General features: G+C 40.8%; 1 protein-coding gene across 4 annotated transcripts; it reads right to left on the minus strand.

Moving 5' to 3' along the window:
• Nucleotides 1-6,875: 6,875 nt before the first annotated feature.
• cramp1.L (cramped chromatin regulator homolog 1 L homeolog) lies at nucleotides 6,876-53,908 on the minus strand. 4 transcript variants are annotated; one of them, XM_041576913.1, is made up of 21 exons: nucleotides 53,411-53,904; nucleotides 52,592-52,890; nucleotides 36,930-37,120; nucleotides 36,277-36,430; nucleotides 34,674-34,757; nucleotides 34,331-34,379; nucleotides 32,884-32,978; nucleotides 32,463-32,586; nucleotides 32,221-32,302; nucleotides 29,239-30,231; nucleotides 22,641-22,821; nucleotides 21,878-22,059; nucleotides 20,633-20,701; nucleotides 13,260-13,341; nucleotides 12,638-12,733; nucleotides 11,884-12,068; nucleotides 11,244-11,306; nucleotides 9,693-9,918; nucleotides 9,202-9,360; nucleotides 8,394-8,536; nucleotides 6,876-7,901 (listed from the first exon to the last, which is right to left on the minus strand). In XM_041576913.1, the coding sequence occupies exons 1-21, from the start codon at nucleotides 53,455-53,457 to the stop codon at nucleotides 7,734-7,736; spliced, it is 3,672 nt and encodes a 1,223-aa protein (XP_041432847.1). In that variant the 5' UTR covers nucleotides 53,458-53,904; the 3' UTR covers nucleotides 6,876-7,733. The 4 variants fall into 4 exon arrangements, with proteins under 4 accessions (XP_041432847.1, XP_041432846.1, XP_041432848.1 ...); XM_041576912.1 differs by having other exon boundaries at nucleotides 53,364-53,904; XM_041576914.1 differs by lacking the exon at nucleotides 11,244-11,306 and having other exon boundaries at nucleotides 53,364-53,908.
• Between the last annotated feature and the right edge of the window lie 5,058 nt (nucleotides 53,909-58,966).

Raw genomic sequence — 58,966 nt, forward strand, 5'->3', positions numbered from 1 at the left:
AGAGGCGCCGACCTCCAAACACCGGCCTTCAATTCTGAAGAGGCTGGGGAAAAGGGAATCATTTTCAGTTAAATACTGGGTATTTTGTCACAAGTGGGAAATTGCACTTCCCTATGGGTGACAAAAAATGGTCAAAAATACCATTGCATAGCAGATCACTGCAATTATTGTGTTGATTAATCGGCAAAAAAAAAGCTCCCTTACTGCACTTCAAAAAATTACATGATTCAACTGGCACGATTCCAATGTGGTGTATTGCAAAGGTATTTTAGGGCATGTTGTTGCCTGCAGAGATTCACAATATCCTGTGAGTGGCAAAATACACTGTATGCCATTGCCCAAGTTTTGACAAGAAAACTTGGAAATTATATATTTTCTTAAAGATTATATAGCAGCATGCAGAAGACAGACGACAGCGGTGACCCAATTAAAAGAAACTACATTCGAATATGATTAAAGGGGACATTTCCCAAACTCTGCTGTAGGGTGGGTCTGCACCTTGTGAAACCTTATAAAGCTATGACATTGCGTTGTATTTAGTCAATCATATCCACAACTATGCATACTTCAGTTTCTCAACTGTGTAATTTTTTTTTTTCTTCTTTTTTCCTTTGTTTTTTTTTTTTTTTTTTTCTGTTTTCTTATGTCTTTTATTATGTCTTACTTATTATTTGTGTAAAACTCATAAAACAACTTAAATAAAGAGTTATAAAAAAAAAAAAAGGGGACATTTCATATAACCTTCATATTCAGATATATTGCACATCCTTCCTCAAAACATGTAATGATGCAGAAAGAAAAACGTTTTGAAAGCATTTTACCTCCTAGAACTGTCATTATATCAGAGCTGCAGAGAGAACCTCTCAGGTCAGAAGCTAGGCTGAAATGAAGAGTGGGAAGCTTGCCACAGTATCAGTGGGTCAAGGTGAACTAAGTAGGGAGAACGAACACTTTAGCAGGTATGGGGCTCCTCCTATTGGTAAGCACCAGATACTGCAGCTAACAATTACAGCATGCCTAATTACAACAGAGAAAATATGCTATTTGTCGAAAACAATAAGTTTATTTTATAGTGACATCCATTACTATTCCTTTATGTGTCTGTTATTTCTTTATGGTTAATTTAATGCAAAATGGGGCTTTTAAAGTAAAAAAATAATAAAAAAAGCCTCTTGCCAGTCCCACTAAAATCAAAGCACCCTTGTACACGGATTCCTGCTATCAGTACTAAATGATTTTCTTCCATAAGATGTTCACATGAAAACCTGTATACTGTAGTACAGAAGATCACCTAGTGGTTAAAGCTGGGTTTTACAGCAACTGAGCCTGTGGCCTTCCATTTCCTGATTACATTCCTTATAGTTGAAACTGACATTCCTTAATTGTAGCCTTCCCCTAGCAAAATTAGACAGGTGCATAAATTTGGGCAGAGATATTACATCAATTCTTAGTTGAGCCTCTTTTTGCAAATGTAACAACCTCTAGACGCCTCCCATAGCCTTTGATGAGTGTCTGGATTCTGGATGGCGGTATTTTTGACCATTCGTCCATACAAAATCTCTCCAGTTCAGTTAAATTTGATGACTGCCGAGCATCAGAGCCGGACCAAGCTGGGCAGGCGCCCTAGGCAGACTTCTGCGCCGTCTGGGTACACACATGCACGCGAGCTAGATGCTCGTGTGTGTGCGAATAGACGCTTGTGCGCATGCGCGAATAGACGTTTGCACGCATGCGCTGAGCGACGCACTATTGTGCATAGACAAGAACAAGTGGGTGGTAGGGACTTGGCAGAGGAGGGACCGGACTAGAGTAGGAATAAGTACATGCCTGGCGCCCCTCCACCTTTGTGCCCCAGGCTCGTGCCTACTCTGCCTACCCCTAGTTCCGGCCCTGCCGAGCATGGACAGCCTGCTTCAAAACATCCCATAGATTTTCCATGATATTCATGATATTCCTGACGGCCATTTCAGAATATTGTACTTCTCCCTCTGCATAAATGCCTTTGTAGATTTCCAATGTGTTTAGGGTCATTGTCTTGTTGGAATATCCAACCCCTGCGTAATTCACCTTTGTGACTGATGCTTGAACATTATTCTGCAGAATTTGTTGATATTGTATTGAATTCATCTGACCGTCGACTTTAACAAGCCCCACAGCAGGATGGAACCTCCACCAAATTTGACAGTAGGTAGCAGGTGTTTTTCTTGGAATGTGGTGTTCTTCTTTCGCCATGCAAAGTGCTTTTTGTTATGACCAAATAACTCAATTTGTCTCATCAGTCAAAAGTACTTTGTTCCACAATGACTGTGGCTTGTCTAAATGAGCTTTTGCATAAACAAGCGACTCTGTTTGTGGTGTGAGTGCAGAAAGGGCTTCTTTCTCATCACCCTGCCATACAGATGTTCTTTGTGCAAATTGTGCTGAATTGTAGAATGATGTACAGATACCCCATCTGCAGCAAGATGTTCTTGCAGGTCTTTGGAGGTGATCTTTGGGTTGTCTGTAACCATTCTCATAATCCTCTGCATATGCTGCTTCTGTATTTTTCTTGGCCTGCCAGACCCGGGTTTTACAGCAACTGTGCCTGTGGCCTTCCATTTCCTGATTACATTCCTTATAGTTGAAACTGACAGTTTAATTGTAGCCTTCCCCTAAACCATGATACTGAACAATCTTTGTTTTTCGATCTTTTGAGTGTTGCTTTGAGGATCCCATGCTGTCACTCTTCAGAGGAGAGTCAAAAAGAGAACTATTGCGAAAATGAAAATTTAATATAAGCTTCAGCATAGTGAAATAATAAGTTTTCTTAATATAATCAATTAAAAATTCTGTACTAGGAAATGAAGATCCCATATAAAATATATTGGATCTGTCAATGAATATCTGACACCCAACTGCTGCAAGAAGACAGAATGAAGAGAAACAGATGCTGAGAGAGGGATAGTGACTATTTCAGAAACAATGCAGAATATTTATCTGATATATATGTATATGGAAAGTTTCTTATTTCTGTATGATGGAAACTTATATAAAATTTTCATTTTTGCAATAGTTCCCCATTAAGTTGTGTGATCACTTCCTGTTTTCACATCCTAACGCTGGTCCCCAATGGATCGAAACGTATCAATGTCAATGGCAGTTGATGAAGTAAATAGGGATGCACCGAATCCCCGAATCCTTCTGGAAAGATTCGGCCAATTAATGCTGTACTTCGCTGGACTATTAAACTATTTGTTGACAGCACCCAGGCTTTGAAATCACTGTATCAGTATTCTGTTTGGGTCTTACCCTCTTATTATTTGCCCTTTAGAATATAGCAGTGTAAATATGATAGACCAGTGCTGTCCAACTTCTGTAGTACCAAAGCCCGGAATTTTTCTGTTCTACGTTTGTGGAGGGCCGATAACAGAAGCCAGTGTTGACCACTTCCTTTTTTAAGACCATGTCCACATTAATGTTGGTAGCACACAAAAAAAAACAAACGGTTGATGCTCATTGCAGGGATATTACTCGTATGTGAAACTTTTAAGTCATATTAAGACATTCACTTATGTCCATATGCCTCCGCTTCCCCTGTGGATAACACAGCACCACCCAGCATATGATTATGTGCCCCTAGAAACAATTTCTAAATGCTAACAAACCCTACCAGGCTCATGTTCCACAGGTAGTGTAGGGCAGGCAGAGTATGGCACACACAGGGAGCATAGGGCAGGCAAAGTATGGCACACACAGGGAGCACAGGGCAGGCAGGGTATGGCCACACAGGAAACATAGGACAGGCAGACTATGGCACAGACAGGGAGCATAGGGCAGGCAGGGTATGGCACACAGAACATAGGGCAGGCAGACTATGACACAGACAGGGAGCATAAGGCAGGCAGGGTATGGCGCACACACAGGGAGGATAGGGCAGGCAGGGTATGGCACACACAGTGAGCATATTACAGAGCTATGAAATATGTTGGCGCTATATAAATACATGTTGATTAAATAGGGCAGGCAGAGTATGGCACACACGGAACATAGAGCAGGCAGAACACAGGGAGCATAGGGCAGGCACAGTATGGCCACAAAGGAAACATAGGACAGGCAGACTATGGCACAGACAGGGAGCATAGGGCAGGCAGGGTATGGCACACACAGGGAGGATAGGGCAGGCAGAGTATGGGACACACGGGACATAGGGCAAGCAGAACACAGGGAGCATAGAGCAGGCAGAGTATGGCACACACAGGGAAGGCAGAATAAAGCAGGAGACAGGGAAACCTATCAGTTCATACTGTGCTACATACAGTGACACAATAATGATGCCCCTCCAGCAGTTAGTAGACACTTATTCTAGAACACTGTGGGGAGGAAGCAGGAAGGGGGGCTTTTAGCTGTAGGGGGTTTTTCTTCTCCTTTAGTGATGTGCAGGTTGAGAAAAACTTGACCTGCACCCGACCCTAACCCAGCACATTCCCCTCTTTATACACCCGCTGTGATGTCACAAAAGGGGGCGTGGCATGCACAAGTATATAAATCGAGGCACACAGAGGCGGAAGGACAAAATACTTTTCTCCTTTAAGACATTCTATTTAAATAGTCTGAATCCTTTTGTGGGTTGTTAACTAACAAAATTGTCCAGGGCTTGCTTGGTCATACCAGTAATATTTTAATAGGTAGTTTTTACTTATATATTAATACTTCATGCAAGAAGCTTTTTTTCTGCCTGCAGACAAACACCGGTGAAAAAAAAGCTGATCCAAGAAACAGCCTTGTGTCCCCATTATCCTTCAAATTTTCCTGGTGCAAGTGGAAAGTATCTTGTAAGTTTCAATCTATGTCTAGGATCCAAAGCCCAACCAGATCCAGACTAGCAAAGAGTTAAACAGCATTCAAATTTTATTAAATAACCTCCACACAGAAAACAAGGAAATAAAAAGAGCCCACAATTGAAAGGCATGAAATAGTAAATAACTTACATTTACAGTATTTTACAAAACAAGCATTCTTTAACCCATGTAGTAGCCAAAAGGGTTCAAGATGACCGCAACACTTTATACAGACACTATACAGATATTTATATATTTTTTTTATAGTACAAAGAAATACAAAATGTATTAAATTCCTCTATTATTTCCACTTCAACATAAAATAATTGTATGTTTGTAGTATGTGTTCAGAATATATCTTTATTTTGCAAGTGCGGACTTGCCAAATGCATTTTAGGAACTCCCTGGCACTCTGGGAGTTAGATGGCTCATACCAACTGGAAAAGTGTAGGATGAATCACTTGCACAAGAGGGTTAATTTTAATATAACTCCCTCTCTTAAGGATACTAGTGTACCTCAGGGAACAGACAAGCTTTACCTGCTCTACATATGCTGATGCGATTCCCTTTCATCCTACCTTTGAATAAATTATGTTTATAACAATCCAGCAAATATTAATATAAAAATGTCTTTATGGGAGTCCTATTTTCATGTAACACACAAGAACACAATAAAAAAAAAATTGCATATTTTGCACTGATTCCTAACACAGGATAAAATCCCTTTGAATATGGCTTATTTTCACTGGCGTATAATGCATTGCTGTAGTACTTCCAAATAGCTGTCTTTTTAAAACAGCACCAAAGTTTAATATGCATGCAAAAAAATGTAGAAATATGCACATTTGTTAATAATACATTTGCACACCTGCATACGGGAATAATTGTCTATTTACAACACGCATGAGGACGCAGGCGTGTGGGTGTGTAGAACTCTTTACACACATGCTCTCAGGTGTGTGTACGTAATACACACAATTACTGGGCTGTAGAATGTCCATAAAGCGAGAACGACAAATAATCAGGATGGGGAAAGAGTTTCTCATCCATACCAGACTTGTGTGCATCTGTCCCAAATAATGCAACCTTTCTACAGAGTATTCACACATAAGGGGTCGTTCACATAAGTATGATATAGAGTGGTATTATAACACACTTTGCAATTTTTTTTGCTTTAATAAAAGTACTTTTTTGTTCTTGAGTTTGGAAATTCTTCTAAGAACAATGGTATCACACTACAGGCAGTGGATTGGAAGTCAAAATAAAAGATGATTAGGCCACGGCGTCCATGAAAAATGTAGACAATAAAAAAATAACATTCCCCCCCCTTATCCTGACAATAAGGAAGTGTCTTCATTTTTATGGTTTTTGAATTATTTGGTTTGGAAGTTTGGTTGCTAGGGTCCAATTTACTCCAGCAACCAAGCAGTAGTTTCAATGAGAGATGGGAGTTTGAATAGGAGACCTGAATAGAAAGAAATACAAAGTAACAATATCATTGTAACCTCACGCAGTTCAATAGTATTTTGGCTGTCAAGGTCACCAACTTCAAGTTAAATTTATAGGTGATCATAGTCATTAAATTTATAAAAGACAAATTACAGGTTGGTAGGGAAGTGTCAATGTGTGAGCATGTGTGTGTGTTTTTTTTTCTTGTCAAATAATAGAAGCCAGGAGTTCTCTCTCTGACCCCCTTCTATAGGGGATAAAGTGAAATACAGCAAACCCCTGATTTTATGTTTCCCAGTGGACCACGTCAAAATTCTGGGAAACCATTAAATCCGGAAGAGAAAAAAAAAACGCAGCTGCCTGAATGGGACAGCAACAATTTTGGGAAACCATAAAATCGGGGTTCTACTGTAACTGAGGTTGTGAGCAATCATCTTCCAAAAACACAAAAGTCCAATGTTTGAGGCTACAGTTGTGTGCCATGAGTTTGGAGATTCCTATTACCTGTAAGCAAGACATTAACAGACTATAAATATAAGTGAGACGTATGTTGTACAGTGAATTTTTCACTTCATGTGAAATATTAAATATGAACTATTTCAGGTGAGCCTTGGGGATGTCTTCTTTTCTCTATGTCTTATTAATGAGCAGCATCCACAGGACGTTATTGTGGTGCTGCTCAATCTGCAAAAAAAAAAAAAAAACAGGGAAAGGGGCACTTCATCTTATAGCCAACATGGGGCATACACTGGCCACCTATTACACAGAGTACAAGCAGTTTTAACTTGCTGTGACAGCAGAAAATGATATACCATGTTATAATGAATATGAACCTTTTTGAGTCTCTGTACAACTAAAACTGCCATCACAGATGACATAAAGAAAACTGTCACAGAAGCAGTAAAGTGCCAATCCAAGCTCCTATGGTCCACACAAAGTCAGGGATAACCAGCCTGTTCAGGTGTTGCAGAACATTTAAGTCGCAGGATCCTCAGCCAACAAGAAACTGAAGTGTAGTCGTTCAGCCCATGGCGAGTTATGTTGCACTGTAGAATGCATGAATCTCTCATGAAAGGAACAATGTTAAATCAGTGCAATTACCATAAATCCGGCCTTGTTCTTGGAGATAAGGAATATTCAATGACTACAGACGGCTTCAAATAATATTTAAACATATACTAATATTTAAACGTATACTGATTGCCTCTTTATGCTGTAGCTATACAGTACAACTGTGTATACCTCTCCCTACAGTGCAGGAGATGGAAGAATTGATGTTTTTCGTTTATTTATGAGATGCTATCATATATGAATGTAGTGGAGGACAGCAATGAAGTTAAACGGGGCAAGTGAGTAACCCAGTTATGTTAAATGAGCAAAGCCATATAAAAAGGGTTTGGCTTATTTTCTGTTTTCCTGCTGCAACTGTAATGTACACGAAAGGAGACTATAAAGAGTAAGCTTGCTTTAGGACAGGTCACGAATGGGCTGCCCACTTCCTGGGGCTCCAGATTCAAATGGAATTTCTCTTCTAGCAGGCTCTGTTGCCGACAGCTCCTGGGCCAGGTCATTGAAACGGGATATGTAATCAATGCTATTCTCGTTCATCAGACAGGCTAGCTGAGAGTCAACAACCTATAAGCAGGAAAGAACAAAGACACCCTTATGAAACCCCAGGTGGCATAGGATAACGCCCATACATTTAAAAGTAAATGCTACAAAACTAGGTTGAATCTACATTTTTGGCTATTATTACACATAAATTAGCTTTACCATTTGATCATACATATGATCAAATGGTTTAGGTGAGCAATGCTTGGGTATTAGTGATGTGCAGGCTGGCCTGGGACCCGCGGGTTTACCTGGGTTCGGGCTGACTCCTGTACAAAATCTTTGGGTCGTGGGTGGGTCCGGGCCGAGCTCCTCTCCTGCTCTCCCTGCCCGCGACATATCACTTCTGGTGGAAATTTATAGACTTGCGCCCGCCCCTTTTGTGATGTCACTGCAGGGGGGGGGTCTATAAATAGAGCGGCATCTGGCCTCGACCCGCACATCACTATTGGATAGTTGTGGTTAAACCCATAGTTATAGAATTTTTGTTTATTCATTCACTTGTAAAATACTAACCTCAGTTACATCCAGAGACCGAGAAACAAAGGAGTCCCGTGAGCTCCCGTCCAGCAGGCTTGGGCCTAGCAGAGAGGTACCACTGGTACTACCTGGGGCTGCGGGCACCGTCTTGCGTCCCTTCTCCGGAGAAATGAAACTGGCTGTGAAACAAAGCTAGTATTAGACTAATAATATGGGGAGACCCATTTATCAAAAGTCGAATTTCGAATTCATGAGAGTTTTTGAAAACTCCCCTAAACTCAAAATTTGGCCAATCAAAATTTATTATTGAAATCAAATATTTTTAAAGTGCAGGCAACCTCTACCATTGACTTAAACAGCAATTCAGCAGGTTTTAGGTGGCGAATAGTCGAATAAACCGCACAACACAGGACTTATTGATGCAAAAAGTGGTAAAAAATGTATTCAACGTTTCGGTTCAAATACAAGAACCTTCCTCAGGTGGGGTACCATACCCCACCTGAGGAAGGTTCTTGTATTTGAACCGAAACGTCGAATAAATTTTTTACCACTTTTTGCATCAATAAGTCCTGTGTTGTGCGGTTTATTGGGATTGGTTTTATATATATATATATATATATATATATATATATATATATATATATATATATATATATATATATATATATATATATATATATATATATATATATATATATATATATATAAATAAAAAACTCAAATTGAATTTGAATAACTCCCTAGTCAAATTTGAATTTTGACCAAAACCCCTGAATGTAGCCAATAGTGCACCACCCGGCCAGTGCAGTGGAGACCTGTTTAGAATACAGTTGATTACACTTACAAAATAAACTGCTGAGTGAGGAGTCTGTGGAATCATTAGGGTACCACTGTGGATCATGGCTGGGAGAGGCAATCCAGTTCTGTTGGGGACTGGAGTTGGGGGACGGAAGACTCTTAGAGTTATCATTCAGCTTGGCTGGTGACAGTGGCACTGCTTCTCCTGCAACAACAAAATAGTTGAATTAGAGATGGTGTTTCTCTCCACCACTCCCTTGTATTTTTTTTCAAATTCCTTTATTTTAAATAATAAGTATAATAAGTATGTGGTGAAAATTGTATCCTGACTAGGTGTGATAACATATTAGCAGAAGTTATTTCGATGTTGCATATGCTTTTCCTTTAGTTCCCATAGTTGCCTTTTAAGAACTTCCACATTAAATTTGTGACCTCAGTCATGCCATTGAGGCGTAATATGTAGATATTAAGAATGCCTTCAATCACAAACAAAAATGAAAACACAAGATTCATTTTAACAACTTATAAGGAACTCACCAAACTGCCCCGAGCTAATGGCTATTTCAATGATTGAGTCACTGATATGTGTGGAATTTCCTCCGTGTGACAGGACATCATCTGGTGGTCCAGGAAGAGAAATGTCCAGCAAAGCAGATACATTAGGAGGGGAAAGGCAGCTACCAGCGCTGCTAGGGGTACAACTTGTTGGCCCATTCTGCTGGGGATTCTGGGAAAGCTCAGGCAGAGACAAGACAGCTGATGGCTGAAAGAGATAGTTTGTGCTGATAATATAACTGCAATAGGTGATGATTTCAGGCATTTGTTAGTGAGGGAGCATGTACAGTAGTAAGCGACCGTGTGCCATTAATCGGCAAAGTTAAAGGGGTCATTTAACTTTAAAGTAACTTTTATGTAGCGAGCGCTATTCTGAGATAATCTGCAGCTGGTTTTCAATTGTTATTATTTGTGGGTTTTAACTATTTTGATATTTGTTCAAAGCTTGCAATGTTTAGCAGAAAACGTACCAAAATTGCCCTAGCAACCAGGCAGAGGCTAGATTATGAAGAATAAAGAGCTCATGTGGAAAGATTAGTAATAAAAAGCAACAATAAAATTGTAGCCTTACAGAGCAAAAGTTTATGGGCTACTGGGGTCAGTTGGAAGGAGTCAGAAGAAGCCAAAACATTTAAAAACGATTAAAAAAAAAAGCAACTAAGAATTGCCTGTTCCATAACTCAACGATGAACTACACCTTTTAAGATATATCTACCACCCCCTTTGTTTTTGATATGAGCTCATTAAGCTGCGCTTTTGTAAGAAAGGTGCATAAGCCCTATCTGATCTTACATTTATATATATTTTTTACACAGACATACCCGATTCCACAGACTGAAAGGAAGCCATGTAACTCTCCTTAAGGTGGATATTAACAGGCAGATTTAAGCTGCCGATAGGGGCTTTCAGACCAATTTGGCATTTTATCTGCCCATGCATAGGGCCCTCCAACAGGCCCACCTGACCTATATTTAGCTGAAAATTAGTCAGTTGGCAATCAGGCAGATTTGGCTTTTGCCGCTTTGGTTCATTGATGTGGTCCTTGCTCTGATGGGTTGTATTTTTGTCGTTGTAAGCCTACTGTTTGTCTAGGGCCAAAAGATCAGATTAGCACAATTTCACCCAATTTAGGTGGGCATATTAGGGAAAAGATCCACTCATTTGGTAGCCTTGGCAAACAAGCAGATTTTAAAGTGTATTGCCAGTTCAGGCTCATAGTTTACTGCAATCCCTTCTCTACCTTGTTTCATTGTGAGGTGATGGATTCTGGGACTTGAAGTCCCTCTGCTTTCTCTAGTGGGTGGTGCACAGAATCCATCACTTTACAATGGAACAATGTGAGGGAGGGGTTTGATCACTGTGAGCCTTTGTGGGGGGAGGGAGGGGACATTTTTTATGCATTTTTATGTATATTTCAGGATTTGGATTTTAACCTTAAGAGTGGGTAAAGAGCATAGCAGTACTCTGTACACAAAATATAAGTGTCATTACACAATATTTATTCTTCCAGGAGAGGTATGAAAGTTTTTATACCTGGAACGACTGGCTTGGCTCCTGCACATGTGCTGTGGAAAGAGCCATAAATGGAATAGGGTCCTAGGGAGACACACAAAAAAGTGGAAGAAATTTTTTTTAAGAAATCAAGATACTTGAAACACAGATGCCACAGAAACACAATCCTATGCACAATGTCTCAATAGTTGAAAATGGGCTGGAGGCAGCCTGTTTGATTTAGCTGGGCTGCATGCTATCCGACAACAGATTTAAAAAAAAAAAAAAAAAAAAAAAAAAAAAAGACCTGGCACAGATCAAAAAAGAAACTGCAAACCTAAAATCTACAGCACTGACCGTCAGGTACATGACAGCCCATGCTATCGATTTTGCGATCTACTGCAAGTAAGCAATTAGGATACAGGCCAGGGCATGTAAGGAAACATTTCCTCATCAAATAGAGGAAATGAAAACAAAATGTATTTATAATATTTATAAACTACAGGGTAAACAAGAGTATTGTTTTCAATAATGTATATAAAAAACAGACCGATCCCGACCAAGATGGCAGCTTATTTGCCTGTGTATAAGGTCTTACTGGCAGTTTATAATCCAATTAATGGCCCAACAGTACCACAAACAAATCTAAATTGGGTAGGTAATGATAAAACATAGTTCAAACCTCAGTAGATACTGTCACAGATGGTATGGAGTCTGTACTGGTGCCTTGGCTAGCGGCAGTCTGAGATGTCCCAGTTAGCCCATCGGGTGGCAGAGGGCTTATTCCTGACAAACCGTCCGTCTCCACCACTGGCACACTGCCACCTGGTATAATACCTGCAGTCTTAGCAGCCAGATCAATGGCACCTGCAGGGAAAAAGATCTCTCACTTTAAAACCAGTAACAGCTGCAATTATGTTAAAATGGTCTGAAACAAACACTGCATTGTGGGTAAACAACACACAGTAACTCGGCACTCATAAATGAGCCCTACAATATTTCAGCAACAAGACTTCTATTTTGAATATGAGTTTATTTTCCTACAAGAGGTGGGCAGAGAGCCACAGATGATATCTGATCTCAGTCTACCACCACGTAATTGCTAAAATTAAATAGCTTATATATTAACTGCTATGCAGAGTGGCTCTCAAAACCTTCGGGACCACTCATATAAGCATTTGCTTTTACAAAAGGAGCAGATTTATATATTTGCAATTGATATGCTTAAGTAAATATATTTTTTTCCAGGGCAATGTTCTTTGGAAGCCTTGCACACACATATTTATACACAACACATGCCCTAGGGCAAGCAAGCATTTATTCTGGAGCTGGTGCTTCCCACATGACTTTTGCATTACACATTAGTTGTTGCTTGTGAAAGTTTCTCTTTATCAAAGGACCCCATACTGTTATTGTATTGTATTGAAAATACTCACTAGACAAAGGGTTGGTGGTGGTCAAACCTTTGGGGACAATATGTGATACAGATGTACTGCCAAGGGACGAGTGGATAGGGCGGAAAGAGCCCCTACCTGAAAAGAAAATATAGAATCAGTCCTGTCTCTAGAGTTTATATTGCTAGCAAAGCCAAGAAAATGAGAGAAACAGGGAGGTTTTGTGAGAAAATAATTCAAATGCAGCAAATAAGTTAAAAACCATTACATTTTTGCAATGTTATTGCTTTGCTGGCAATGCACTGAGCCATCTAAGAAGCTGGAGACAACATACCAGTGTCATGGAATGAGAGATATTCCACATAAATTTAATAAATTATGCCAGGGGAACTACCCATGTCCATCAGTAACACTATAAATGTATAAATGTATAAATGAATGATGCGATAAGCTATAACAAGTGTTACATATTTGTTACAGTTAGTCTCTGCTTATTGTAAAATTGTTTTCCCTTTTTTTGTTAAAAAAAAAAAAACCACACAAACAAAAAAGTATTATCTAATTAAAAGCACATACAGTATCGTTTCAGCATCTACTACAATTACATATATCTGTATATAAGAAAAGCTTGGGTTTAATCATTAAAGCTGCTTAAAGAATTTACCTGCCACCGAGGAGTTGGAAAGGATAGAGAAGGAGCACACATGTTGGGAGGCGCTACCAGAAGGTCTTGGTAGAAGAGTCCTCTGTAATTTAAGAAAGCAATGCAAATCAACAAATGATTTCAATATTACAGACTTTAATGGCTGTGGGTTAACACCTGATGAAATAAACCACTCATTTTTGAACCAAAGACCTTAACACATGGACATTTACATTTGCATTCTCGAGCAATGGCTTTTTCATGCATTGCAGGAATGCATCCTTTAACAGAGTCCAGCACCAAAATGAACTGCAAACGCAGGAAGATACTACATGTTGTGTCTCACAAGCATTTGGCAATTCAGCATGGTGCTGTCGGTACAGGCACTATAGAAAAGAATAGGAACTGTTAAATAAATTCCAATGCTGTAAGACACATCAAAAAGCCACCATGGGAACGCAAAAGTTATCACCTGTGCAGTACTGTAACTTTTTGTAATCAAACTTTGTTCAGTTTAGTTAGTTTTTAAATTATATATTTTTCTCTTTTAAAGATAATTACTACAAATGGCAGCATAAATTGAAAGCAGGGTCAGCCTCCCCTTTTCCCTGTATAGGGTAAGATTCAATTTGGAAGAATCCCTGCAAGTGTTAATTTAACCATTTATGGCTGCAGTGTGACACAGTAAATATTATTGTAATAATTTTTTCTGATTACTCATTGTAATTTTGTTCCTTTTATCGAGTACACTTCTGTGGGTATTAGTTTTTCTATTGTATGTACTTTTATGACACTTTAGGTATTGTACACTATTTATTGGATCATTTTAACTATCTATGAGAAAGTTTTTTAGATGTGTTCTTAACTTACACTGATTGGATAATTAATGATGACACGCTAATTGAACAATGTACTGCTCTATTTATTTGCACTCTGTATGTAGATCACGTATGCTTGACAAAGGGGTTTTACTCCCCGAAACGTTGCATCGCACTCCGCATTGAAAACAGGATTTTTTGATACTCACCGTTAAATCTGTTTCTCTGTAGTCATAAGGGGGACACAGGGAACCATGGGGTTAAACTCCATCCTCCAGGAGGCAGGACACTTGAATAATTAAATAAGGGGCGTGCCCATCAGGCTTTACCCCATACACTGTACATTCCTCTTCAGTTTGTTCCAAAAGCTGCTATCGTAGTTAACTTCAAAAAAAAAACTCTCCTAATAGGCAGAAAGTAATCAGTGAAACTGAACAAAAAACTCGACCAAACCGGTCAAAGCTCGTCAAGGGCGGGAAGCCCTGTGTCCCCCTTATGACTACAGAGAAACAGATTTAACGGTGAGTATCAAAAAATCCTGTTTTCTCTGTCGTCTTAGGGGGACACAGGGAACCATGGGGACTTAACAAAGCAGTCCCAAACAGCAGGGTGGGAACGAGCTAACAGTAAAGTACGTGGTTGCAGAGTTAGGAAATCACTGACTGCAACACCTTACGTCCGAGGGCAGCCTCGGCGGAAGAAAATGTATCGACTTTGTAAAATTTAGAGAATGTGTGAGCGGAGGACCAGGTAGCCGCCCTACAGATCTGTTCCAAGGAAGCAGAGTTTCGCCATGCCCAGGAGGCTCCCACCGCTCTGGTGGAGTGAGCCCTGAGTCCTTCAGGCGGTGATCTTCCCTTTGCGGAATATGCTTGTTTTATGGATTCTCTAATCCACCTTGATATAGTCAACTTGGAAGCTGCCTGACCCCGACGGGGGCCGGATGGGATGACGAACAGAGCTTGAGACTTTCGGAAAGGTTTTGATCGTTCCACATACCATCTTAGTGCTCTAACAACATCCAGATTATGGATTCTACGTTCCTTATCATTCTTAGGGTCTGGGCATAGAGACGGAAGAACAATTTCTTGGTTTACATGAAACGCCGATACTACCTTGGGTAGAAATTCAGGAATCGTGCGGAGAACGGCCTTATCCTTGTGGAAAATTAAGTAAGGAGGAACACACGACAGGGCGCTAATCTCAGACACTCTTCTAGTCGATGATATTGCTACTAGAAACACCACCTTGTAGGTTATCCATGTATCAGATATTGCATGCATTGGCTCAAATGGAGGATCCAGCATTGCCTCCAGCACTACATTGAGGTCCCAGCTAGCAACCGGTGGCTTGAAAGGCGGCATGATATGAGCCACTCCTTGTAGAAACGTGCGGATCAAGTCTTCATTCGCTAACCGAGATTGAAACAGAATTGACAGGGCCGACACCTGGACTTTAAGAGAACTGAGCTTGAGACCCAGTTGTAGCCCCTGTTGTAGAAAGGATAATATCCTAGGCAATTGCAGTTCCAGAAACGGAAAATGTGATTCTTCGCACCACTTGGAGTAGGACTGCCAAACCCTGTGATATGACTTGGCCGATGAAGCTTTTCGAGCCTTCAGCATAGTGGTTATGACCTTCTCATCTAATCCTTGTCTCTGCCAAACGGACCTCTCAATAGCCATCCCGTCAAAGCGAAGAGACCCGGGTTGTGGTGAGCTATGGGACCCTGCTGAAGCAGGTCTGGCCTGCATTTTAGCCGAAGTGGTTGCGCTACGGACATCTCCTGCAGGTCGGTGAACCAAGTTCTCCGAGGCCAGTATGGGGCCACTGTTATTACTGTTGTTAGAGATTGCTTGATCTTCTTCAGAACCCTTGGCAGCATGGGGAGCGGCGGAAAGACATATGCGAGTTTGAACTGCCAGTGCTGCGTCATGGCATCCACCCCCACTGCTAATGGGTCTCTGCAGCGGGCGAAAAACCTTGTTACTTTTCGATTGTCTCTTGATGCCATTAGATCTATGCTGGGAGTCCCCCATTGATCTACAAGCTCTTGGAATGTCTCTGGATGTAGTTCCCATTCCCCGGGGTCCAGCTGATTCCGACTGAGAAAGTCCGCTTTTGTGTTGGACACTCCCGGAATATGTATTGCAGACAACTTTACTGAATTGATTTCTGCCCATAGCAGAATCTGCCTGGCTTCCGTCAGCGCGGCCCGACTTCTTGTTCCTCCCTGACGATTTATGTACGCCACTGTTGTCGCGTTGTCGCTTTGAATGCGTATTGGGCATGCTCTGAGGTGATCTTCCCATTGAATTAGGGCCAGCTTCACTGCTCTCAGTTCCAGAATGTTTATTGGTAGTCTGGCTTCCTCTGGAGACCATCGACCTTGTGCTGACTGCTTGTCCCATGTCGCCCCCCATCCCTTGAGGCTGGCATCCGTGGTTATCACCACCCATTCCGGAATTGCCCATGATTGACCCCTGGCTAGGTTCTCGGGGCTCAACCACCATTGAAGTGCCGTCCTTGTCTGCTGCGACAGCGACAGGAGTCGAGAAAGAGATCCCCCTTTCCATGTTGCTAGGATACTGGCTTGAAGAGGTCGCAGGTGTATTTGTGCAAATGGAACTGCTTCTATGGCTGAGACCATTGTTCCCAACACTTGCATTGCTTTGTGTATCGTCGTGGTTTGACTGGTGATTAAGAAGCGAACTTGGTCTCTGATTCTGGTCTGCTTGTCTGTGGGTAAGCTCACAGTTTGCTCTATCGTGTCGAACTCCAGGCCTAGAAACATCATTCTGTGACTGGGCTCCGTGTTGGACTTGGACCAGTTGACAGTCCATCCGAAGCTCTGGAGTAATCGCACCGCCTTGTTCAGGTCCTCTTTGGCCCTCATCACTGAACTGGCTTTTAGAAGGAGATCGTCCAGATAAGGTGTCACTGAAATCCCCTGTAGCCTTAAGGTGGCCGCTGTTGCTGCCATCAACTTTGTAAAGACTCTGGGGGCGGACGACAGACCGAACGGAAGTGCCACAAATTGGAAGTGCTTGTTCTTGAAGGCAAAACGTAAATAACGATGATGGGGCGGCCATATCGGGACATGAAGGTATGCATCCTTTATATCCAGGGACATCAACAGTTGCCCCTGTTCCATCCCCCGAATGACTGATCTCAATGTTTCCATCTTGAACTTTACCGATCGGATGAATTTGTTGAGACCCTTGAGATCGAGCACTGGTCTGACCAATCCATCCCTCTTTGGCACTGTAAAAAGGTTTGAGTAGAAACCTGAGAATCTCTCCGTAGGTGGTACTGGACTGATTACTCCGGACCGCTCTAGTCTTTCTATACATTCTAGGAAAGCTAGTGCCTTCTGCGGACTGTGAGGAACCCTGGACATGAAAAATCTTTTGGGGGGCATGGTTTTGAAATCTAGGTGATATCCTTCTGTCACAATTTCTTTTACCCATACATCCGAAGAATGATGTATCCATTCCTCCCGGAATCGAAGTAACTTGCCCCCTATTTTTTCCAACGATTCCGGAGGGAGTGCCCCGTCAGGCTGAGGCGGGCTTCTCTCCTGTGGGTTTGATGTGTGGCCTGTTGGTCTTCCATGTGGACCGACTTTTGTCTCCCGTCTTTGACCGAAAGTGAGATCGCTGTGGGGAGTTGCTTCGTCTATTAAATCTGCCACTTTGGCCACGGAAAAATTTTCCCCTTCTATTTGAGGTGGTTGCTCTACTTCTGGCCTGCGGTAGGAAGGTACTCTTACCCCCCGTCGCTTGGGAGATAATTTTCTCTAACTCCTCCCCGAACAGTCTTTGCCCCTTAAAGGGAAGTGAAGTCAGCGACTTCTTGGAGCTGACATCCGCCGACCAATTCTTGAGCCATAAAGTTCTGCGTGCTGCAACGGACAAGGCCGACGTCCGGGCCGTGACTTGTGAAGTGTCCAGAGTGGCATCACAAAGATAGCTAGATGCCTCAGCAATAGCCTGTGCCGATTCTAACAGCTCCTGTCGCGAGGTACCACTCTGAATGTCTTTAACCAGAGCTTCTGACCATGCCTGAACAGCTCTGGACACCCATGCTGACGCCAGACATGGACGCAGCGACGAACCTGCAGATGAGTAAATTGCACGTAAAAACCCCTCCAGCCGTCTGTCTGAGGAATCTTTAAAAGCTGCTGCATCTGTGACTGGCAGTGTGGTGGACTTTGAAAGTCTAGACACAGGAGCATCAACTACTGGTGGGTTAGACCAAACATTCACTAGTTCTTTAGGAAATGGATATAGTTTATTAAACTTTTTATTCGTCTGAAATTTGTGTTCAGGTGAGTCCCACTCGTTCTGAATCAAACTTTGGAGTTGGTCATTCTCCGGAAAACAAACAGAAGACTTGTGTTGTCTCTTGAATAAGTTTGACACTTCTGCAGTGTGTTTAGGCTTCTGAGAAATATTAAGCACCTCAAGAACCCCTTTGATTATGCCGTCTATGTCATGTAGACTGTCACGATCCTTTCCTTCATCCTGAATCTCTTCCTCATCAGCAGAGACAGACCCAGGAGACTCAATTTCCCCCTCTGACTGAGATGAAAGCAGCTCAGGAGATGAGTCGTCAGACGCATTAGGATTCCTAACATCCACACTAGCATCCTCCATTCGTCTACGTTTGCCACTAGTCCTGTGGTTTAGCCTCACTAGTGTTTTGCCTAGATTCTCCGCAATAGCAGGTAAACCTTGTAGCGCTGCCAATGACTGTGAGAGCTGTACTGCCCATAGGGGCGCAGGAGGCTCTGCTGCCGCTCCTAAGTCTTCCTGGGACATAACTGTTACCCCAGTTGCTTCTGCTGGAAGCCCCCCTGAAGCAGTGGTTTCCCCCTGCCCCTTGTTGCAGGACCTGCACAGCGGCTCCCCCTGTCCCCCTGGAATTTTTTGTTGGCATACAGAACAAGCTAGGTAAGTCACCTGTGCTGTTAAGGACCCCTTCCGTCCAGCCCTCGTGAACAGTCCCACTGACTTACCTTCTGCCATAAGGAAAGGTAGAGTGTATTGGGTACTGCCTGATAACACCTATGAGACTTTAAGCTGAGTCGCTTCTGTCTCTCTCTCTCTGCTGCTCTGTGCTGCTGCTGCTGCTGCTGCTATGCTTTTCGCGACTCAAAATGGCCGCTGGAACGCATATGCGTTCCATTGCGTGCGCGCGCATGCGCACATGCGCTCCGGTTCGCGCCAAACCAAGATGGCCGCCGAACAGACTGGAGATGGAACGCAATGCGTTCCACTTCCTGCGCAACACGGAGATGGCTGCCAGCAGCGTCGCAGCCTGCAGCAGCCTCTCCCCTTCCAGCAGCCTGCCTCAATGCGCCTGCTACAGCGCACATCCTAGGAGCTGCCCCATTTTGCAGGGAACAAAAAAAAAAAAACGGACCAGGTAGGAGCCAATTCAAGCCCAATGATAGCCAGGCAGGGAGAGCTATAGGAGGGAGGACTAGGGTCAAGAGAGGGGGGGGGGGGAGAGGGGTAGTTCCTAAGAACTCTTAGGCAGACAGACCTGCTACAGTGCAGACATTGTGCCACTTACCCCCCCACACCGGCCAGACCCTCTGCTCTGAGACATTCAGGCAGGCAACGTCTAGGTGGTCTTAGCTAATGCTATTGTTGACCCCGGTGTGTAGCTCCTCGTAGGGGGCTGCCTCTATGAAAACAGGTAACCCTGCTTTTCAGGCCTCACCCCGGGTATCAGCTCAAGACTGAACGTAGAGACATGCGACGGTCCATCCTCCTGGGAGCAGGACACTTAAAAAAACTGAAGAGGAATGTACAGTGTATGGGGTAAAGCCTGATGGGCACGCCCCTTATTTAATTATTCAAGTGTCCTGCCTCCTGGAGGATGGAGCTTAACCCCATGGTTCCCTGTGTCCCCCTAAGACGACAGAGAAATACATTTTTGAAGATTTCTCACAGTCCTGTGTGCCGTTGGAATTCCTTTGCTGTACTCTGTTGTGGGGCTGCCGAACCTCTGCCAGTGAGCACCAGGCATATTGCTGTTATCTGTTGGGTGTGCGGGATCCTGCTTTGTTCCAGTACTGTAACTAACCCAGTCCAGGAACAGGATGTGCAACTGGGCTCCCACCCACTACAGATGTCAATTCTCTTATTGGCAGAGTGCATGCAATAGTGATGTGTGAGACGGCTAAAAACCAGTTTTGGGCTGGCTACCACAAAAAATCTTCGGGTCTGGGGTGGGTTCGAGTTGCGCACTCTCCCTTCCGCTCTCCCCGCCCATGACCAGCCCGTTAATTTTTAGACTCACGACTGCCTGGCCCCTTTCTTGATGTCACCATTGGGTGGGCGGATCTAAAAATAGAGGGGATGGAGTGGGCCGGGTTTGTTGCAGGTTGAGGAAACCGCAACCCTCACATCACTAGAGTGCGCAAAGAGAGATACGTAGTTCTTACTTATCTGACTAGGCAGGGTGCAGTCGCAATCCCCCACCCCTGGTAATTACGCCACTTCACCTGTGTGTAAGGTGTGCAGTGTAACGTTTTACACATTCCTTATTCAGATCTGACCTTACCTGGACAACTAAGGGTTTCCTTGGGTGTCTGCTTCTTGGCTTCTTAGACTTCGGCAAAAAGAATTCAGGCTGAAAGGACATAATGGTTAAGAAATTGCCTATTAAACGGTAATAAGTGGACAGGTGGATGAAATCAGGTGGCAACTTAAAACAAAAAATATATTTATTTTAATAGAAAAATAATGTGCAAGCCAAGAATTATCTTTCCAAGACAGATCTTCCTAAAAAAAAATCAAGGTGGTCATAAACGCACAGATAATATCGTACAAAACTAATTTTCTTACGATATGAGGCGCGAGTATAGTGGGAAAAGAGCCGACCGATAACGGCCGAAGACTTGGATAACACTCAGCTTGATGATCGGGCTGAACAGAAAATTTGAAGGCACCCAAACATCGGCCATTGTTAGTGCTAAATTGTCACATACAGGTAGAATTGTTTCTACCAATTTACCGGACAATTCAGCTCTACACATGTGTATTGAAACAAACTATCTTTCTTGGAAAGATCTTTTCCAAGAAAGATCGTAATTGTTACGTCTATGGCCACTTTAGCCGCATAAAAAGAATGGCTGGCACACATTCATTGGGAGATTAAAGGTGGCCATAGACGTAACAATTACGATCTTTCTTGGAAAAGATCTTTCCAAGAAAGATCGTTCGTTTCAATACACACGTGTAGAGCTTAATCGGCAGATATACAGGTAGATATACGGGAAGAAACAATAGAATTCTACCTGTATCTGACGATTCAGCACTAACAATGGCCGATGTTTGGTTCCCTTCAAAGGCACCCGATCAAAATTTTCCGTCCAGCCCGATCGATGAGCCGACCGATATCCAAGTCTTCTGCCGATATCGGTCGGCTCTTTTTCCACCATACACGCAACGAATATCGGACGAAAATTTGTTTCGTACGATATTATCTGTGCATCTATGGCCACCTTAAGCATGGATATCACCTTCAGAGTCACCAAGAACTCAGAGCATTCAATGACTACAGCTATGAGAAATACACTAGAGGAAGATATCTTTTGAGAAGGTACACAGAAGATATCTTTCGAGTTATTATCCAAAATGGAAATGAATGATTGTTCAAGAAGGAGCAGGCTTAACGGTGATTTTGCTGGTTCTATTCTTATGTATTCAATGTACCCTGCTACCTGGGATAGACTCATGAAACAAGATGTGTTCATCCCATGACAGTTATGACAACAATGAAGCAGAACTCTGCTAGAGAACTCACACTGATAGCATCCAATGGCTGACGAACTGGACTGCCAGATTCTTTGCCGGGAGAAGAGACTTTTGAATGCCGGCTGTTGGGTGGCCTCATGGTGGGCACCGCAAACACTCCTCCATCCGTGGTGCTTGTTACAGACCCCAAGGGATTACCCACTAACAATGGACGTGGATGGTTCCGGAAACCTATTGAGAACGATTAAGAACCTCAGTTAGAAATACTAGAAGTGAGCAGTGATGTATACAAAGAATCAAAGGCTTATGGCACTTATTAAGACAGATATATTAAAACTCACATTGTAAAATCCTGTAGGATAGTGATTCGGTTCGGCCAGGCAGAAGGATTCAGCCGAATCCGAATCCTGCTGAAAAAGGCCGAATCCTGGCCGAATCCCGAACCGAATCCTGGATTCGGTGCATCCTTAGTTGATACATTTATCAGAGTGGATCAATTTGTCAGAATGTGTTTGAATGCTCTGAGCAGTCAAACACAATTCTATACTATTGGGGTGAGATCAGCCACAGCACTGAGCTCTAACACCAATCTGAATTGTTGATTCACCCTAATGTGTAGATAAACAAATCACATTAATTGTTTCCTCAAACAAGCTACTAGAAGAACCTTGAACTGAAGAATTTGCTTAGCTTTAAACTTTCTTTTATTGACCCAAAAGAGTAAAGCCCCTACAGAACCAGAACAGAACAGTGATTTATATCATTCCATATTACAGGGACACAGATTATGGACAGCAAATGCCTGTATTCACCTGGGGTGCTCGATGTAGAGGTGAAGTGAGGATGGATCTGGGGTGTGGGTTGTGACTGTAAGCAGCTGGGGTTCCTGGACAACAGTGTGATGACCTTCCCTGGAGGTGTCAACGTCTGATCCTGGGCTGGAAGCTTCATTGGCGAAGTGGCAACTGAAGTGGTTTCTGGAGTCTGCAAGGACTTGAATACAAACCAAAACGTAATAATCACTAAAAACAGAAATGCTCCATGAATGCGTAATGACACAAACTGCATGGTTTCTTTTTTATTTAAAATACTTTCCCTTTTACTTTAAAGGGGTTGTTCACCTCTCCAGATGGACCGTGCACTCTCCAGTTTGCAATTTGGTTCCTAGGGTCCAAATAACCCTAGCAACCATGCACTGATTGGAATAAGAGACTGAAATATGAATAGGAGAGGGCCTGAGTAGAAGAATGAGTAATAAAAACTAACAGTAACAATAAATATGTAGCCCAAATACCTTTTTTTCTATGGGGTCAGTGACCCCCATTTAAAAGCTAGAAAGAGTCAGAAGAAGAAGGCAAATAATTCAAAAACCAAAAATAATTGATAAGTGCCTTAGAATTAGCCATTCTGTAACATACTAAATGTTAGCTTAAAGATGAACCACCTCTTTAAGCTCAAGGATTCCCACCATGACAGGATATTACACTCAATTGGTCTCAGAGTCTAAAGGTACAATTATTTATGTATGTATGTATGTATGTATGTATGTATGTATGTATGTATGTATGTCTGTATATTTTTATTTGTAAAGTGCTTCCCGAGGGCAAAGCACTGTACAGCAGAACAATAAATTAGTACTAACAAACAAGGGGTTACTGGAATAAAAAGAAACAATAGGTGCATTATTAGAAATACAATTCACATAAATATAAAAAATATAGTTACAATACAGATTAAGGGCTCAGTGTCAAGGAAACAAAAGGCTAGAGGACCCTACCCCATAGGCCTTACAGTCTACATGGGAGGGTAACATACAGACAATTCAGAGGGGTATTAAGGTGCTGTGGGTTACAGTTTGTTACACTGTTATATAAGTGCCAGTTCAGGTGTTATCCAGGTGCTCCCAGAGGTAGTCTTTGAGTTTTGTTTTAAAAACACTGAAGGAGGATTCTCTGCGGAGAGATTCAGGAATGGCATTCCAAATATAAGGAGTCGCAAGAGAGAAGGGTTTGATACGGGAAACAGCAGTAGTAGTGGGGGGTACAACCAAGCGGTTGCTCTGAGAGGAGCGGAGGTTTCGGGCAGGAACATATAGAGAAACAAGAGATGAGATGTAGTTAGGTGCAGAGGACTGAAAACGTACCTAACGCGTTTTGCTGTTGTTATGGTCAGCTTCCTCAGAGGTATGGGGTACGCTTTGGACCCAGGAGAGGCACCACAGGGAGAGTCCAAAAGAATCGGCAGGACCGCCCCAAGGGAGCACACTCAAACTTTGTGGGACTGAATGCGTATTACCCAAGAGGGTAAATGTGAGTGTATTTTTTACTTGTTTTTAATTATGTTTTAATAAAAGCGGTATTACACTATCCTCGGTTCCTATTTCTAATCCGGAGTCTGGCAGGAGTGGTGAATTGGAGGAGGGATCGGAAAGAATTCTTTTGATATGCACAACGCCACAGTAGTGGTTTGTAAGTAGGCATTTTATACATAGTGTGGAGGCGCTTCACTATCGGATTGCACCTTTTTTATACAAGGAAGGTTACCTCTTGTTTTTATATTCACTTGGATCCATTTTTTCTCTTTTTCGAACCAATAGCTGCCCAAAAAAAAAAAAAGGGGAGCACACCTCTGAGAAATCTTTTTTGTATACGCACAGGGTGATATTCCCTTTAATTGAACGTATTACGCTATGCTTGTTTCTAATTTCTGTTGCCACAGGCGCTGATCTCCTTATATACATCCCCTAGGGGATACATATATACATGCTCTGGACTTTCATTTACAGCTAAGGGACTGTGAAGGGATCGGCAAGGAATACCTAAGAGACTGACATTTTTTACCGAGTTGCATGTGTAAGCAATATATGTTTTAGGTGGAAAGATGATAAGTTCAGTTTTTTCAATTTATGCAACTGTACTGTGATCAAGTGCAATAAAAGTAACTGTACTGTAATCAAGTGGCTAATTGCTTCTTTCCCTCACAAAGCAGCAGTTCTTTCCTGATTATGGCTCATGTGAGTGCCACAGAGCTTTCAGGGTGAACCATTGCAGTCAAAATGGCCTTTATCACCTGTCAGCTCTGTCCCACTGAAAATAATGGGTAACACTGTTTGAAAGCTCTCAGCTTATCACTGGAAGAGTTTTTCCCAAAGAGAAGCAATGAAGGATGTAAAACTGGCCATACATATGAAGATCTGCTCGTTTGGCAAGGTCGTAAAATGAGCAGATCTCTCCCCGATATACCCACCTTGTGTCATAATACGATTGTATCATAAGGAGGAGGAAACGGGCAATGTGGACCTCGATCCGCCAGGATTTTTAAGCCCCTCCGATGAACATCTGGCTGACTTTTGGCTAGATATCGATCTGGGAAGCCTGTTGGGAGGGCCCCGTACACTGCAGACTTAAGGTGGCCATAGACTTAACAATTACGATCTTTCTTGGAAAAGATCTTTCCAAGAAAGATCGTTAGTTTCAATACACACGTGTAGAGCTGAATCGGCAGATATACAGGTAGATATACGGGAAGAAACAATAGAATTCTCTCTGTATCTGACGATTCAGCACTAACAATGGGCGATGTTTGGGTCCCTTCAAAGGCACCCGATCAAAATTTTCCGTCCAGCCCGATCGACGAGCCGACCGATATCCAAGTCTTCTGCCGATATCAGTCGGCTCTTTTTCCACCATACACGCAACGAATATCGGACGAAAATTCATTTCGTACAATATTATCTGTGTGTCTATGGCCACCTTTAATCTGTCTGTAAATGGGGGCCTTCAGTCTGGCCTTGATCTCCCTGAAAGCATCACTTTGCAATATGCCTTGGCTGGGATTCTAGTTATCTTTGTAACAACATTATTAAAGTGGTCAGTGATCGTTTCTGTGAAACCCACTGTTTACATTACTGCTTGATATTGAGTCATTAACAGTAATTAGGGGAGACAACAAGACTATAAAATTTAGCAAGACAAATTAATCACAGGGGGGTCCAAGCAACTTGGTACCTCACAGTGGTTTATGTTTCATTGTCCTTTAGGGTAAGGCCACACGAGGAGATTCTGTTGCCTGGCGACTAATCGCCTCATCTTTTGAGCGACTATCTCCCCGAACTGCCTCAGCGTTTTTCCCCATAGGCTAGAATGAAAAAGTCGCCTGTGCTAATGCACACACGGCGATGCGTTTTCAATAGTCGCCCAAAGTTGCCTCAGTGAGGCAACTTCGGGCGACTATAGAAAACTCTTCGCTGCGAGCTATTCGCTCAAAAGACAAGGCGATTAGTCGCCCGGCGACAAAAACCCCCCCGAATCTCCTCGTGTGGACTAGCCCTTAAATCCAACAGATGTGACATTTAGGACTTCCAGTTACTGCTGCTGCATTTTAAAGGTGAAAAAACACTAATTTTGTAGACAATTATAAGTAATATATGGTGTTGCTTTTACATGGTGCTAAAAATTAATATTATCTTTAAAAATAGCCCCTTTATTGGAGCTCCTTATAGATGTTCTCTGGTCCCTGTCTGTTTCAAATGAGGGGTAGGCATGTCCTAACGGTCCCTGCCAGAAGCACAGTAGGAGGGGGACAGCCAATCACAGCCCTGCAGTCACACAAGCACAGACAGGCTTCAGTTCCCTATCAGGTCCTGCAGTGCAGTGAGCTGAGAGCCGCCAGCTCCTCTGCACAACCTGGGAATTCAGGGAGTAGGAAGTGGAAGAGAAGGGAGGGATAATTAGGGGTTTGCAGAAATATTCAATAAATCAGCCTAAAACTACTTTTGTAAGCACAATTCTTCTATATCTAAATGAGTATAATGCACTGGTACATTCTTATTTTTTACAAATATATTACATGTATGATGGTGCTCTATATGGGATTAAAGCCAAATCATGACACATAAAACCAGTATTAATATAAGAATCACAGAATTTTTTAAAGGGGTGGTTCACCTTCAAACAACTAGTTGTTTTCAGATAGATCACCAGAATTAACGACTTTTTCCAATGACTCTATTTTCTGTGTGACCATTTTTCTAATATTGAAGTGTAAAGTGTAATTTTTCACCTTTGCCAACCCTATAAACTGTTCTAAATAGATACATTTAGTTGATACATTTCTTATCTTTGTCCCTGCTGAGCAGAATCTCTGGGTTTCATTACAGGCAGCTGTTAGAACTGATACAATATTTGCTAATACTCCAGAGATGCTGCTGAGAAATGTATCAACTAAATGTTGCAAAATTGTAACAGTTCAGAATCTGCACCTGAATTACTGAGCTGCCAGAGACAACAACAGTCAACTTTAAACTTAGATTTTAGGAAAAACAGTAAAAAATAAATAATGTAAAGTGAAAAAAGTCTTAATTTCTGGGGAACAATCTGAAAACAACCGAATTGAAAAAAGTGTTTGGAAGGTGAACGGCTCGGCTCCTTTAATGAAAATGGCAAAATAGGAAGTAAAGATAAACCATCAATTTTACATACCCTGATTTTACGTTTTCCCACATTTTGCACTATTTTTTTGTGGTCCCATTAATTTAATGCATTTCAGTTGGTGTTTTTCCATGATTTTACATCATTTTGCCATGGTTGTGTCTATAAATAGTCAAGTCCAATAAGTCTGTACCTCGTACTGTCGTGCACCAGTCACTTACCCCCATATGCAATAAAAGGCACTAAGTTTGCCTTGTGGCAGTAACCCATAACAACCAGTTGCTTTTAAACAGGTGACATGTAAATTCTACCTGCTGACTGGTTGCTATGGGTTACTGTTCCCAAGCAAACTTAGTGTATTTTACTACATAACCCCATAGTGCTTTAAAGGGCACCATCATAACTAAAATCATTTCCTAAGTAAATACACTATGTGAAAGTTCAATAAATCCTATTTTTAAAACAGTTATTATTGTTTGTGTAATGTAAATGATCAGCTCACTATACCTTCTGCAAGATCTCCCCTATCTCCACTGCAGTTCTAGCTGAGGCAGGCATCTTGGATTTCACTGGCTCCTCCTACCTATATCTTCCCAGCCAACTGCAGCTCTGAAATCTCATACATGGTCAGTTGAAATTGCTTGTTGCTTATCAACCCTTCTAAGCTATTTTCAAATCAGCCAAACCTGTTAGCTGCTGTTCAGTAGTGCTGCCACCTGCTGGAAGTTAGTGTGTGCCCTTCATTTGCATAATAACATCACCAGCAGGGGACAAGATAGGGAAATCTCCTGATACTTCTAGTGGAGGAGTTTACTAAAACAAGGCATTCTGGGTAGAATACTCAAAGCAGTGTTACAATCTGAGCATGCCCCTGAAATTTGCATGTTATAGTCTCAGTATGGCCTCCCTCAGTGAAAGAACCCATTTGACAAAGTAAGGGATTGTTTAAAACCTGCAGTTTTTTTCAAAAAACTATATATGTAGTTTGATTAACCGTGTTTAGCTTGTACTGGTCAGATTGTTAATATGCGTTTGATTTTGGCTGTGATAGGTGCCCTTTAAGTTGTGCATGTGACTGTCAGAGATCTTGCACTTGCCCCCTCCCCACCCCAATTTAATATTAATGCTGCAATGCTTAAAGGAGAACTCAAGCCTAACTAAAGAAGTAGCTAGAAATGTTGTACATTATGTTTTGCGCTTCTGTACCAGCCCAAAGCAACCACAGCCCTTTAGCAGTAAAGATCTGTGTCTCCAAAGATGCTCCAGTAGCTACCCATCTTATTTTCTGCTGATTCACTGCACATGCTCTTTGCTGCTGTCACTTACTGAGCTTAGGGACCCACTCACAATATAAGTACACATAGACAGAATACACAATATAAATGTCACAATATAAGGCTGATTAGTAATTAATACAGATCATTTCTACATGGCAGCACAGAAACCAGTGCAATTAGCATCAATATTTAATAATCAGCCCTGTAGCATCAGCTTATATTACAGGCCAACCTCATTTTCTGCTGGATAATTTGCAACGACCCCTAAGCTTAGCTTCTCAACAGCTGCTCAGAGCCCAATGAGCATGTGAGTGTCGCAGACACTTTCCAAGATGGTGACCCCCTGTGACAAGTTTGAAGTCCTGGATCATTGCTGCTATTGAGATGCTGAAACTTTAGGCTGGTGCAATAAGTTCAGTATATAAAATATGGCATTTTAGCCATATTCATTTTTAGGGTTTAGTTCTCCTTTAAAGCTTGTCATTAATGCAGTAAATATTGTGATTCAAAGTACAACTCCCCTGTTTTATCCTTTGAGTATGATTTGACACATTTCTCTGATTTTACATTTTCACAGATTTTACACCATATTTTCCTGGTCACCTCAAAACCGTAAAAATGTGGGTTCTACTGTAACCTTTAAACTAGTGGCAAAGTTTCAACATCAACATAAGAATTTACATTGATTTCCAGATTTTACTTACGGTTTTATGGTTCACTTCTGTTGAGATGAGGCGTAAAAGGCAGTTTAGGAGTCTCTGCTTGTGGCACGTGGCGTGGGCCGAACCATCCGGATTGGAGGGTGCCAACCATTCATACTCTAGCTGTAATTTGCCTGGCTTGCCCAGCATGAGGTAGACCTCGGCTAGTGTCAGATTTTCAGAAGTCCGTTGGTTCCAGCCCTCCTGGCGTAGCTGCTCAATTAGTTGATTAGCACTTTCTTGGGAGGGCTTGGGGGCATTACACTGCTCCTTCTCCTGAGAGTCTGTGCCTGACATTTCTGTAGTGCAATTATCAGGTGGCCCACCAGTTGTAGTCTGTGATTCTGTTTGCCGTTGACCAGGGGAAACTTCCATAGTGCTTGAATTAAGAGTTTCGGGAGATGTAGGAGAGATGTCAGGGGCTTTGTCTGTGCAATCGTTTTCCTCTGGTATAATAAGGTCCTGGCAGGACTTTAGGTAACGGGGAAAAGGGTCAAGCAGTGATAGCTCCTCTACATCAGGCTGCCTGCTGCCAGACCCTTCATAAGGTGCATCTGCAGGAGAGTCTACATGCTCTGGAGGGGAATCATCAGGGGTCTTTGGACTGAGGGAAACACCTGTAGACACTACATTCTCTACAGAGCCATCCTCAATCACTTGTGTCCTATCAGGCTGGGCATCAGCCCCACCGTTTACTTTGTTGCCCTTATTACTATCTGCCCCCCCTTTCAGACACTTTAGCTGCACCCTGGCTGTCCCCTGTCCAGTTTGGATGCCCAGAATCTGAGCAGGAGGCAGCAAATGAGTGTCTTTAATACTCTGTTTGCACTTTCCTGTCTCTTGCCAATGAACTGTGCAGTAGGCCTTGGAATGGACCACTCTGGCCACACCAGGCAAGGAAGATAACTGTGCTGCCTCTGTGGGAAAGAGGAACAATTCGTCTTCTGACTCCTGGGGTCCCAACTCTTTAAGTTGATGATCCTCCAGAGTTTTACGCTAAGAGATGAGCAGTCAAGGAAGCAAACTGTATCAACTGATCTAAACAAACATACATCCATTATACACATAGAATAATCAATGAACAACAGAAATTGATTATCTGTGATTCTTGATTTGTCACGGCTGTTAACTACAAATGCAAGGCATTATGGGAGTAAGAATCTTGGCTAGAGGAGAGATGAAGGCTATACTGTTTTCAATGATACTTGCTCTGTTAGGCAACAAATGTATTATTATTGCTACTTTTTATTACTCATCTTTTTATTCAGGCACTCTCCTATTCATATTGCAGTCTCTTATTCAAATCAATACCTGGTTGCTATAGTAATTTGGACCCTAGCAACCAGACTGTTGAAAATGCAAACTGGAGAGCTGCTCAATAAAAAGCTACGGGGGTTATGCAATAAAAGGCCCTAAGTTTGCTCAGGAGCAGTAACCCAAAGCAACCAATCAGCAGGAAGCACTTACTGGTCACCTGTTTAAAAGCAAATACCTTATTAGTTGCTATGTGTTACTGCTCCTGGGCAAACTTAGTGCCTTTTATTACATATGGGGGTTTATAACTAAAAAAAACACAAATAATGAAAAATGAAAACCAATTGCAAACTGACTGCATTATCCTAAAAGTTAATTTAAAGGCGAACAACCCCTTTAATTAATGTCAAATAGAAAAACTGCTTAGAATATTTTCAGTTAGGGATGCACCAAATCCACTATTTTTGGATTTGGCCAAATCCCCAAATCCATATTGGAAGATTCAGCCGAATACCGAACCCTAATTTGCATATGCAATTTTTTCCCACTTTTTCCTTTCCCACCCATAATTTGCAAATGCAAATTAGGGGCAGGAAAGGAAAAAGTGGGAAAAAATTGGCTTGCTTCCTTGTTTTGTAACAAAAAGTCACGTGAAATCCCACCCTCCCCACAATTTGCATATGCAAATTAGGATTCGGTTCGGCCAGGCCGAATTCGAATCCTGCTCAAAAAGGCAGAATCTTGGCCGAATCCCGAACCGAATCCTGCATTCGGTGCATCCCTATTTTCAGTATGAATTTATTTTTTTTATTATTTGGGTGGTTACCCTATAAACACAGCCTGCATACCAACAGCTCTCGCTAAGTCTCAGTGACCGTAATTGTTATGTGTAATAAAAATATAGTGCATGTTTTTTTCTGCTGTGATTCATATTTTAATTACAGTCCGTCATTGCATTTATGAAGTGTATAATACCTAGCTCAATAGAATTTCAAAATCAGGAACATGTTTATGTTAAAACTCTCATCATTTTCCCGATTACTGAAACTCCCACACTGACTCTACGAACGTCTGTGTCACCGTAAAAAACATTTTCTGTAATGGACAGCTTGGACCAAGGAGAAAGGGATTTTTGGTAGCCAAACTAGCAATTGCATGATATGTGGCCATATGTAAACATGGGGTGAGTGAACATACCTGTACCAGCTTTTCAAAGAATGCTGGAGTGTTTAGTGATCCCCAAACAGTAGCTCGCGACATGTTGCTCACCAACCCTTGGATGTTGCTCTCAGTGGCCTCAAACAGGTGCTTATTTTTGAATTCCTGGTTTTTAGGCAAGTTTTGGTTGTATAAAAACCAGGTGTACTGCCAAATAGAGCCTCTTGTAGACTGCCAGTCCACATAGGGGCTACCAAATAGCCAATCACAGCTCTTTTTGTCATCTACGGGAACTTTTTCATGCTTGTGTTGCTCCCAAACTCTTTTTGCATTTGAATGTGGCTCACAGGTAAAAAAAGGTTAGGGACCCCTGCTCTACTGCATCTATTTTGCAGCACATCATATTACAATAATTTTAGGACCTCCAAAACAATGTGAGAAAGTTCAGTCTTGTGCCAGGATTGGAATTTTACACAGGGCAAGATCATAACAGCAGATACATTTATGATCTCCCTTCCTTTTAAGACAGGTAAGGAGTGGGCAACAATTGATATTTTAAGCAAGAAAGGATACAATTTGGACCTCTTTAAGGGCCCACTTCTGCTTGAGGAACTCTATGAGGCTGGAGACCTTTCTATGCAGTTCCACAATCATCCTGGGGAGAGAGGACATTTAAAAAAGGGATGAAGGAGGAAACGGAGGACAGATGTATAAAATCGGTGTCAAAAACAGGATTAGATCCTTAAAGTGAAACAAAAGTAGAGCATAAAGATACAGCAAAGATAAGAAAAACTTTAGTTTGTCGATTCTCAAACCTGAGACGTGGATTCTGTGCCAGGCTCTGCACTCGAGCCCAGGCTTGGTTGTTCCGAGGCTGAAGTTCTACAGAAACTTTAAGAGGCAATCGAACAGGTTTCTGGTCTTCTTCGTCACTTAAACCTAGAAGGAAAAGACAATATTCATGAACTATCAAACGTTATACTACTTGTTTCAAATACAGAAACAGGTTTCGTGTTACTTTCTGTTTAGAATATAGGGATATAAGCTTAAGGAGCTTTAGCTCCACTTTTGGCCTCTTTTACCCTTCTCCAGTACTACTCTGTCACCACAACTTAAATCAACAACCATGTCAACCTAAAGTAATGTTGGTGGCTTTTAGCTAGATACTAAGTTTAAGATGATCTAAATTTCATAGGCCACACGGACAGAATGTTGCAAAGAATCAACTCAAAATACCTGTTTTGCCATCGGGGTCACAGAGTTTCTTCAGCGCTCTACACATTGGGGCCTTGATCCGCAGATTCCTTCCTTTGTACCTCACTGTGGTTACTCTGTGGGTTTGAGCAATAAAAACTGTGAAAGACTACTACAAGAAGGCACCTGTAATCCACTGTAAGTGCTGCTTTATATATTTAGTTTGAAGGTGAGCAACTAAAATCGATCCCTGCGGCTGTACTAGAGAGACCTGGTTATCTTGTGACACAGGGAGAGTTACTGTGCTCAGATAACATTAGGGTACACCTAACCAACTGAATATCCTAAGTAGGGATGCGTCAAATCCACTATTTTATGATTCGTCAGAATCCGGAATCCTTTGTGAAAGATACAGCCAAATACTGAACGGAACCCTAATTTGCATATAAAGCGAGCTCGCAATGTTTGTGTGTGCAAAAGCCATGCAATTTTTTGGATACGGATTAAGTTCTGCCAGGCACTTGGATTGTAATCCTGCTGAAAAAGGCTGAATCTTGGCCAAATCCCAAACCGAATTCTGGATTTGGTGCATTCCTAATCCTAAATGTAGGGCACAGTAACAAACAGTGCTTCTAGGTAGGGACAGCTCTTAGACGTTTATCAGTTAGCAATGTCCTCATTCAGACCAGACTTTTAGCTCAAACAATATTTAAAGGAATTTTCAGTGTTTAGCTTCACCTTAAAGGAACAGTTCAGTGTGAAAATAAAAACTGGGTAAATAGATAGGCTGTGCAAAATAAAAAATGTTTCTAATATAGTTAGTTAGACAAAATTTTAATGTATAAAGGCTGGAGTGACTGGATGTCTAACATAATTGCCAGAACACTACTTCCTGCTTTTCAGCTCTCTTGGTTTACACTGACTGGTTACCCTGGTTACCAGGCAGTAACCAATCAGAGACTTGAGGGGAGGTACATGGGTCATATCTGTTGCTTTACAATCTGAGCTGAATTCTGAGGATCAATTGCAAACTCACTGAACAGAAATGTACCATGTGGCCCCCCTTCAAGTCGCTGACTAACTATAACTTATATAGCTGAAAAGCAGGAAGTAGTGTTCAGGCTATTATGTTTGACATCCAGTCACACCAGCCTTTATACATTACATTTTTGCCAAACTAACTATATTAGAAACATTTTTTTGCACAGCCTATCTATTTACACAGTTTTTATTTTCACACTGAACTGTTCCTTTAAGGTGAAGCTACTCGGTGATTATATCCAAGGGTGAATCAACAAGACAGCTGTCCTCTTTGGCCATGGAACGTTCATTTAAGCAACTTGTATGTTCCTTCTCAGTGGCACTTGCAAATTCTCGATAAGATAAAGCAAAAGTGATTGGCAACCCACAATGCAGGATATTGGTGTTAGTTGCACAAGTTACTTTGACAATAATAAATCAGTGTATGAGGAGGGCTAAAATAACTCACCCTAACTGTATTAGCTCATTCAACTTTGTTGCATTCTTATCATCCATACCTATGAAGCAAGAGAAGAAGACATCAACAACTACTTAATATTCAAACATTAATCATATATTTTAATTAATAGCATAGAATATTTGGATCATGGACAGTTTCTATTACTGCAGTGACACACGGGGCCTCTTTACCGATCATAATCTTACATTAAATAAACACAAAAAGTGGTGAGCCTACTGAATTAATTTCAATAAATACAAGGCACAGCATACAGAGAAGCACTTCAGACTGGTTGATCAAGAATAGAAGAGACAACGCTTATACAGTGTGAGACAGCAAATAAATTACTTACACCCTCCAATCTTCTTACGGAGCTCCCCATAACAGATCAGCCCATACAGTTCCTGTGAGGACTTCTTCAGGCCACGAGAGAACACTGTGCACAAAACATGAGAGAGTTAACACACAACTGTAAAGAAAAGTGGCCATAATATTGGAAAGCGTAGAGCAGCGAGGATGGAATGAAACAATAGATTCTGGGAAATAAAACAGGAGTGAAGGGATGCAATGAAAGTACAAAAGGATGGAAGGATAAAAAAAAAAAGATGAGAGAAAGGGAAACAGAGATTTAGCATCCAGCAAATGAGACAGAATGTTAAAGCTCCATCTGGAGGCCACAGGTTGATCAGTCTTGGACTAAAAGGTACATCTCAGAACAAATTAAAAATGTGTGTTATAAACAAAGCTGACTACAACTTCAATTAATAGATTTCTAAAAAGAATATGTTATGTGTGCAAGTTACAAACATGGGTGCCAGCGGAAACTCCTGTTAATGAAGATAGCAGCCTATAATTTCCCAGCAAAACTTGCCAGTCAGTGTGATATTATAGACCTTAAAGGAGAAGTAAACCCTAAGAATGAATATGGTTAAAAATTACATATTTTACATATTGGAGTTAGTGCATAAGCTTATAGTTTCAGTTTCTCAATAGCAGCAATGATCTTCAAACTTGTCACAGGGGGTCAGTGGGCTCTGAGCAGCTGTTGAGAAGCTAAGTTTAGGGGTCGTCACAAATTATCAAGTAGAAAATGAGGTTGGCCTGAAATATAAGCTGATACTACAGGGCTGATTATTCAATTCTGATGCTAATTGTACTGGTTTTCTGTACTGCTATGTACTAATTATCTGTATTAATTACTAATCAGCCTTATAGTGTGAGCTCAGTAAGTGACAGCAGCACAGAGCATGTGCAGTGAAACAGCAGAAAAGAAGATGGGGAGCTACTGGAGCATATTTAGAGTAGGGATGCACCGAATCCACTATTTTGGATTCAACCAAACCCCTGAATCCTTCGTGAGAGATTCGGCAGAATACCGAACCAAATCCTAATTTGCATACGCAAATTAGGGGTGGGAAGGGGAAAATATTTTTTACTTCCTTGTTTTGTGACAAAAAGTCACGCACTTTACCTCCCAACCCTAATTTGCACATGCTAATTAGGATACGATTCAGCCTGGCAGAAGGGTTCGGCAGAATCCTGCTGAAAAAGGCAGAATCCTGGCCGAATCCTCAGCCGAATCCTGGATTAGGTGCATCCCTAATTTAGAGGCACAAAGGGCTGCGGTTGCCTTGGGTTGGTAAAGAAACCCAAAACATAATGCAGGACATTTCTAGCTACTTCTTTAGTTAGGCTTTAGTCCTCCTTTAAGCCACACTGACAGAATGCAGATTGAAATTTCACAGGCATCCAGTCTCATAGAGTCACTGCAAATGTACCCCAAGCTCACTTTCAATCCAAACCTCAGTTTTGGCTGTCAGTTGCTTTTCTAAGCCGGCGTTGTCTGCTGAGGTGCCAATAGTAACTACAGGCAGCCACATGCTAATAATTTCCAGACTTACCCAATAAATCTGGACACAGAACTGCCCCAAACCCCAAGAGAAGCTGTATCTCACCATTGTTAAAGTCTATATATTTGGAGATCTTGTGCCAGGTCCTGTAGTAGAAGTGCCGAACCTGCTCCTTATTCTTTATTATGCTGGCCGGTTTGGCTTTCTTCTTGTATTTCAGGGCAATGTTGTTCTGAATGGCTTCAAAGTCCTTGCCATGCTGAGACGGAAAGCAGGTAAATAGCAGGTCAGCACTCACCATATGTACTGGCACACTAATTCTAATAAAGGACAATCCATAACTATCTCAAGAGCAGTGAACTTTAAATCATATATTCTTTAAGCAGTATACACCTTGAAGCAAATAAATGTCAACTGTATCATGACATCAACCAGGCCCGGACTGGCAATCTGTGGGTTCGGGCAAATGCCAGAGGGGCTGCTATAAGGTGCCATAGAAAGTCAGTATTTAGTGGGCTGGTGGGGGCTGTTTGGGCCTCTATGTGGGCTGATTGGGCCTCTGTGTACCTGAAATGACAGGGTGTATTTTGGTTCTCAGTCCAGACCTGACATCAACGGTAAAGCTGGCAGTTTAAATGCTTTAGGGATCAGTTATAACAACAAACATTCAGAACAGAAGTCTTTCATAAACAATACAGGATTAAAGCTTTGTGTAGCACTAGCACCAAGACCAACCGGCCACAGGCAGTCCAACTTACTTCATAAAGTGCCTCAAAGAATGTGTTTTTATCCTCTGTGCTCCAAGACTCCCATTGTCGTCTCACTTTTTTCTTGCTGCCTTCTTCCTTTTCCCCGCCCGATGGTGCTAGGTTGCGGCTGGATGTTTTAGGGGCATTGGGTGCCAGTCCTGTAGAGCAGCTAGGGGAAGATGGAGTGGCACTGTCCAGTCCTTAAAACACAAAATCAAAAGGTGCTTTATTAATAACGGATAAATGAAGCAGAAAATTAATAACGGATAAATGAAGCAGAAAAGCTGCCTTTGTGGTGAAATGAATTGCATCATGGCCTATTGTATTTGTAAAAAGCAGCTGGAATCCCCTTTTGTTTAAAGGGAAACAATACCACTGTTTTGACAAAAAATATATTCAGTTGGGCTTATGCGTAAAAGGTGTCTTCATTTTATTTGCTGGGCTACTGCAATGCATGAAAATATCCCTGGAAATTATCAAAGATTTTTCTTTAGTGCTGATATGCCCCTAAATTCATATATATATATATATATATATATATATATATATATATATATATATATATATATATATATATATATATATATATATATATATATATATATATGTATATGTATATATATTACTCACTGATAATAATGAATGTTTCCAGTGGCTCTTATAAATAAAGCAATTGGTATTAAAGGTTTAGTGTTCCTATAACACTTACATGAAGATCTTGGGAGGAGCGCTCCCTCGCTTATTATTAAATATACAGGGGTGGAATAGTAGTGGGACTGCAGAATGAAGTCAGCAGGTATTTTTAGCCTGAATATCCAACTCTGCGCACTTACAAAGAGCATCTTCTTCTTCCCAGCCCATCACACTCTGTGCCACCAAGTCTACTGGCACCTTGCCGCATCATTTCCAGTCGAACCCACAAACCCAAAGACTGTTCCCACCTCCAACTGCTGTCACATTACAACTCCCTGTAACAGGTGGATGTTGGGAGTTGTAGGGCAGTAACAGCTGGATGTCTGCAAGCTGAATCCTCCTCCTGAATAGCAAATTCGAAATGAAGCTCCATACTGCATGGCTGCTCTTAAATCGGTGTAGTCGGCAGCATACAGTACATGAAATTGCGGTTTAGATTTGTAGGATTTGATTGGGTCCATCCTTCAAAGCAACCTTTCTGATCCAATAAATATTTTTTTAAAAAATGCTGTTTCTGTATGCACTGGCATTCCATGTTTATACATTTAGTGAATTACAACTATCAAAGCTGGAGGTGTATTTTGTGAATCTCAACATCTGATGCCAATCTGTACTTGATGCAAGAGTTTTGGGTGGTATTAACGACACTATTTTAGAGTAAATTGGTATAAGAAACCTCGAAGCTGCTGTTAAGTCTAAGGCTAATGTCAGACGAAAAGTTTTTCTGCTGGGTTAATTGGCCTTTGTACACAAAATCCTCAAACCACATCATCTTTAGGTTAAATTTTACTATGGTATAGAATAGCCAGTAGTAAGCAACTTTTGAATTTTGAATTTGTCTTCATTATTTATTTATTTTTTATAGTTTTTGAATGATTTGCCTCCTTCTTCTGACTCTTTCCAGTTTTTAAATCGGGTTACTGACCCCATCTAAAAACGAATGCACTTTAAAGCTACAGATTTCTGGTTATTGCTATTTTTTGATTGCTCAACTAGACCAGACTACGGATGCACCGAATCCAGGATTCAGCCTTTTTCAGTAGGATTCGGCCTAACCGAATCCGCATATGCAAATTAGGGGCGGGAGGGAAATAGCGCAACTTTTTGTCTCAAAACAAGATAAACAGGGGAAAAATGTTTTTCCCCTTCCCACCCCTAATTTGCATATGCAAATTAGGATTACGATTTGGTTCGGTATTTGGTCAAGTCTTTCGCGAAGAATTCGGGGGTTCGGCCATATCCAAAATAGTGGATTTGGTGCATTTCTAAACCAGATAGCTGAAATTGTAAGCTGCTGAATAAACAATATTACAATATTACAAAGAAAAAGATTATTTTTAAAAAAAATTGGATTATTTGGATAAAATGGAGTCTATGGCAGACAGCCATTCAGTAATTCAGAGCTTTCTGGATATCGGGTTTCCGGATAATAATAAAAAGGTACCTTGTACCTACCCCAACCAAGATATAATTAATCCTTGGAAGCAAAACCAGCCTACTGGGATTATTTAATGTTGACTTGATTTTCTAGAACACTTAATTATGAAGATCCAAATTATGGAAAGATCTTTTATCTGGAAAACCCCAGGTCCCGAGCATTGTGTTTGTGTGTGTGTGTGTATAAATATATGCCAATTTGACAAGATTCTTTAATAGTAAAATTATGATCAAACAATCTTTTGTATTATATATGACATTTTCTTTCTTTTAAAAAGCTAAATTCATTATTGCCATTCTTATATGTTCAGTTACAAAAGGGAGAGATTTTTTTTCTTTACACACATGCACCTGGTACTACTGTGTAGGAAACAAAGCTTTTTTTTACCTTTTTCCTTCGAGAACAAAAAAAAGTAGGGATGCACAGAATCCACTATTTTGTATTCGGCCGAATACCGAACCGAATCTGTGCCATAATTTGCATATGCAAATTAAAGGCTGGGAAAGGAAATGTGGAAAAAAAATTTTTATTTCCTTGCTTTGTGCCCGAAAAGTCACATGATTTCCTGCCCTACCCATAATTTGCATATGCAAATTAGGATTCGGGTAAGGTTCGGCCAGGCACAAGGATTCGGACGAATTCTGAATCCTGTTGAAAAAGACTGAATCCTGAACCAAATCCTGGATTCGGTGCATCCCTTAAAAAAAGTAATATCAAACTCTGCAACTCTGCAAGTAATATCAAACTCTGCTTTACATAAGGAAACCAAAAAACAGCTCATTTGTATTGCAGGACAACTCTACAACAGTATAGGTTACGTGGGTATCAATCACACTACAGGTTTTAATGCCGCTGGATCAGAGCAGAGGGATCTAGTCTGATACTAGTCTGGGTCTGACTGACATTAAAACAATGTAACAGTCAATTCCCTTCCTAGCCTGTCAATCTGCTGCTTCTATCTGACAGTTTCAGGAGTCAGAGCCAGGAATGCAAAGACTATAAACAGACAGATAATGCATATTTACAACTAGTTGTTTTCAGATAGATCACCAGAAATAATGACTTTTTCCAATTACTTTCAATTTTCTATGTGTCATCGTTTTTCTAATAGTGCAGTGTAAAGTGTCTTTTTTTACCTTCTAAAGCAGCTCTGGGAGAGGGGGTCGCCGACTCTCTAAACGGTTCTAAATTGATACATTTAGTTGATACTTTTCTTTGTCCCTTGCTAATACTCCAGAGATGTTGCTGAGAAATGTATCAACTAAATGTTGCAAAATTGTAACAGTTGAAAGTCTGCACCTGAATTACTGAGCGGAGACATTCAACTTTAAACTTCGATTTTGAAAATCGAAGTTTAAATCGAAGTTTAAATCGAAGTTTAAATCGAATAAATCATGGAAAGTAATTGAAAAAAAAAGTCTTTATTGCTGGGGAACAATCTGAAAACAACTGAACTGAAAAAAAGTGTTTGGAAGGTGAACAACCCCTTTAACACTACTTTATACCCACTAAAAAAGTTGAATTCATGTATATTGAAAAGTTACTGAATGACAAATTGTGCCCAAAAAAATTGTTCAGACCAGCCAGTAGGGCTCTGGCGGCTTTAAATAAAAGTAAAAAAAATAGAAATAAAAAAACACAAGGGGGCTTATTTACCAAAACTCAAATTAATCTCAGATTTTTTTTTTAAGTCGACCAAACTCCCTTCCACGAATTGAACTCATTTGCCAATAATCTTTCTCGAAAAAATCCGAGTGACATCAATTGGTATTGTTCACAAATCTTTTCAAATATTTTGGTGATCCCTCACTCACTGTATTTAGGGTATCTCCGACAGAGTAGCAGCCCTGTCAAGCCACAAATCTTCCAAATCAGCTTCAGATAAACTCTGGAGAACCACAGCAGTTCAATGTGTCTTTATTTTTCACACAACATGTTTTGGATACAGATATCCTTAAAGCACTGCGTATCTTGACAGCGCTATATAAATAAATAATGATGATGGTCAGGTGCTTGTTGCATAGGAATTTCATAGGAATTGATTATTCTTATCAATTTTCTCACTTGAAGTTATTTAGGATAACTTAATTTTATTATAACTGCACTAGCACTTTATTTCATTTTTAGTACATTATTTATTCAATTAATTCTCCATACAAGTACGGTTGAACACTTATCAGAATTTTTTGTCAAACTTGATAATTACATAACACCAACTATTGGTGGGGTTTCTTTTTCTATTTTTTTTTTATAATCATTTGTATTTTCTGACTTTGTCAGACCTCAACCAATATCTGTAAAATAAAAAGTTGTTTTTGTTCGACTAAGGGAACCTAATTTGGGTTTTATTTTATGTAAAAATATCCACTTATACCCTTAATGGGACTGCACTAGGCAAATCCATTATGGAAAAGGACCTTGGAGTCCTTGTAGATGATAAACTTGGCTGTAGCAAGCAATGCCAGTCAGCAGCATCAAGGGCAAATAAGGTCTTGAGCTGTATTAAAAGAGTCACAGCAAGAAGCGGTCAATTCTCTTACTTTATAGAGCACTGGTAAGGCCCCAACTAGAATATACCGTACAGTTTTGGTTGCCATCACTTAAACAGGACATTATTGTATTAGAGAAGGTGCAGAGAAGGGCAACTAAGCTGGTAAAAGGTATGCGAAATCTTAGCTATGAGGAAAGGCTGGCCAAATTGGAGAAGAGGCGCTTAAGGGGTGATATGTTGACTATGTATAAATATATAAGGGGATCAATAATAATCTCTCTACTGCTTTATTTACCAGTAGGTCTTTCCAGCTGACACGAGGGCACCCATTCCGATTAGAAGAAAAGACGTTCCGCCTAAATATTCGGAAGGGTTTTTTTACAGAGCTGTGAAGATGTGGAATTCTCTCCCTGAATCAGTGGTACAGGCTAATGCATTAGATAGCTTTAAGAAGGGGTTGGATGGTGTTTAGCAAGTGAGGGAATACAGGGTTATGGGAGATAGCTCATAGTACAAGTTGACCCAGGGACTAGTCCGAGGCCATTTTACAGTCGGGAAGGAATTTTTTCCTCCTCTGGGGCAAGTTGGAGAGGCTTCAGATGGGGTTTTTTGCCTTCCTCTGGATCAACTGGCAGATAGGCAGGTTAAAAAAGTAAAAAGGTTCAACTTGATGGACGCGTGTCTTTTTTCAACTTAACTTGCTATGTTACTATGCTACCATATGCCATTCTCTATTATTTTACAATGTAATGAAGAAGAAAAGGGATGAACAAAACTGAAAGGTGAAAAAAACTGTAATTGGGGGATATGTCATGAAACGATACAGATAGTGAATATGAAATTATGTGTATCTTCATAAAGGGCATACAAACGTAACACTGCAAACAAAACCAGTGTATCAGGAGCATTTTTCCCCAATAAAAGCACTTTGCAGTCATAGCTACTGCCTTGGATTTGTCCTGCTTTCAATTTGGGTGTGGAGACAGGACACCTTGCAGGAGAATCCACCTACATATACTACAGATGAGCTACAGCCTATTTATAATTGATTTACCAAAACCAGTGTATTACATAAGGCAAGAGAATTCCGACCATTACTCAGCTGCGCACTACGTGGGAGTATCTAAAGTGCATGGGATTGTAGCTGCATAATGAAGCAGGATATTAGGGAATCCAGGCAAGTACTAAATGGAGAGAAATGTGCATATCTAGAACTGTATGACAGCTCCCCACAAAATAACTGCCCCAAAGTACTTACATGCAGTTGGCCCTTGCCTAGCTCTGCCTATTAAAAAGCCACTATGGAAGTGCTGCTTCACAGGCAGAAATACAGATTCTTGTTATTGTTCCTCCTTATTTTGCACTATTAGCAACAATACAGGTATGGGATCTGTTATCCGGAAACTCGGTACCCAGAAAGCTCCAAATTACGGGAAAGCCATCTCCAATAGAATCAATTATAATCAAATAATATTAAAAATATATTTCCATTTTCTTGTCCGTAATAACTCATCAATACCTTGTACTTGATCCCAACTTAGACATACAGTAGCACCCCCAAATGGTGTAAAATCCAGGAAAATGTAAAATCAGGGAAAAGTATATGCATAATATATAGGTGGGAACCACAAAACAACAATGTAAAATGAGGGGAAACTTAAAATCGGGTGATGTAAAATTGAGGTTTCACTGTAATCAAAGGGCTATAGGTGACTTTTAAGGCATTGTTCACCTTCCAAACACTTTTTTCAATTCAGCTGTTTTTAGATTATTCCCCAGAAATAAAGATTTTTTTCAATTACTTTCCATTCTTTATTTTTTACTGTTTTTCCAAAATCTAAGTTTAAAGTTGAATGTTCGTGTCTCTGGGGTTTGAGTCTGGCAGCTCAGTAATTCAGGTGCAGATTCTGAACTGTTACAATTTTGGAACATTTAGTTGATACATTTCTCAGCAGCATCTCTGGAGTATTAGCAAATATTGTATCAATTCTAACAGCTGCCTGTAATGAAACTCAGGGATTCTGCTCAGCAGGGACAAAGATAACAAATGTATCAACTAAATGTATCCATTTAGAACAGTTTCCAGGGTCAGCGACCCTCTGTTCTAGAGCTGCTTTAGAAGGTGAAAAATGACACTTTACACTTCAATATTAGAAAAACAGTCACATTTATAAAATACAAAGTAATTGGAAAAAGTCATTATTTCTAGTGAACTATCTGAAACTAACTAGTTGTTTGAAGGTGAACAAACTTTTTAATCCTTATTGGAATCAAAACCAGCCTTTTGGGGGTATTTAATGTTTAAATTAGTTTTTGTAGGCTTTTAAAGTGCAGAGAACCAAATTACAGAAAGATCCTTTATCTGGAAAACCCCAAGTCCCGAGCATTTTGGATAACAGGTCCCGTACCTGTACTATAGAATATATATCAGCTTGGTGTACGTCTCCAGACTCCTCGTAAAATAGCATGTTACAAAAACATATTTTAAATGGGAGTGGAATTTGGACGTGATCTGAAATAAAGGCTTGACCCAAAAAGAAAAAATGCTTACATGCCAAAAAAATTTTTGGGGTTCTGGCCATAAGGGAATTTACTTGCTCTCTTGCTTTTAAAACATGATAGTGGCAGTCAATAAATAGCCACAGGTACCTCTGAACACAATTCTTAATTTGGGGAGTATAACGTAAACGCAGTTTATACTTACACTTGGAGAGCTAAGAATTTTGTATTTAATTACCCTCCCTCAAAAAATATTGCCTAATGAAAAAAAATTATTAGTAGCTGTCCAATTGAGATTTATTATACCCCAACCCTGGAAATAGCTCAAAGCTCAGCTAAAACCTGTCGAGGTTATGTAGGAGTCAATGGCAGAAGTCCCTTGAACCATTTGAAGATATTAATAGCCTCTGTGATTGATGTTCAAGGTTTTTTTACCAATTCAAGGGTTTTTTTTGCCAAAAACTCGATTAAGTCGAGTTTTTGGGTTGTTAACTCCGAACTCGCTGAATAACGTTTTTCCACATTCAAGTTTTTTCTTAAATTAGAAACCATTCGATTTGTGGATTTATTCGAGGTAAATAAAACCTCTAACATAACCTTTGATAAAAAAAAAACCCAAAAACCCTAAATGTGATTTCTATTGAAAGCAGTATCTATCCCTTTCTATCCTCTGCACTGGCAGTTCTAACTTTTGAATCAAGGTAGCAGAAGTCCATTCGCTCAATAACTGACCTGTCATGGCTGCAGGAGAGCGGATTCTGCTACATTGTTTAAAGCGTACAGTAATGGTCAGCTATACCTTTTTTTATTATACAGGTATGGGACCCTTCATCCAGAATGCTCAGGAGCTGAGGTTTTCCAGATAATGGGGCTTTTCATAATTTGGATCTTCATACCTTAAGGGGGTTATGCAAAAATCATTTTTCAGAATTATTAAACCCCCGAGGATCGAAAAGTCTGAATCAGAAAATCCAGTATCTCTGACCTGTCGGGGTTGCATATAAGTCAATGGGAGAAGTCCCAATGATTTTTTGATGTGCGCTGGGTTTTGTGCAATACCCCAAAGTTTTTGGGCAAAAATCTAAGTTTTTCAGGTGAAAAATCAGAAAAAAATCATGACAATTGGATGAAAAAATCTGAAAAAAATTGTGAAAATCTGATTTATTTTTTTTTCCCCGCAAAGCAAATTTTACGGGAAAATGTAATAATAAACTTACAAAAAGTACAAAAAAAACCGAGCGAATTTGATTGCCGTTTGCAGCAGAAAATATTGAGATAAATTTGGACTTTGATAAATAACCCCCTAAGTCTACTAGAAAATCATGTAAACATAAAATAAACCCAATAGGCTAGTTTTACCTCCAATAAGGATTAATTATATCTTAGTTGGGATCCAGTACAAGGTACAGTTTTATTATTACAGACTAAAGGGAAATCATTTTTAAAAATTTGGATTATTTGATTATAATGGAGTCTATGGAAGACAGCCTTTCCGTAATTCAGAACTTTCTGGATAACGGGTTTTCATTTATGAATAGCTTTAAAACAATTGTAATGTTACTTATAATTCTCTATTTCATTTAGCAAGTTATATTTTTTATAAGTTCTTAGGGCACAATAGTTACCCAGTCAATCAGTATGACAGGACCATTCCAAGATTTGCACTGGACAGTGGTGGGTATAACAAAAAAGTGGTAAGGAGCAATGAGGGCAAACAAAAAAAGAAAATGGTGCATTTGTCCCATTTGGTATATGAACCCGTTTGGCCACCCATATTGAAATTCAAGTAGCTCTAATCTGCTCTTTCAGCTAATGAGCCAGACAAATGGATCTGGAGGGTCACACAGAAGCAGAGTAGAGGAACTGGCACATTAGATTTTGAGAACTGGGCCGCCTGCCCCAACCTGAAACGAGCAGAAAACTGGTCACACTTAATGGGCACATGTATGAAAAATCTAATTGGTGAGGTTTTATTCTCCTTCGAATAAACTCGCAATTTAAAAAAAAAAAATCAAATGTTTGATTATCTATTCAAAAATCTGAATATAAAAAAAACTTGATAGAATACAATAATAGAAAAAAAAACCACTCAAATCTGTTGAGTTTTCAAGCTCAAAATAACAACTTCCATTGAACATGAAAGCTTTTAGATGCAGAAAATTTACATTCAATTTCTTTGTGCTTAATACATACCAAACATTCAAGTTTTTGAAAATACAATTTGAATTTGAGAGTTTTTGCAGGAAAAAAAACAACAGAACGTGGCATGAATTTGAATATTGATAAATCACCCCCTTGATCACTAGCCCTAGCAGATGGCTTGCTTTGCTACACGTTCATGCAGAACACTTTATTTCGAACAAATGACTTCAGGGTCCTTCCGTGACATGGTTTAAGAAGCAAACAGAAAGGGGGGGGGGGGGGAGGTTGGTACAAAAAATACAGGTACTTCTTTTTAGGGATCCACCGAATCCACTATTTTGGATTTGGCAGAACCCCTGAATCCTACGCAAAAGATTTGGCCGAATGCTGAACCGGATCCTAATTTGCATATGCAAATTAGGGGTGGGAAGGGAAAACATTTTTTACTTCCTTGTTTTGTGACAAAAAGTCCCGCAATTTATCTCCCTGCCCCTAATTTGCATATGAAAATTTGAATTTTGGTTCGGCTGGGCAGAAGGATTCGGATGAATTAGGCAGAATACTGGATTCTGTGCATCCCTACTTCTTTTATTCTTAGAATTTTTAGGAACCCAAGCCTTTTTTTTTTTTTTATTCAATCAAATTCTAGACATTTGCTTTGTATGTGCCTATTATGCAGAAAGACTATGAGAGATGCTGTTAGTAAATATTATTAGAAAACCACTATATAGTAAGCTCTTTGGGGCAGGGACCTCATTCCAATTGTGTTTGGCAACTCCTAACACTTAAATATATATTCTCATCAATTAAACTATTGAAATACTATTGCTCTGTGAGGCTACGATTTTGTTGTTATCATCTTTCCATTTAGGACCTCTTCTATCTGCTGCTGAAATAGCAAACTGGAGAGCTAATAAAACAAACAAACAATAAACCCTAATAATTCACAAACAACAGAAAATGAAGAGCAACTGCAAACAATCCCATAATATAGCTGTCTTTATCATACTGATAAATACCCATGAAAAGGGTATTTAAAATGTGTTTCCCAGAGAAGAACAGGTTATTACTACTATTTAAAAACAAATGTATTTTGACTTATTCTTTCATTTTGGCAAATACGCGGTTTAGGGTTGTATATTTTATTTTAAAGGGGATCACTTCACAATTTTCATGTTTTTCGTTTAACTAAATAAAATGGATTTCTAAGCAACATTCCAATATACCATTCCATTTGTACTGGTACAGGTATGGGACCTGTAATCCAGAATGCTTGGGACCTGGGATTTTCCGAAATTTGGATCTCCATACTTTAAGGGTAGTATTTACTAAAACTCAAATTTTTTTGTTTTTAATTTAAACAAAAGTCGGCCTAACTCCCATCCACGAATTCATCAAGAAATCAGCTAAAAAAAGTCTCTTCAAAAGGATGCAACGATTTGAATTGTAGGATTTTTCCTAGTTTGACACCTGAATCACTCTATTTTTTCGAGTTGACACCCAAAATTCCAACTTTTTCAGGGACATCTGCCATTGACTTCTACGTGATCTCGACAGGTTTTAGCTGGAGTATTTTTGGATTTTTTGCAGCTTTGGGCTGTAATAAATCTCCCTCTAAAAAAAGACTTTGGGTTGTAATAAATCTCCCTGTAAAAAATCCCTCTAAAAATCCGAGTTTTACCCTTTAAAAACTTGACCACAAAATTATCGAGGTTTAATAAATATGCCCCTAAAGCTACTAAAAAAATATTCGATTAAGCACAATAGACTGGTTTTGCTTCCAATAAGGATTAATTATCTTAGTTGGGATCAAGTACAAGCTACTGTTTTATTATTATTACAGAGAAAAAGGAAATGATTTAAAAAAATGTAAATTATCTAATTAAAATAACGGATCCCCTACCTGTTCTGCTGCATTGTTTTTACTGAGCAGGGCCCTGTTTATGTTCTGTATTGAAAACGATCTGTATCTAATGTGTATATTTGTTGTATACACATCTCTATTGGCTAGTGCTGTGGAACATGTTGGTGCCTTTTCTTTTTTAACATAGATCATGGAGAAATCTTAAACAAAATATAAACATGTACTCATATTTGCAGAAACTTGAGTCAACAGTAAGCAAAAACAGCTTTCCAAAACAAAGAATTTAGCTACAGCATAACGAATTTGGTCAAAGCTATACCCGTTTTTTTTTTTCTTAAAGGAATACTGTCATCGGAAAACATGTTTTTTTCAAAACGCATCAGTTAATAGTGCTACTCCAACAGAATTCTGCACTGAAATCAATTTCTCAAAAGAGCAAACAGATTTTTTTATATTCAATTTTGAAATCTGACATGGGGCTAGACATTTTGTTAATTTCCCAGCTGCCCCCAGTCATGTGACTTGTGCCTGCACTTTAGGAGAGAAATGCTTTCTGGCAGGCTGCTGTTTTTCCTTCTCAATGTAACTGAATGTGTCTCAGTGGGACATGGGTTTTTACTATTGAGTGCTGTTCTTAGATCTACCAGGCAGCTGTTATCTTGTGATAGAAAGGAGGTAATTGCAGGAAGTCCACGGCAGCAAGCTGAGTCTGCAAGTGTATCTTTATTGGGGTAGTGAACAGCACACTACATGTTTCGGGCAAGGCCCTTTATCAAGTCTTGATAAAGGGCCTTGCCCAAAACATGTAGTGTGCTGTTCACTACCCCAATAAAGATACACTTGCAGACTCAGCTTGCTGCCGTGGACTTCCTGCAATTACCTCCTTTCTATCACATTGATGTATTAGGGTATCACCACAGGATACCCTGCAGGAGTACCACCAACACATCATACAACTTGCCAGAGTTCAGCCCTGCTACTTTTTAGCTGTTATCTTGTGTTAGGGAGCTGTTATCTGGTTACCTTCCCATTGTTCTTTTGTTTGGCTGCTGGGGGGGGAGGGGGGTGATATCACTCCAACTTGCAGTACAGCAGTAAAGAGTGATTGAAGTTTATCAGAGCACAAGTCACATGACTTGGGGCAGCTGGGAAATTGAGAATATGTCTAGCCCCATGTCAGATTTAAAAATTGAATATAAAAAAATATGTTTGCTCTTTTGAGAAATGGATTTCAGTGCAGAATTCTGCTGGAGCAGCACTATTAACTGATACATTTTGAAAAAAATGTTTTTTCCCCATGACAGTATCCCTTTAAAGGGGATGGAAATGCCAAAATAAAATACTGCCTAGTCATTTTAAACAGCTTTCCAATATACATAAATTCAGATCACTGGATGTTAAAAAAATGCTATTGCAAGTAGCATTTGTTTGTCCTTTTCTGCACTTCTGGTTCTAACTTTTGAAACAACGTAGCAGAAGTAAACTCTCCTCCAGCAAAGACACACAGTGCCGTGAATGCTTCTTCATCTATTATAATATATCTTCATCGTCTATTATCAGCTATAATCAAAAACACCTCAACAGAGAACAGAAGGGGCCAGACAGATATAACCAAGTTATATTTGAAAAAAAGTTGCACGGAAATACATTTTCATTAGAAGAGCTATATTTTGAAGATCACATCCCACTCCAAAATAAAAAGTAAATATGTATATAAATTTTAGATGAAAGATACTGCACATTAAATATGATTTCACATGGTGCCCTAAAATGCGTTCTACACAACCAAGGCATAAGGCAGACAATCTATGGCTCTACAGAAAAATATATAAATGGGCGTCAATAAGTTTAAAGCTAAAATATGGGAAATTATTTATTTTTTATTATAAATGTTATTATACATTTACACACATTTGTTTTTCTTTCAAATTGTTTTACAACAGGTATGGGATTCCTTATCTTGAAACCTCTAATTTACGGGAAGGCCATCTCCCACAGAATCCATTTTAAGCAAATATTTATAACTTTCTTAAATTATATATTTTTTTCGTCTGTAATAATAAAAGAATTGTTAAACATTTTTTTCTTTAAGCCAGGGCCAGACAATGGAGGATCTCGACCTGATTTTCTCCACAGGCCGAGGATCCACTGCCCCGCTGCGCTTCCACTGCACCCAGTAGCATTGTTTACACTCGGGTGCAAGCAGACGCAGTGAATTTCGGTGGCGAAACGCGACATTTTGCATTTCGTGCTGAAATCCGTGCACAGTTCAAAAGGCAAGGAGCGTAGCAAGGCAGCAGATTCTCCACCTGCAGGGAATGAGCAATGAAAAAACATTGTCTGGCCCTAGCCTTAGTAGACGGGAAGGCCTATTTACCTGAATTAAAATTTAGGAAATTAAAAAAAAAAAATTTATAATATTAATAAGCAAATATCGTTTGCCCATTTATTAAGAAATCAGAATATAAAAATACTCTAATACAACCATGAAATATAACTTGAATGTATCTAATTTGTAGTCTACCATTCATTTTTAATGGGTATGCAAATTTTACATTAAACAATAATTCAAGTTTATGAATTTTAGTGCAAAAAAATTTGAATTGTGTCTTAAATGCAAATTCAATCCAATTTTATCCAATACCATACATACTGTTGTACCTATTTTTTTTAAATGTAAAAAAAGGTCAGAATTGAACATATATTAGCCAAATAATGGCAACAGAGGACGAGAATAGTGAATGTCAAGCCATCTGGATATCCTGACTCAAAAAATACATATTGACTGTAGATAAAAAATTATTTATCATCATGTCATTAAAAAGGGATTATATATAGCTTCCTGATTAATATGACAGATTACATGACTTGCCCCTGCAGAGGCAGTAAAGCATAATGTATTATTAGCAGATCTGCATTTATACTGATGGGGAGGAGCTGTTATACTGCTTGCCGTGCTTAGGAATTTTAAGTTTATTGAATGTTGTGATCTGGGCTTTAAAACTAGATGGCGCTGTCTTGACAAGGCAACAAAATGGCATCTGCTATGCGTACATATAAACACAGCGCAGGTTATACAGGTATGGGATCTACTATACGGAATGCTTGGGACCTGGCATTTCCGGAAAAAGGTTTTGAATACCTTAGGGCTACTAAGAATTATTTAATTATTATATAAACCTGATAGAATTGTGTTGCCACCAATATGGATTAGTTACCATCAAGTACAAGGTAGTTATTTATTATAATTATTATAATAATAGAGAAATGGGGGATCCTTTAAAAAATTATTTTCTTAAAATGGACTCTACTGGAGATGGTATTCCCATAATTTGGAGCTCTCTAGATAACGGGTTTCCAGATAAGAGATGATTTATCAGTACCTTATAATTTACTCTTACAGTACTATATTGAATATTTATGGGATCCGTTATCCAGAAACCTGCTATCCAGAAGGCTCTGAATTACAGGGAATGCCATGTCCCATAGACTTCATTTTATCCAAATTTTTTAAAATTTTAAATATTGATAATTTTAATAAAAATGTTCCTGTTCTCTGTGATAATAAAACACCTTGTATCTGATCCAATATAATGAATCCTTATTGGAAGCAAAACCAGCGTATTGGGTTTATTTAATGTTTACATGATTTTCTAGTAGACTTTCAAGTATGAAGATCCAAATTATAGAAAGATCCGTTATTCGGAAAACCTCAGGTCCCAAGCATTCTGGATAACAGGTCCCATACGTGTACCTTGTACTTGATCCCAACTATGATATAATGAATCTTACTGGAAGCAAAACCAGCCTATTGGGTTTATTTAATGTTTACATGATTTTCTAGTAGATTTAAAGTATGAAGATCCAAATTATAGAAGGATCCATTATTCAGAAAACCCCAGGTCCCGAGCATTCTGGATAACAGGCCCCATACCTGTACCTTGTACTTGATCCCAACTAAGATATAATGAATACGTATTGGAAATATAACCAGCCTATTGGGTTAATTTAATGTTTACATGATTTTCTAGTAGATTTAAGGTGTGATGATAAAATTATCTGGAAAACCCCGGGTCCAGAGCATTCTGGATAACAGGTCCCATACCCGTATCCTTGTTTTATAGACGTTCTTAATTGTTCTAGAAGGTTGCACTCTAATCACGTGACCAAAAAATATATCTAAACAGTATACATCCACACATCTCTCTCTCTCTATATATTTATATACACACACACACACACACACACACACACACTAGACAGGTTTCTACCGTCAGGGATTAACTGCATGACAGACTGTGCATGAAACCTCTACAGATGGGGAATGAAATATAAAATAACAGCTTTTGAGAAGCAATTTAAATTCCGCTAACTCCAAAATATCAATTGCAAATGATTCATTAGCACACAATTAACGGCCCAAGTCTGTATTTAAAGATACGCCGATTGAGTGGACCTATAATAGTAATGCGCCATAAATGTTCCACAAAACATGCTTTATTTAGTAATGTGGCATTTGGATAAGGTGGGTAATTGGATTTTACCTTTAGATTTGGTGCTGGTGCCGGCTCCATCGCTGCAGGAATCCTTCCTGAGTCTCTTGGTGTGAGGCCTGACGCTGGACCTCAGAAAATGGCGCTGGTCTTGCTGGAGGTTGGAGGGTTCACTCGGGGTCAAAACCTGTTCGGGGTCCTGGCTGGGAGTGTCGGGAAGGGGTATATTACCCTCTTTTATGCTTTTTTCTTCCCCTTCTCCTGCTGCCTCTTCTTCCTCTTCAGCCTCTGGTGCTCTCTTGTTTGGCTTCTTTAACCTTTCCTCCCCACTCTTCAGCTTTACTGTCATCCTGGAGAAATAAAAAGACAGGCACAATATCAGAGCGGCACCAAATCAACATGGGGGGAGTAGGGGAAGGGCACCAGGGGGTAAAATACCAGAAAATGCCCCTGCCCAGGCACAAATAAGAAGAGAAAAAGAAGTTAGAGACAGACACAGAGAGAGATCCTGAACAACATGGCCGCCATTGTTAGTGACAAATCCTTCCCTACTGTCCCGGCTGAAAACCCCGGGTTAGATTCTCGTCCCAACTTCTCGGGATCAGGCTCCTGGCCGGGATAAAAAGCCTAGGGGTCCCGGGACAAGAGGCCGATGCCCAGAAGGGGTTTCCGAGGAGAAGGAAAGCGGGAGATCAGAGCTGGTTTTGTTGTTGCTTTTGCTGAGCAAGAAATCCCCGACATGATTATCAGGCATCAGCAGCAACCGCCTCGCTCTGTTCGCTCTCCCGCCCTGTAAAAGTGCTTTGGGGCGGCCGATTCGTACCCATTTCGGTTTCCCTCGCACCCCTGGGGGCTCTTCTTCCTTCTCACCATGGAGCCGGGTTTCTCCGAGCTCTGCTCCGCCCGGGATCCCTCATAATATCGGAGGAGGGAGCAGCTCAGCTCTGCGCCTTCGTCTCCTTTGCGTGTCTCTGGCTCAGGCTGAACAGGAGCCTCACACCAAATGCATTTTCTGCAGCCAGGCGCGCGGGAGTACCCGCATTCGCACCCCGATAACTCGGCAGCGCGGGGTCGCACAGACGCCAATCCAGGCTCGAAAGAAAGAGGAGATTCTCAGCTTTCAGACGAAGTTTCCCGATATTACGTGCGACCTTGCGATTTCAAACAGGGCGCTGCCAAAGCAGGGCCATCTCTGAGGGGTTTTGTGTTGGGAGCTGAACTTTGCTTTGCTACGTCATCAGCCTTGCAACGACGCCTGAACCCAAATTTGACCCTATTTCCCCACCTTAGTGTCACCCCACGAATTAAGCCTGTGCCCCCTTGTTGACAAACTACTGGAGAAGTTACTACCAGCCCCTGGAGTGGTTATTTCATAACAAACTCAGTTATTTGTTGTTATAACAGAGGCAGGGGCAGCTCCCACAAAATGGATGCACATTGGCTCTGCCAGGCATTTATTTCTATACATACATATATGATGGGGAGTCAGAACTCGCATTCATGAGATCAGAAGCAAAATATACAACTGACAGAAAGGAATAAACACAAACAACTGGACAGAGGCATGAACATGGGCAGCTCAGCCTAGATCCACTCCTTTAGCCAATAGGCACAACAGACATTACTTTCCCTTTAATCTGAGTAGAAATAAATCAGGTGGAAGGGAGGGTTATGGGAAAGGCATGATTGTGTAATAAGGAAGGGTGAGGAGCAACACTGGCATGATCACTGTCTCCCAGCAGTCACCCTCGAACATGCCAAATACCATGGGCAACTATGGCAAATACAAGAGAAAGCACTATGATAACAGCATTTGGGGAATATCAGCTGACTATATATTCAGGTTATAACTCTCTCTTTTGTTGATATGGAACTACAACTGCCAGAATTCTAGGAAAGTGCCAGGACTATTTTTAATGTATCAACAACAATAATAGAAGAAGAAGAAGAGTGACAAGTTGGTGTTGCCTGAACCAGAAAGACCAGACCTCCAAGCAGTCAGTTGGCAGCTGCTGACACCCATCACCCTATTCACAGGCACCTGTTTCCTCTTCTGCAAACCTACTTATTCACAGCTGGGTACTAGGGAAGGGCATCAGGATCATCTCAGCAGCCATGTTGGTTTCCCCACAGAACTGATGGAATAATGGGGTACTGGTCCCTCCAGGTGTCATGGATATGATTCTAATGGGAATAGGGTGCCAAGGAGCTGGTTCCAGGTGTCATGGATATGATTCTAATGGGAATGGGGTGCCAGGGTGCAGGTTCCTGGCGTCAAGGATATGATTCTAATGGATAAGATTCTAATGGGAATGGGGTGCCAGGGTGCAGGTTCCTGGCGTCAAGGAAATGATTCTAATGGATAAGATTCTAATGGGAATGGGGTGCCAGGGAGCTGGTTCCAGGTGTCATGGATATGATTCTAATGGATAAGATACTAATGGGAATGGGGTGCCAGGGAGCTGGTTCCAGGTTGATTCTAATGGATAAGATTCTAATGGGAATGGGTTGCCAGGGAGCAGGTTCTAGGTGTCATGGATATAATTCTAATGGATATGATTGTAATGGGAATGGGGTGCGAGGGAGCAGGTTCCAGTGGTCATGGATATTATTCTAATGGATATGATTCCAATGGATATGATTCCAATGGATATGATTCCAATGGATATGATTCCAATGGATATGATTCTAATGGGAATGGGGTGTCAGGGAGCAGGTTCCAGGAGCCATGTATATAATTCTATTGGGACTGGAAGGTTAGGGAGCAGTTGGGTGGCAGAGGGTTTATTATATGTAATGGGGGGATACATAATGCCTTGTTTGTTTTAAAGCCAACACTAGTAATAATGATATAAGGACCTCTCAACTCCTCCAATAGACAGAGATTTAACACGTGACCCCCAGCCTATAAGTATTCCTCCAGTAACTAGAGGCAACTTGTCACTAATGTCACATGACTACAGCAATACTCCCAGCCCTTGTCTCTGGGTCTCCCCTGGCACAGATCCCACACTGTCAGCCTGCCATCATTCATTCATTCATTCCATAGTATCCAAACTCATGACACATTGAGGCAAACAGACCAGCTTAGGATGCTGCAGCGGAAATCAAGGCAACTTGTGCAAAAACATTGACAGGGGATTCTGGGAAATGTAGTTGGGCACAGGCGCAGTGCCGAAGGTATTGTAGATATGACTAGGAGTTATGGGACAATGTTGCCCAAAATTCTAAGACCTTACCTGGTACATGAAGGGTGATGAAGAGAGCTGGGCTGGCCCGGTGCGGCTCTTCCTCCCCTCCCGGAGAGACACCCTGAATGCAGGCCCCTAGGCCTGTGCGCCAGAAGCAAGCGCTATGCAGATAAGCGAATCCAAACACGTACCGGCGATACAGCAATGAGAAGCAAAGGCAGTCGCAAGGCCTGAGCATTAGTTCCGTGTAAGCCCAGCAGAGACCGTCCACCCTCCAACCCAAGACCGCATCTGACAACGACCCGCGCCAAGCCAGCCTGCCAAAACAAGCCCCACCCCCCAGAACCCAAACAATACCTCCGATTAGCCGGCCTGGAAGACGGAGGCGGGGCATTATTAGAAAGACCCAATCACATAGCACAACGCAAGAGCGTCGCTAGGACTTATGGGCATAGTGGGTGTCGGCTCAAATGACAAACGGGGCAGTCTGAGTTCTCTGATTGGTCAGTGGGATTAGCCAATTATAGAAAGCTTTTCAAATAGTGGAAGAGGCGCAGGGTTGGTTAGGGCGGTCTCTTCTCAGTCCTTACAATTGGCTGGGACAAGAGCCCGGGGGGAATGCCGGAAATAAAGCGCTGTTTCTTCGCAGATATTGTTGTTCGTCGTTACTAAGGATTAGAGGCGCGGCATTACCCCGGATGTCACGGGGCTCTATGTTATTATAGGGGAGGTAATGGACAATTCGTTCTGTTACCTCTTAAAGTATGTTGCTGTTATTTGCAGGGTTTGTTTTAGGGTTTGTAGGACCCTTGCTCTGGGCCCCCAATATTTGGTTGTAGTGGGTGTGGCCTAAATAGCCAAAGTTCACATACTTTTAGCCCTGTGGTTTAAAAATGAAGACCAGATACAAATTGTCCCAAAATACTGCTATTTGCATAGTTATTGTGAAGTGAACTGCCCCTTGAATCCTCTAGTTAGGCACCTCCACCCATCCCACGGCTCCATCCAGGTCTGGACTGGGATTCAATTACAGACCCGGGCATTTCAAGTACACAGAGGTGCAAACAGCCCCCCAAAGCCCAATAAACAGTGTCTATGGAATCTAAAAGTAACCGTCACACAGAAATACTGACACCAGAAATAAAACAATTTTTACATCTATTATAGTATTGGCTTTGTTTGCTACTTATAATTTTGCCATAAAGTATTTGCTCAAAGCTTTTACATTACCTATCTGACTCCGTGTGTTTGTCTATGAGGGGGCTGCCATATTTGTGCAGCAGGAGATAGTCATCAACATGACCTATAGGTAACTTGTAATGTACATTCATAGTTTAAAAAGTAGTTTTTTAGCGTCACTATCACTTTAAAAACCGTATGAAATTAAACACAAAACACACATTTGTTTTATGGTATAAACTTGTCAATCATAATCGATCACTTGAATATGTATTATAGACCCACACCTGCCCCTCGGTGAGCTACCAAAGTTTATAAATTTGGGGGCCGGAAGCCGGCAGTCACGGGTGGTATAAAAGATGATTGATCCTCATGTTATTAATAGGGAAAAAAAATAGGAATATAGGAATGCCGGTATTTTTTTTCCAGAGTGGCGAGAGGAAGGGATCACTGGACCTGAACCCGCCCGAATAATTTTTTGCAGTAGCCAGCCCAAACCAGCTCGACCCGCGGGTTTCGGTCCATCCCGAAACCTCACTATTGCCTGACCCCAGGCAATTACTTTCACTTTCCATTCTGTACTTTCAAGATGTTACTCCCATCCCCCTCCCTCCTTAGCATCTATTTGTGTAGCCAGTGCATTAGTGATGCATACCTCCCAACATTTTGGAAACAGAAAGAGGGACAACATTTTGACCACGCCCATTTGGATGGCCACACCCCCTAATTACCATGTCCATTTTACATAATTTGCCAGGTTATGAAAGTTTGAACACATTTCTGTGGTTTTTATGTGTTATTACCATTTTGATAATGAAGGTGAATTGCCCTATCTTAGTTCTCCCATGAGACAAAACTGTTACAAAAGTATCTATCTATTCTGGGCTCTCTGCCAAAAGCCAATTAAGTTATAAACTTTGTATGTTTTTCTGGCTGTTCAAAGTAGTAAGTCGGGACATTTCAGTACAAATGCTGGACTGCGGGTTGAGCTGTTAAAAGCAGGGAATGTCTCGCTCATAACGGGACAGTTGAGAGCTATGTCAGATGTGCAGACCGTCCTGACACCTGTGGGCCAGGTGGGTTTGGGCCTACCTTAGCACTTCCTTTGTGACCTTACACTGCTGGCTTCCAGCTTATGCTTTTTAAAGGTGCGTACTCGTCATTTCCCTCGGTGGGGCAGCGCGGGCAGGCCCGGATTTGTGGAGAGGCCACCAAGGCCCAGGCCTAGGGCGGCATGCTGCCCAACCACACACACATTGGTTCAGAAACATTGGGGATGCGCATGAGATACAATAGTCTCTTTTATTTACCTGTGCGCCAGTCCCCATTGCTCTGGTGAAAACGATGAATGATGATGAAGGAGGAAGATTTGAGCAAATAAATGGGAGGGGACTGGGGCGACAAACGACAGCAGGCCTAGGGGCGCCTGCTATGTAAATCCAGCCCTGAGCGGTCCTATAAATAGACGGGAGGAGGTTGGCGGGCCCTGGTAAAGTCAAGAAATACCCAGCCCACACAAAAATACAGTTCATGAGTATGGATATCAGGTGCCCCATTGTAGTGCATAAACAAGATTTTCGCATAATGCTTTAATAACAGTGTCACATAGGGTTGCCACCTGGCCGGTATTTTACTGGCCTAGCTGGTAAAAATGATGGTTGATACCAATGTTATAAATAGGAAAAAAAGGCAAGAAAATAGGAAGGCCGGTATTTTTTTCCAGAAAAGATGGCAATCCTAGTGTCACAAAATGGCACTTGCCTAACTGCTGTTATTGCGAATGCAAAGACTAAAGGAAACATGATTTAAATAATTTATATAGTTAAAGTGAAGTTTATTTTACTTGGCTAACATCATAAAATAGGATTTGGATTTATTTCATAGGGTGATAGATCCCCTTTAAAGCAGCCCCTCTGCCATTTGCCAGAATCCACAGACTGTCAGTCTTGGCCTGTTCAAGGACATCAACAGTTCCACTAACTAAAAGAAAGCAGTACACATATTTCTATTCTCTGTGAAGAAGCTTGCATGCCACTGTAGTCTTGGCTGGAGGACA

Source organism: Xenopus laevis, chromosome 9_10L (assembly GCF_017654675.1).
Source record: "Xenopus laevis strain J_2021 chromosome 9_10L, Xenopus_laevis_v10.1, whole genome shotgun sequence".
In the NCBI taxonomy this organism is placed as follows: Eukaryota; Metazoa; Chordata; class Amphibia; order Anura; family Pipidae; genus Xenopus; species Xenopus laevis.

Bases quoted from the DNA above. Each gene is read 5' to 3' on its own strand.
- cramp1.L (XM_041576912.1), bottom strand. From the start codon at position 53,413: ATGGTGAGAAGGAAGAAGAGCCCCCAGGGGTGCGAGGGAAACCGAAAT. The intron at 32,303-32,462 runs GTTTGAGAATCG...CTCTCTCCCCAG, and splicing joins GCACAGAATCCACGTCTCAG to GATGATTGTGGAACTGCATA. The intron at 22,822-29,238 runs GTAAGTAAAATC...TTTGTATTCAAG, and splicing joins CAGAAGTGAACCATAAAACC to TCCTTGCAGACTCCAGAAAC.